General features: G+C 39.8%; 4 protein-coding genes across 7 annotated transcripts; 2 read left to right on the forward strand and 2 right to left on the reverse strand.

Moving 5' to 3' along the window:
* Nucleotides 1–8,953: 8,953 nt before the first annotated feature.
* Nucleotides 8,954–23,525, reverse strand: LOC102221877 (coatomer subunit zeta-1-like). Of its 4 annotated transcripts, none has more exons than XR_002754181.1 (10): nt 23,418–23,521; nt 18,303–18,371; nt 17,308–17,392; nt 16,622–16,713; nt 15,719–15,774; nt 14,856–14,933; nt 14,633–14,684; nt 14,288–14,396; nt 13,165–13,203; nt 8,954–9,783 (listed from the first exon to the last, which is right to left on the reverse strand). XR_002754181.1 is itself a non-coding variant. In XM_005812970.3 (10 exons), exons 1-10 carry the CDS (start codon nt 23,433–23,435, stop codon nt 9,736–9,738), a joined length of 570 nt encoding a protein of 189 aa, XP_005813027.1. In that variant the 5' UTR covers nt 23,436–23,525; the 3' UTR covers nt 8,954–9,735. The 4 variants fall into 4 exon arrangements, 2 of the variants coding, with proteins under 2 accessions (XP_005813027.1, XP_023205348.1); XM_005812970.3 differs by lacking the exon at nt 14,288–14,396 and adding an exon at nt 11,494–11,526 and having other exon boundaries at nt 23,418–23,525; XR_002754182.1 differs by lacking the exon at nt 8,954–9,783 and adding an exon at nt 11,492–11,526.
* A 1,588-nt stretch (nt 23,526–25,113) lies between these two features.
* On the forward strand, nt 25,114–29,696 carry praf2 (PRA1 domain family member 2). The gene is made up of 3 exons (XM_005812972.2): nt 25,114–25,344; nt 26,530–26,747; nt 28,818–29,696. The coding sequence occupies exons 1-3, from the start codon at nt 25,166–25,168 to the stop codon at nt 28,955–28,957; spliced, it is 537 nt and encodes a 178-aa protein (XP_005813029.1). The 5' UTR covers nt 25,114–25,165; the 3' UTR covers nt 28,958–29,696.
* Nucleotides 29,697–33,878: 4,182 nt separating this feature from the next.
* Nucleotides 33,879–43,735, forward strand: LOC102223329 (nuclear factor erythroid 2-related factor 1-like). Its single transcript, XM_023348440.1, has 7 exons — nt 33,879–33,954; nt 35,403–35,933; nt 36,389–36,565; nt 39,509–39,622; nt 39,761–39,911; nt 40,119–40,721; nt 41,782–43,735. The coding sequence occupies exons 2-7, from the start codon at nt 35,664–35,666 to the stop codon at nt 42,762–42,764; spliced, it is 2,298 nt and encodes a 765-aa protein (XP_023204208.1). The 5' UTR covers nt 33,879–33,954; nt 35,403–35,663; the 3' UTR covers nt 42,765–43,735.
* Nucleotides 43,736–44,909: 1,174 nt separating this feature from the next.
* LOC102223586 (chromobox protein homolog 1-like) lies at nt 44,910–49,831 on the reverse strand. The gene is made up of 4 exons (XM_014474078.2): nt 49,506–49,831; nt 48,397–48,568; nt 47,065–47,159; nt 44,910–46,438 (listed from the first exon to the last, which is right to left on the reverse strand). The coding sequence occupies exons 1-4, from the start codon at nt 49,814–49,816 to the stop codon at nt 46,288–46,290; spliced, it is 729 nt and encodes a 242-aa protein (XP_014329564.1). The 5' UTR covers nt 49,817–49,831; the 3' UTR covers nt 44,910–46,287.
* Nucleotides 49,832–71,900: the final 22,069 nt, after the last annotated feature.

Genomic DNA, 71,900 nt, shown 5'->3' on the forward strand with positions numbered 1-71,900 from the left:
ATTATATATATATATGAATTATATATATAATTTCATAATTTGCGAATTTTCCCCCCCACAAATTATGATAAATAAACTGTTAAAGTGGGGTTGTGGATTTAGTTCAAAGTATTAAAGTGGCAAACATAAATCAGTTTATTTTAACATGGTTAAGCTGAACTTATAGTTCTTGTTGACCATCAACTGGCAAAACATTGCTGACGAATCTTGGTGGGCCACCTGGACCAAAATTGCCTGGGCCAAAATGTTTGTCCCTGAAAGGTCTACCAAGTCCAGTCCTGCTGGTCAGCAACGGAAAAACCCTTGAAGCTCATTAATATATGACCAGGAGACAGAAGAACTGGCAAATGTTGGAAGCAGCAGGAAAAGTTGACACTTGTAATGCGTCTGAGCAATGGTCTTCAACTTTCATACATCGCAATTAAAACTGATTTGTTGTCAGTCAACTTAAATGTAAAACTGAGGATTTCATCCAATAAAACTTGTGCGTGAGCTTGTGTGTAGGAAGAAAAATGAATTTCTCTGCCTCAGCCATGTGTAAGAGATTATAACCAATCACAGGGGTTAAACCACAAACCTGCACAGAGAGTGGGCAGGCAAATCAAGGCATGTGCACTGCAGCAGAGACACAGTGATGGATAGATGCCGAAGCTACTTTCCTGCTTGGTGTTCCGTACCAGCCAAAAGGAAATCACAGTCACACAAACACACACACACTTCTGTTTATTTACAGCCAATGTCAAGAGTCTGAGATTGATTATAAATGAACACAAGGTAATCATTACCCTAAACATGATGTGTGAAGGGGTATGTGCGCATGTGTGTGTGTGTGTGTGTACTTTGATATTATACTAAAGAGTTCAGACCCCAGTCTCTAACAAGTGTCTCCAATTAGTTTTAGTATGGTCCTGATATAGGCAAGTACATTTGTGTGGCAACACACACACACACACACACACACACACACACACACACACACACACACACACACACACACACACACACACACGCACACACACACACACACACACACACACACACACACACACACGCCCGCACACTGAACGTTAAAATAGGTTGAGAGCATCATCATTATAAGGACCAACTCATGTTACGGTGATCCAAGTCAGCACTCCTCTCCACAGGACACATCAAAATCTGCCAAGAAGCATTGCAGCTCACACACATCCAACCCAGCTGCAGCTAAACGTCAGTCAAATCATTCCCTTCACCAACTGAAGAGGCTCGCCACCTCCCCTATGTCCTGGGTTGCCTTAGCCGTCTCAGACAAGCAGAACGGACAACTACTCAGAGGGCTTTATGTGCGTTTGCATGTGTGTGTGGATATGCCTTTTGAAAGCCATTGGGAAAATCACTATGAAAAACTGGCTAGAAGTGTTTGTTTGACACATTTTGATTGAAGCAGAACAAGGCGCCATCACTCCCTAAATTATGCATAACATCACAGAAAATTTTTTTTCTCTACATCTTACCTAAAAAGCTCCTTTCCACTTAAATTTAAATTGTTGAATTAATTTCAAATTAAACATTGCAGAAGGCCAAGATGTGGTTGTGTTTTCTGTGACTGTTTCATCTCTGCTGTCTAGTATAAACGCTGACGAATTTTTTTTGCATTCATGTTTATATCACTTTTGATTAGATTCATTTATAAAGTCTTTAATTATAAGTGAAGATCTATTTCAGTACAGGTTTCCTCAAGCCTGCAGTGTCAGAAGTTCAACATCTTTTATTAAATCAGCAGTAAAGGTTAGAGTTATTCCTTCATTACCATCCAGAAAAACATATAGCCACATCCATCCATCCATCCATCCATCCATCCCTCCATCCATCCATCCATCCATCCATCCATCCATCCAAAGGTGGAATAGAACCTGCACCATCATAAGGCAGCACACACATGCAGAACAAGCAACCATGCCACACACCTAAGGGCAATGGTAGCCAGTTAAATGTATTATTACTGGTGTGAGGTGTGTGTCAGGAACTGGTCTTGGCTTTTGGCACCACCTTGTGGGCCAAATTAGTTAACCATTGAAAATATACTCTGACAATACATGCAATGTAAATACATTATTTTGCAAAGAACAATTTGTTTCCAACATAGACGAAATAATATTAATTTGAGTAAGTCATATGTGACACACTAAATGTTCCAATCTGATTATTTTAGGAACAATCTGCAACACTTGAGTCAAAGAAGTGAAAAGGGACTTTAAAATCCAACCAAATGTAAGTCTTATGTAGAAGATAACAACAAAAATGTAACATTTATAGAAAGATAAATAAGTTAACCAAGAACACTCTTATTGTGTTCAGCTTCTCCAGCCTCTCTGTATCCAGCTTCTTTTCTATTTATCACCAGCCTGTCTCTGCTTGTTTACCCTCACACTGGGATAAATGGCTTCTCTGCTGCTAATTGCTTCTGTATGCTTTTCTGTTGGCTGGTTTTGTGTTTTTCCAATCAGAGCGCTGAGATCCCGCATGGAACCAGTTTGTTTTTTCAAGTGCAGAAGCATCATTTATAAAGTGTGTGTGTTAGCATTTCTTCATAATCTTGTAAGGTCCATTTTTCCAACAAATACTACGTTGTGCAGGGCTGTGCAGAGACCTTTGGAGGGGCAGGGGCTCAAAGTTAAAAAAAAGGCACATTGAACAAAATCTTAAAACACTGTACAACAACATAGCAACAACCCATATTGATCAAGAATCTAGTTGGATCATACTATACCATTGCCATCATGTGGGGAAATGCAAAGCAAATGTAATATATAGCTGTAGCTGCTGGTAGGGGCCTCAAGACACTCAGGGGCCCCTAGAAATGGTTTAATTGCAGCACAGACCATAGATCTAAACCTGTAGCATTCATTTATAGAGAATCACAATGCTGCTAAATTTTATTTAATGCATTCAGCTGAGAGAAATAAATAGTACATTTAGGATTTAATTAGGAAGTTTACTTTGTAAAAGTTTAAAGAATCATCTTGATAGTTTGATTGTTGTGTTACCATGGCTACAATATGGTGCAATCTTTGTGTTTGAGTTGGGTTTGTTCACAAATACATCACAGCAAACAACAAATAATCAGTGATTGATTTTAAACTCGGCCAATAAACCTGGTCTCCCTCTCACAGATTCACCTTATCTATATTTAAACATGTTAGTGATGCTGAGGTTTTTAGTAGGACGGGTTCCGGGGGAGGGGGGTTCTGTCTAAGGCCCTATATTACCTCGGGCCGGCCCTGGAGGAACAGCTGCTGCGATGCGCATCTCTGGAATCTACCTGGAATCTACCTGGACTCTACCTTTAATCCCCCGGTGGCCCCTATGCCAGTTCCCCGATGCTCTGGAGACATTTTGATTCATTTCATTGTGGCATGTTTGGCTTTTTGCTGCGGTTCTAATTATTGCTACAATATTTTCTCTGATGTTTATTTTGTGACTCTAATTGGGCCGAATCTTCCTTTAACACTTGAGGTTCTGCAATAACTTCTATTTACAGCCGCTCACCTCCAGCCCAGATCCCGTCAGCAGCGGCTTTAACCCGCCTGGTAGAAACGTTAAGGAGAAGCAGAGCGAACAGAGAGCAGGTGGTACCGGGTCACCATGGACCCGGAGTCTGAACAACATGGAGGCAGAGAAACTGAGTCATTATTAGACTGAGGGCAGCCATTCGGAAGAGGATTAGATTAAAGTCAGAATTCTTTTTTTTTTTCCCAGTGGCCCTAATCCTCTTCCGTACAGCCAGACTAGTTAATTTTTTGCAAAAAAATTAACTTGTATATATATATATATTGTTGAGGGGCACAAGCAGGCCTTCTGACATACAGCATACAAATAAAAAAAGATAAAAAAAAAAAATCAAAAAGGACACTAGGGGCATCAAGGATCAAGCCCCCATCGCCACCCCCCCCACCCTCTGCATGTGCTTGTCGTTGTGAAGACCCTCTGCCGCCCAGGCATGTACTGGTAATGGTTAGGTTAGGTTGTGGAAATGAATTAAAAATGAAGGGAAGGGATGTGCTGTGGTGGCGCCGGGGTAAAGCACAACCCACATATGGAGGCCTTAGTCCTCGACGCGGCTGTCGCAGGTTCGATTCCGGGCCTGGCGACCTTTGCCGCATGTCTCCCCCTTCTCTCATTACCCACTTTCCTGTCAATTAACTATCAGATAAAGGGCACTAGAGCTAATAAAACCTTAAAATAAATGAAGGGAAGTCAATGTAAAGTCCTCAGATTTATAAAGTACAGGTTTCCTCCATGACTGTCTATTAGAAGCATTATGTAAGAATAAGGTATAATTACATTTAAATTAAACAAAGTGAAACAGAAAGTAGATTGTGTCTTTCTTTAGAAAGCACAAACACTGGTGCCGTGTCGAGTGCAATAGACTGAGTATGAAGCTGAGGATCCCAAGAATTATGTTATACATTTATTATATGACAATATGTGCCTGAGCCTCTGTTGTTTGCTTTGGAACAGAGATGAACTTCAGCCAGATGTTGGCATGAGCAGCTCCTCGGTTTGCTTCGACCAAGGCCTGCATTATGTTCCTTCAGTTGATGTTTGTTTAGAAATGAGCCACCCAGTCCAGCCCTACAGAGGCCACGCTGTGAATGAAGACTGATTGGAGCTGGGGTCTGGGTGGAGCTCCCTGATGGGGCTCAGTGGGTTTAGTTTCTACAGTCAGGGTTCTAGCTGTGTGTGGTGCTTAACTCTGACTGGTGACAACCCAGCCTTTCAGACACACATTCTGTTGTCCCATCCTGAAACATTTTTACCGTTTCTATATATTCTTGATTTTCCTGCTGACATTAAAAGGTTTCACTGAGTGTCTTAATGTTGTTTCTTCTCTTTTCTGTCATTAGACAACAAAGGGTTGTGACAGAGAGAAGACATGCAGCAAATGTCATCGGACTCAAATCTGCGCTGACGACTAAGCGCTCAAACCCTTCTACACCGCAGCACCCTGTACCTGAACGTTTTTAATGTAAAGTATTTTAGGCTGAGCTGAACTTTTAATAATCTCACCACAAAGCAGAACATCAGGTATTAATTAAAAGAAAACATAGCAGTTCTCCTTCTATCAAAAGACAAGACAATATGCTTACATTTTTTTTTATAAGGTTTTCTTTCTGAAGAAAGCTTCTGATTCCAGTCAAGAAATAATCCTAATGAAAATTCAGCAAAGTTAATATCATTCTTGGAGGTTCTGGAGGATTCTGCAGGTTCTGGAGTGTTTGGTGGGGATCTGTGGGGTTTTGGAAGGTTAGGTTCTGGAGAGTTCTGGGGTTTTTGGGGGGTTCTGGAGGCTGCAGCTGTCTCCGTCACTGGACTCCTCGTGTTGTCAGGGACTTGGCACATTGAAGATGCTAATTAATTTTTACAGGCAGGGTTCCAGCTGGAGCCCGCTGTACAAGAATAATATAATTACATTTCCACATGAAATTAAAGGTGAGACTTTGCAGGCAGATCGTTTGGCTGAGCAAAGAGGAGCTTAATGAAAAGCTGAAACGTCTCTGTGAGGTTACAATATTGCTTTTGGAAAGAAGTTTATATTACAGCAGTGAAGGCAGGACAATCATTCAAAACAGAGTTTACAAAGCATTTAATCAGCCTTGACACTGTGTTTGCATTGTTAAATAATGTCTGATGTTATCCTGGGTTGGTTTGGCAGAAAGTTCTGCCAGAATGAGGGCAGCAAATTGAGAGTTAGGAGGTTACTTCAATGAAGGGGAGAATCCAGCAGTAATGATCTCTATATAACAGAATCAGACGAAAAAGATACAAACATGTCTGAACCTGATCCTCTGCACAGTTTTAGTTTATAAAAAGCAAACAACCAAAAAACAGTATGGAACATGGCTAAGTGTATACTTGAAGGACCCATGATAGATACATGAAAGAGAGAGAGAGTAAGAGAGAGCAAAAGAGAGAGAGAGTGAGAGAGAGAGTTGGCTCCACCCAGTCACTTCTGTTTCCTCTCTCTCCTGTGTGTGTGTAAGGTCCCTTTATCTTTTTTTATCCCTCCTACTTGTTCTGACGCAGTATTCTGCATGAACACACACTGACCGTCTCTTTCTCCTACTGCCAGCCCACAGCTGGTGACATCACAGTGAAATGAACCAATCACTAGTACACCCATCCATCACTGTCACCACACTAGCCAATCAGCTGCTGCATTAAAATCGAGCCAGCGGCCAATGGAACTGAGCCTGACTGCATAACAGCAGGGGGCGTGATTGTGACTGTTTGATGAAACCAGAGGACTTCCTGTCCAACAGAATGAAGTGGATGATGGTTGACTGGGAGCTGCTGTGTTCCTCCCTCTGAAGCTTCTGAAAATATTTGTTTGTTTCTGTATATTTATTGCAGCATTCTGTATGTTCAGGCCCATAGTGCCATTTTACAGCATAATCAAGTAATTATGACTTCAGCTGTTATAAAAACGTTATATATATCAAATATGACTTCAAACAAATTTTACTTTGTAATTTAATGCCTTGAAATTGTACCTCTGTTTCTTTAAAAACTCCTGCTCTTTCTGAAACTCTGCATTCAGAAAATTCAAATTCAAAAGTACTTTATTGATCCCAGGAGGAAATTAAATATTGTGGTAACTCAGATTAATTCAAAATTGTTCAAAGAGTTATTGTAGATAGAGATGGCTATTGAAAGGAAAGAGAAGCTGAGTCTCGAAGGCGGTGCTAAGTCCACCCAGGCATTTTGAACAGCTGAATGGTTGCCATGGAGATTGAAGGATTTCTCAAACATGCATGAATCAAGGCAACACTCCAGGATTGTTTTTGATGAGAGAACAACATGAAATGACAGCTGGACAGGAAGAAGTGCAGCTGGACCCAGATCTGGTGACAACTGGACCAGAAAGGATGATGAAGATGATGGGAATGACGAACATCTTACCATGTAGTCAACAAAGTATCTACACTTCTTCAACCTTCAGCATCATTCTCTGAAGTTTTTCATCTTCATTAGCAGCTCTTAGTGGTATAGCAGAAGCATCGACAATTCTTAAACTGGCTTTTTTATGGTCATGATACACAGATCATGACTGGAAGAACAGAATCCCATATTGTGTGGCTGAGAAGAGTTTACTCTATAGTGTAGCTGGGCTCAGCCTTACAGGTTAGATCTGCCATCTGGGAGGAGTTTAGAATAGAATAGAATAGAACAGCAGAAAGCTGCTGCTCCTCTGCATTAGAACGATTCAAGGTTTTCCAGGCACTTCCCTTAGAGAGGAGACCCATACAGGTAACAGATATCAGATTTTTTGAAGCTGCAGTATGCAACTTTTACAAAAATGTATTTATTTATTTATTTTTACATATTTGTTCAAACTGACCATGTTGTGACAGCATAATATGAGACAGATCATCTATGAGAGCTCCATAGCAGCTCAGAGAGAACACCGACTTTGTTCTCCCTGAACTGCTATTGCCATCTCATACCCTGGATTGTCTTAGTGTCAAAAAAATGTGATGGGGCGTGCTGTGGTGGCGCAGGGGGTTAGCACACCCCACGTTTGGAGGCCTTAGTCCTCGACTCGGACGTCGCGGGTTCGACTCCCGGTCCCGATGACCTTTGCCGCATGTCTTCCCCCCTCTTCCTGTCTGCCTACTGTACAAAAAAATACGAGCCACTAGCAAAAACTCTTTGGAGAAAAAAAAATGGAAAAAGGGTGTGTGATACAGTGGGATGGGTTTGTTGAGGCCACTGTATCAACAAACAGTGGCCTCAGGCTTATTCAGCCTGACACTGAGGATAAATATATTTCACAGAAGAAAAGAACAACAGTGTAAGCTTATTAAAATCTTAAGTCTAAAGGAATTTATAACTTTTCTTATGTTTTTAAGGACTGTTTGTTATTTTATCAGTGTTATTCTTTCCTATCGATGGTATGCTAACACCATGAAGCTTAAAGTTAAAAGTGTCTTCATGATTATTTTAACTTGGATTTGACTGGTTTTTGATGTTTTTTCTTTGCCATTTTTGTACAATAAAATTTTGGATCTATAGATCAATAGATACATATAAAAACCTTTGCCCATGTTTCATCCCGTATGTATGTGTATGGCATTAATGGGACTACGACCCTAATTTCTTCCATTTCAGGCAGTGATTGTGACCAGTTAAGCCTGATAGATTAAGGTTGCAATAGATTTTATCTTAGATAAAAGAGAGGGCAGTTCTGTTTCTGAACAGAAGAAACTACTTTGAAACAGTGTTATTTACCCTGTTATGTTTTGATCTGTACAAGGCTTTTCTTCCAGTTTTAAACTATACCTAACAAAAATAACAAGGAATTAATAGTCTGATTATTTCTGCTTGTGGGATCATTTTTGGGAGGGAGACACATCCAGCCAATCAGATCACTGTGAAACGGAAGCATGATTATTGGCTGGAGGACCTCTGTCACGTGCTGACTGGCATTACATGACTTTAGCCAATGACATTCATGACCGAACCCCCTGATTTTAATTGGTCCTTACTGCTCATAATTATTCATATAGTTTCTTAAGATTTGGAATTTGATTGGCTGAGAGTTGTCACATGTTCTGCTCTTGAGTTTGTTTTTTCCAGATTTCCTGAAGTTTCCCCATACTGTCCTAAAAAAGCCCATAATAATGGGTAATAATCAAAAGAGAAAGTGAGGAGAATAACACCAGTATAATCATGATTATTAGTATCACCAGATGAAATCATTTTGCTTCAGTAACATCCTCCCCAAAACAAGTGTGGCATTTTTCCACTTCCAGCTATGAAAATATTTAGTATCTATGAACATCTTGACTTCTCACTGTAAAGGTAAAACACACATTCTTTGTATCACTTTGTACACATTTTAGGTTTACCTTCTTTATTTACTTCTTGACATCAAAAATCTATTTAAACACCAATAAAAAAAGAAGAGACATTTCAGTTTTGCATCTTTAATTCAGTGCATCTGTGCGTGTCGACTCCTAAGCAACCTATCAGCAGACTTAGTTATTAAATGTTATAGTAGAGAATCGCTCATAAACTGTGTTTTGTGTTTTTATGAAAAGTCGCTCTTGTTGAAAGAGGATACTGGAGCAATGTTCACTACAGTCCAACTCATCTGGGACAGTTCAGTATTTTAGTTTTAAATATGTTCAAACAAAACAACGTTGAAGGACAATTCAGAATGTGTGTGTTGCCATTGTGTTTATTAATCCCCAGTATTTCCGATTATCCATAGAAAGACAAATATACTGACTCTAAAACTATTTACAGTGGACATGCTTATGTGACAGTGGATAAAACAAACAAAACAGAAAACCTCACTGCATATGTAATATTCTTTAGTTTGTAACTGAAAATTCTATTTAATATTTTGTCTTTACTGTTTGGAACCCTTATGCTGAACTGCCAGGCGGTGGTTCTGTTCCTGGTTGTCCCTTTATAACCAACAGCACCATTTGGCTTGCTACAAACCATGCGCATGTCTACATTACTACCATCACATGTAAACAGAATACAATAAAGTAAAGCATTAAATACACTTCACACAAAAAGTAACAAACTGCCATCATACAGACAGACCAGAAGAAATGCTTTCCTGGCTCCTGATAGGCCAGCTGATGGCCTGTCCAAATGGACCTACAAAAATAGCTTAGAGACAGAAAATATTTACTTTTTTTTTACCGATCAGTCATTTTGTCTTTTTTTCTTCCAAGGTCATTTTAGTATGGACCATTTTATCTGCTCCTTAGCTGACTGCAAAACCTAAAAAGAAGAACAGAAAGGGAGATGATTAAAATGAGACTGAGTGATGCAGTACCACAATCCCACCATAAGAGGTCAGGCAAACTGTTTGGGACTTTTGTAGTGTCATGCCTTCACTTCAGAACAAACACGAAGAGGTATTGGATTTAGAGTACAATCATTTCTGGTATTTCTGCTTAACACTTTTTCCCATCTTCATCTGAGCGGAGGCATTCTGAGGCAGAGACGTGATTACAGGAGGAAGTCAGCAAGATCCAAAACACCAAACATCCAATCACACTCTGGCACAGGCTGCTGTCTAAATAACTGCAATACTCATTCTTCCATTTAACTGCAGTAAATATTTAAACAATCTTTGCATAGACAATCATTAGTTTAAATGTTGTTCTATGCTTTGCCAGCAGGGGGCGCAAAGTGTTACCACTATAAGGCAACAAGCAGTGAAACACAGTCAGACCTGTGTGTTTATGCATAGATTAAGATGTAAGGAGTGTGTGAGTAACAGACCAGTGGCCTGTCTGTTGGCTCATGGTTCAGGTCCCATGGCCCTCATGGCCACCAGGGTCCTTATGACCCCCATGACCCTAAGGTTCCTCAGAGTATCCATGGCCCTTTGGATCCCCATGGGAACCAGAGGGTCATGGTCCCCATATTTCTGTAGAATATTTGCCATGGCCCCCAGGGTCCCTATGGCCCTCTAACTCTGGGCCACTACAGTAATTTAACAACTTCACTGTTGCTGCTGTTAGTAATAGATGCAGAACTGCAATGATATTAAAGATTACTTGTTACCATGACAAAGAATAATCAATGAGATACCAAAGACTTATTTGCCTTTACATGAAAACTACAAATATTTTATGATTGATTTCAATTTTGTCCACTACAATGGCTGTCAGAAGTGTTTAATCTTGTTAAAGTATCAGGGCATGTGCTGTAAAATAATCCCCTTTACAAATTACTTCTAAACTTTCCACATCTAATCTGCCATGCTGCACACTTCAACAGAATTCAACAGAATTCTATATTCTTCTGCTTTTGGGTCACTTAGACAGAGTTGAAATATTTGTCAAAGTTCCAAATATCAGTCAGTTTTGGCCCAAGACCTTCAGCTGTCTGTTCAACAGCATATGATAAAAGGATCTTTTTTCCAGCAGCATAATCAATGATAAATCTCAATCAACAAAAGAGTCACTTCCCAGGTGAAAAGCACGTTTTGGACCTTGCAGAATTAAATTCAACAGAAGGTCTACAGAGTGACCTGCAGAAAGCTGTGTAGAGCCGATTTCCTCAGCATCAAGTAGAACAGGAGAACCTTTACATGGTAGAGTAGGAAATATTGTCAAGCCATAGAAGACTGGATGCTGAAATTAAATCACAAGGTGCTAATATGAAGAGTATTCCCATTTTTTGTTCCTCTAACAGATTGATTTACTTTTCTACTAAACTGCACAGAAATAACACAACATTAGGTTCTGAAATGGTTTATTGTGGTGTGTTATTAAATCACAGAGTGGCATTTTAACAAGGTGTAGGCTTTTTAGAGCCACTGTATTATATGAAGCTTGGAGATTGAAACCACTTGAAAAACCAAAGAGAAAGATGCCAAATATTAAGCTTAGTGAAATATTTAAAGGGTTGGTAAAGAGGGCCGAAGCCTGGAGCTCTGACTGAAACAGAACTGGGATGGTGTAAAGTCATCACACTTACGTTAGTGGTCAGTGCCAGCTTCTCTGTTAGGTGCTGTTAAGGTTAAAGCAGGAAACAGAAACTTAGAAAGCATGTACACACATTGTAGAAATACACAGATCATCACAAGTAAAAACAAATGTCATGCTAAAGTGGATTGAAACATAAGAAATCAGGAGAGAATATTAGTTTTCGAGAGCTGCAGTTATTAAGCAAGAACAAAAACTATTTTTCTATAACAAGCATTCACAGTGGAGCCTGCTTGAGCTGTTAAAGAGTTAGCATGATGCTAAGGGAATGTGCCGTCTGTTGGAGCAAGAAACGCAAAGTCACAAGATTTCATTGTGAGTGTAATCCATGACTGATGAATACGGTTGTGTTTCATGCTGTTGATGGCATCAAAGAAAAAGATTTTATAAGGGCAGCATTTCTCTGACTAGATGTGAGGTTGTTAGTCTGTGTACATGTTGAAACGTCAAAGAAGAGTTTAATGGTAACCTAAATATAGAACTATAAATAATAAATACAGTGAATATTATATTAGGGAGTAATTAATCTTCTTAGGGTTGCAATAGGTAACTTTTATAAAAATGTGTTTTTTGCATATTTGTTAAAACTGTCATTATGTCATGACTGTAAAATGAGGCAGATGTTATGATAGTTTGGTGAGACTCAGGTATTCAAAAATTATTGGTACATTTCTGGAGTCCATTACTGAATTGTCATCAGTGTATGATGACATACTCCTCCTCAACATCATTTCCTTTGAAGCTGACATGGACAGCAAATTGGCTGGAGCTTGTATTTTTCCTGTAATAATTTATTTGACTAAAGACATTTAACTCGGATCAAGGAAAGAAACTCTGAGGCAGAATCGTCTCAGTATCTTTATTCTATCAGTAAACAAAGTGGACTTTCTGTCCTCAAATCAGTGATTGAAATTTCCTCAAAAATAAACAGAATGAGAAATCCGTCAAACCTCTGGTCTGTTTCAGAGTTTAACCAAAGTCAGTGAGTGGTACTCATGGGAAGGAAAGAGACTCCAGTGAGATGAAATGAAAAACAAAAAGACTTTCCAATATTTACATAAGAATTTTAAAAGAGAAATGCTTAACATGATCGAGGTGCTTCAACATGAAACAGAGCAGCAGCAATGATCCATAGTGCTAAAACATCATAACTTATTTATAGATCATTAAAGTTATAGTACTGTTCTCCATACCATGTATTTATTATTCTGGTATGGACTTAAAACATTCCTATATAAAGTAGAAATTTTCAAATAAAATGTATTATTTTGTAGAATATTTGCCATTTTTGCTGCTTTACTCTGTATACAATAATACTGGGAGTCAAGCTGACAAAAGCTGGTCAGAATGTCTGTCTGTCTGTCAGTGCCACTGCTTAACCTTAGCAGGTGTCGAATTAAATTGTAGCTTAAACCGATCTTTCATTATGAGTGTGTGTGAAGGTTATTTATTCTGTGTGTCTCTGAGAAGTTCATGGACCTGTTCATGATGTTACCCAAACTCTCACCTAATGGCTGCTGGGGATGGGCACAGTTACATTGACACCTACTGCATGTGTGATGCAATAACAATGTTAAACAATATCAGATATTATATTCTCTTTCATATTGTCTAATCTGAGGTGGAGCTGCAGTAATGCTGCCTGGTGGTCGGTGTGAGTTACCTGAGCCACACTTTGTTCAGTTAATGGGTTGTCATCAGCCTGGAAAAGAAAACATTCACATGTCAATGAAGGAAAGTGCAGAAGCAACTCTTCAGGCACACAGCGCCGACGCAAAGCAGCACAGGCACCATTCCATGTGTAGCTGCGTTTCCATTACAAATGTGTGCAAATGTTTGTCTATTCTGCTAATGTTGAAAAAACACAATTTCACAAATGCAGCGTTTCCATTAAATAAGAGATTAAATTAAAATAACCTGAATAAGCTTGTTCACAGGATAAGTCATAAAAATTTTTTGGTAGCAGCTGATGTCAACAGTTACATGAGACATATTTAGAACGGAGCCATTGTGCTATAGCACTCATCACCTATCAGCCAAACAGAGAAGACGTCTGGGCTTTATTCAGGTGTCGGAGCAATAAGCCTGCTTGGTAGTGGCTACGTATGCAGCGTTTATGGGAACTGTAGTCTATGATTTTACATAATGGTTATGGATTCAACCTGTTGGGATGACACACAATTTTTTATGAACTGTGATGCTGTGGAGCTCTGGTGGAGCCAGCTGCACAATGTCCAAAATACAAACACCATTTCCTGTTGTCTTCTTTGTCGTTTCTCCAGTAGTAACATCTGGCTGTTGATCATATGACTTGTGTGATGTGAATAAAGTGTTTCCATTGCAATTTGGAAAAATATGTCTATTTTGATACAACTTATGGTAGAGCAACAACATTTCAATAGAAAAATGCGAGTCTTTTCAAAATAAATGTTTTTTTGTAATTTCTATTTGCACAATTTTATGGTTAATGGAAACACAACTAGTAACAGCAATTTCCCATACTGGAAACCAGTAACACTTTAGTCTAGTTTTAACATGTTAATGGTTTGCCTGTGGGGTAAGAAAACTCTCTCTCCCATTCAGTCAGTCAGTCCAGAAGCATCATTATTAGATGGATGGTTGACTGTGCCAGTTATTAATTAACAAAACTTAAAAACTTTGACCAAGGTCAATCAGAGGGTCAGTCTGCATGCTCTCAACATGCATTCACAGAATCTTGTTATTTCTAAAGCCCTTCCATCCCCAAACTGTCTTCCTCTCACTCTCAGTCTGTCAGTCTCTCTCACCCCGGGTCTGTCTGACTGTCTACAGCAGCTGGCTCCTGTCTGTCTGTGCCTCTAGGTTACCGGTGATGTAATCAAACAGGACGAAGCCATAGGCTGGTTCAGACATAAGCTGACACCAATCACAACAGGAGAGACAGGGAGAAGGAGAGACACAAAGGTAAACAAGATGCCACCGAAAACACTGTAGCAAACTTTAGCCAATCATAGAAAAGTTCTTTGAAACAAGCTAAACAGCTGCTGGGATTTTAGACGGTTAATGTGCTTCCTGTTCCATTTGATCACCTAATAGTGAAAAACATTGAAATGAATATGATTGTAAATTACAATGACTTATAGCCTTCCTACCCTGTAGTTGACCTTCTGTAAGACTTGTTGGGAATCACTTTCCAAAATCACCCTGGCAACAGAAGATAAACAACCAATCAGGAGAGGGTTGGAGTCAAACAGAATGACTGTTCATCATTCAACAGAATAAAGCTAATAGGAATACAAAGTTTTGAGAAATAACAATAACAATAACAAGACTTTCTCAAAAGCTAAAGTGACGATTGAGCGAACGTTTCCTTACCCCCCATCAATGATCTCGTCCACGACGAGGAAGACTCCCTCCATGTTGTCCAGTAAACACCTCCGCTCCACGTTCTTTCTGCAGCACAGAAGCCACTGTTAGTACTTCATGCTTGCCAGTTTGTAATGAAGACCACCAAAACAGAGACGGAGTCAACACTACAGAAGAGACGACCAAGATATGAATACTGTTCCAGGATATTGCTGTTATATTATATTTTATAAATTCTATTGTCTGAGCTATCACTTTTTAGTCTAATTGTACAACTCTGGTGCCTTAAAATGGCCCCTCAGGAGCAGATAAAGTTACAGTATATGAATTGAATAATCCTAACATTGCTGTTGCTGCAAATGTCTGTTCATGTTTGAGGCCATGCAGGCCTTGTCAGGTTTTAATGCATAGTACACATAAGACCCAGCAGTAAATACATAAAACAAATAATAAATAATAATACATTTTATTTGAAAGCACCTTACAAATCACTCAAGGTCACTGAACAAGAAAGAACAAAAAAGTGAAAGAGGAACAATAAAAGAGCAGAAATCGATAAACTACATCACAAATAACAACTGTTCTTCTGCTGGGTCATTTCAGCACACTTTCTACACTCACTGCTAGCTTTTCCTGGTTTATTTATTTACAAACATTCTTGTATACTAATTAGAAATGATCTATATTTAATGCATCAAAAATCCAGCTCCTTTACACATATCCACAAATCTTTTTCCTTTGAGAGCAGCTTTGGTTTTTGTAGTATCCTTTTCAGATTGACATCTAGGAAAGGTTTGTTCCTGCTACATCATTTATATACTAAAATTGTCCTCATTTTCAAAAGGAATTTGAGAAAGATAAAAAAAAATTACCTCAGGATGTGACTGACGGAGTCAAACAGACAGTTCAACACAGACATCAGCATCAGCTGCCAACAGAAAAGGAAAATATTAAATAAAATACTAGTCACTGATTTTCACACAAAACTGTTTTCTTTCAAAAGCCCAAAGGCTAAAATGTAGCAAGAGAAAATCCCAACAATCATCGTCTCATCTTGTGATGAGACGATATTCTGACAGTTCTGCTCATCATGGCGCTCTTTTACACCTTCTGGTGATTTATTTGAATTGTTATGTTTCTAGAGAGAAATAATAAAACAATAAATATAATTTTTTCAAAGAAGAAGTAAACTGTAAATATTAATGGGCAATGACTAAAATTATACCCGCTCTACAAGCTCAGAAATGTTCATACAGTTCAGTGTCCTTCTGCCAGACCTGGGCAAAGTGATGACTCGTCCAAATAGCTAAATGAATAACCTATGTTTGATTGTTTGAAACAAAGATTTTGGAATCTGCAGAAATGAAGAAGTAGTTTCACAAGACTTAAAGATTGTGTACATCTACAGTTCTCAGATCTTCAGAGTTCTTTGGATTTTCCAGTAGTTCTGAGTATCAGTCCGTCTAATCAGTGATCTCAAACATATCTTTTATATTCTGGTAAAGAAAAAATATCACCTGCCTTTTTCTTAAGATCTCTAACCAGGTGTTAACAGATGTTTTAAAGATTAAAGATGCTGTAGATTTTACTACTTAGAGAAGGATGACCTAATATTTTGGTGAATTTTTGAATATATCTGAGCATATAGGTAGAATATTGACACTTATTAGAACTCATTGATGTTGTATTTTGTATAATCATTCCATCCAGGAAAAAGAAGAATTTAAAAAAGACACTTATATAGCATGTTCCTATAAAAGCTAAAATCACTGTACCTCATTTTCCTGAGCACTTCCCACCACGTAGAAAAAAAGATCTATACTGCTCTTATACACGATGGTCATCCCCTCCAGGAACGCTATCTCATCTACAAATACACAGAAAGGGATGAGTCGGCGTGATTCAGGACTTATTCTTTAAATCAAAACTTTGATACAAGGAAGGAGACGTGATAGGAGAATGAAATGAAAGCATCAGAGAAACTAGGAGAAAAGGAATGAATGGATGGGTGGAGCTACAGAAAGGAGGAGAGAGCAGGAGATAAAGGTGAAAACAAGCCTGCAGAAAGGAGGATGGGAGGAGTTTGGAACAAAGGGTGGCATGCTGGGTTGGGGACAGGGGAGCAAGTGGAGATCAGGTAACAACGCTGTGAATTCTCTAAAACCCACTGCAGAGGGAGATCAGGTTTCTCTGAACATCTACTCAACCTGCTTAAACACTCCCAAAGCCAAACAGCTTCACTTCCTAAGGGTCATTCAACAGCTCAGAGTCACAAACACGGTCCAGCTGGCAGGTACCAGCTCCACGGCAGGTACCAGCAAACTGCTTCAGGCTACCAGCAGCAGAACACTCCACAGCTGACACTGGAGATGTGTGTGAATCCTCTGTACAGCAGGACTTAAGGCTACGAAGGTGTGAGGTGTAAAGTTACAACACAAGATGCAAAAATAAAGAAACTTACTGTCTGCTTTGTGTGTTTTGCTGAAGACATTATTCTCAAAGTTCTTCTGCTCCTTCATGGTGGGGTAAAGCTCGGGGTCGTAGTACTACAACAGAGCGACACACATCACAGGATAAAACGGTGTTGGCACCAAATCAATCAATTAGTCAGTAATTGATTGTATCAATCAATTTTTAGGTTTTCAATAACTCTATTTTGACAATAAAATGTATTAGTGATTTGCAATGTGAGATCCCCATCAAAGTATGAATCAGAGCTCAGTGGCGTCTTTATTATTTCACTGCAGGTGAGGAACATGGCAGCCATGTTGTAGATCGATTATTGGCTGTACGGCTCTTCAACAGCAGACACTTGTTTGGGTCTTCTTTTCTCTCTCTTTTTTCTTTCTTTTTATATCAACCACTTAACTTCTAGGTTCTGATTTCTATTAAAAGTTTAACATTTTTCCTACTTCATTTTTACAATTCATCTATAATTATGATAATCAAAAGCATGTTTGTGCCGTTTTCTAAAATGGCAGTTTTATATTATAATAAATGTATATTCTATAATAATGAAAGTGACATTTGGGTTGAACATGAGGACTATTTAAAGTGCATTAAATAATATTGGAAACACCAAATATGAAAATATATTAATCTAAAATTGTCGAAAATCTCATAGTGCTGCAAAATGAATTAAGCACTGGGTCACAACTTTTCATTAGAGGAACAATAACTACTCAACAGCAGTTTTTCGAACACTGACACACATTCACCCGGACCTGCTTCCATCTGCAGGGTTTGGGTTTTTCCAGCGTTGAAACTCTGATAGGTCAGAAAATCAGTTCAGTGTTCATATCAGACCCAGGCATCTCCATCAACCTGTTCAAAGTGATGCTTTTTTATCTTTTGGAGGTGGAATGGTTGTGAAGGGATAAACTAACAATATTTACATGTTAAGGAAATATTTTTTACTAAGTAAAATAAAATCTAATGAAATACTTTAAGCCTTACCTTGGACAGAAGTCTGTTGCCATCATTATCAAGAATAAAAACAGCTTTCACTGTATAAAGAGAGGGTTCCTGCAACAACACACAAGAGGAGGTTTAACTTAGAGGTGCTCAGTTTTCCTGATGCTACATTATGTTAGCTCTCCAGCTACGTTTATTTCACACCTGGCCTTGTTGTGAATTAGACCTTTCCTAACCAGGCAACGCTTGTCTTTTTCATTAGAGATCAAACAAATTTTTATTTGGTAGATGCTCTGAGAACCAGTTAGCTGGTTCTCAGAGCATCTACAGCCATCAGCCTCCTCTCAGGTCTCAGGTTCTGCCTCTGTTATTCATCTGGATGAAGTTAATACTCGGCTCTGAACTGTCTGTTATTCATCTACAGGCTAACGCTACTGACAGACATCTGTCATCTCTTCTCTCCCCTGGTGAAGCCATCACATTTAGGTTCTTAATGCAGTCGGATCCATTCCAGCTTGAGCTTCAAACTAGTTTTTTTTTATCTGTTTCTGGTCAAGGAAAAGTGACATTCCATAATAAATCATTTATAGGGCTGTCCTACTGAAGAGTCTTCAGGAACGGGACAAAGTTCTGTTATGCACTGACTAGCAGAGATTCACAGTCAGAGTGTATCACAGAACTTAGACCAGAAACTCAGCCACAGTGTCAAAGCAGCAGAGAGATGACGGATCCGTTGAGCCTCACCTCCATCATATTCAGGGCCTCGCATTAGAAAAGCACTAAATCTGACGTACATTAGTAAAAGGTGGTGTTGAGTGACCTAAAATGAAGTTATATTTACAACTTGGAGCAGGTGGGATGTTCTGACACTGATAATAAAACAAGATGTGTACAAGAGCAAAGTCTGACCTGCAGACAGGGCAGAAAGAATCAAGCAGCCAGGATTTTACAAGGTGTAGACTTTGTGAAAGTGGCCCTCTTCTAGTCGTACTGAACACTGAACAGCATCATCAGCTAAACGCCACATCACTGCACTCAGCTCAAACACTGAAGTGTTCAAATGCTGCTGTGCTTCTTACATCCAAACTGCACAGCAGAGAACAGCCATGCTGGGGGACTCTCCACCCAAAGAGAGTTTAAATGAGCCGAGTTCAGAAGGACAGCACTTCATCTGAAGGCCATGTTCACGGTGTTCAACTGGAATACTCATTTACCATTTCCTTTTTCTGTCTTGAATCATGAACTCTAGCATTAACTGAAGCAAGTGAGGTGTGCAGAGCATAGATGTTGTTCTGGCTTGCTGTCCAACTTGCTGGTTGAATCGTTGATGGGTTCTTGGAGTAACTCCGTTTGGCCAGACTGTCTAGAAGGTTCACCACTGCTGCATGTTTTCTCCCATTGTGAATAATGGCTCTAAAATGGTTCTCCAAAAGTCTTAGAAATGACTTTGTAATACTCTCCATACTAACAGATGTCACTGACTTGTATCCCTACTTCAGCCATTAGAGAGGTTCTACTTCAAATGATCTATCAGTGAGGTAGTAATAGAACCTGGGGATTTGGAAATGAGCCTGGCTTTCTCAAAAATGGAGTTTAATCACAGTAAGTGAGGGTTTTCTTTGTCACAAAGGGTCAGGTTGGCTTGCACAGCTATTTTCACTTAATGAATGAAATCATGACTGAAAACTGCTTTTTGAATTTACTCTGGTTATTTTTATCCAAAATAAAATTAGTTTGAAGATGTAAAATTGTGACAGAAAGGCAAAAAAAGAAGAAAATTGTGACCATGTTAACAAGCAACAACAACCCACTCTTTAATCCAAGATCCAGCAAGCAACATGCAGCACTCTGTGTGTCCTGACTCAGTCAGCTGGCTTCATCCTCAGCAGCTGAAGGAGCAGTTTCTCCTTTACGTGGGGAAGGCTGTTATCTTCCATAAAACACTGAAGCTTTTCTTTACCTCCAAAATGCTTCTGAATCGTAGCAGCAAGGAGTCAAATGTAAATCTTTTCTGTTGCTTACATCGGCCTCCAGAAGAGATTTATTTATTTAGCTCCAAAGAGATGTTTGACAAAACAGAGTGACATATGAACACTAATTATCAACATACTGCCAACATTAATATAGTATGACCAACATGACCTGGACTTTTTCCTTTAACATTCAGGCCTGGCAATAAAATCCATTCTGCTGAAGTTTCCAACCACTTAGTCCAACCACGTTATATTCATAACGTGATTATATGGAATATAGTCATGTATTCCAAGAAATTCCCCTTACAGTTTCTTTTTGGTAATCAAAACATAATTTAATTTTAAAATTCTGTGTCATTATTAGTCTGATGCCAGGCTGTGGTAGTGAGTTTTACACTAAAACAAAGAGTTCAGGCTAAAGAGATGGAACCAGACCTGGGAGAAAGCAGAAGTTAGATGACTTCCAGCAGCACCTGTTCGAGCTTTACTCAAATCAGTGGTGACCACAAACAAATCACAGACCAACAGTGGCACAGTAAGAAGAGCAGACTGGGATGTCGCAGTTGGGACATCAGTATTCAGAGACAGTATTGTAAGAAAACACAATCTGACACTTTGTGTGGAAACAGAGTGAAATGTTGGGAGAATAATGGAGTGCGCACAACAGAATCTGAAAGCGGTTGAGTATTTTCTGTCACAGATGTGATTCACAAAACTAACTGATGAGCCCAAGCTCCATCACAACTGACCCAACTGAACAAGCGTCCACACACTGGAGCAGATCCAATCCAGGGAGCTGAAGTAAGGGACACAGCCAGCAAAAATGGGATCATTCCTTTCCTCTGTCTCCATGTGCTTGTTCTGGATGAGGGCCTGCCGCAAAGTCAGTGACTCAATACAGTCGTCACGGCTTTATTCTAGTGTGTGAGTGAATGCAAGAATCAGATTCAATCATTCCAGAAAATGAATATGGTGACTTCAGGGAATCACGTACAAACACACGTATGCATTAATTAAAGGGACATTATTATGTGTTTTTTAGCCACATAGCTGCATTGTGTAGCACAATGAAGTAACTATGTAACCTCTGTTATAAACTTTTTTTTTTACATATTGTGACTTGACTTCACAAATTAACACTGAAAACTGGGTCCCTGTCTCCTTGAGGTGATGATGTGCTGAAGGCACATTTAACACCATAAACTATTTTTGAATTTGAATTGAATTTCCAAAGCATCTTATACTGTTGGAAAGTCTGGTTATTTTTGGTTATTATTATTGTAAGAAAATACATTTATGTTTTAGGTTGCAGAGTTGAGCATGTGGGATAAAAACCTTGCTAAATTCTCTCTGTCGATCATTTCCGGTGGAGGCAGCGTGATGTGGCACACCACCCGTCCTCACTAGAAAAACACGGCTGGAGGAAGTTTCAATGTAGAGTTGCGATTCTGCAACCTCTCTCTACTTGCACAGACCAAACAATCTCCGAAAATACTGATATGCAAATTTATTTGTAGATAAGCGTAAGTGGACTACCAAAATAAAAGCTGGGATTTGCAAACAGACAAGTTTCTCATGTCATCACTTGTTCCTTCTGTACAACATTTTAGCTTAAACAGGACGAGGCCTTTTCACGGAAATAAAGACGCTACAATAGATCTAAAGCAACAACGCCAGCTCACCACCAGGAGTTTATATAGAGATTACCGAGACCCGGCTTTTATTTTGACAGTCTACTTCCGTTTATCGGCAGGTGAATTTGCAAATGTATATTTCGCCCTGAGCTCAATATTTAGTTTTGAGCCGAATATTTAGCTTCAAGCTAAATATTTCAAACTAAATATCTAGCTATATGATTAAATATTCAGTTCGAAACTGTTACATTCATTTTATTTGGTGGAAAATGAATTACTTATTTTCTCTTATAGATTTCCGGTGATAACCAAATTGTTGCAGTTAATTTTTGACTGTAACTCTACAAACGGTACCACATACCTAGCAAGCACCTCAAATAAATGACTGACCAAACATAATTTTGTCAAATGAACAGTACTTATGCGTGCAGTTTGCAGCTTAAAGGCAGAAATGTAAACATACACAAAAAATTATTTATGCAGCGCTGCCATTTCGTTGAAGAAATGTAGGTAAATACGGGAAAAAAAACAAACATTGAAATTACATCTACGGGTTTTTCAAATTTATTTATTTTATATACTATTAGTATCGGTTTTACCCGAAGTAGTGAGAAGCCACTGAAAAGCCTGAAGAGCCACATTGGGCAAAAATCTGACTTACTGTAAGTTTTCTATCATATTAAGCGGTTTGAGACTAAAGGTCTTTATCTTTGATTACCATTAAATGGGAAACGTTACGTGAAGAATGAAAACTCGATTTCCCAGAATTTCTCCTGGGGTTGAACTTTTCTTACCAACTGTTCCACATAATGCAGCTCTGCACTCTGAAGGACGGAGCGTTTGAACAGTAAATGGAGCTTCATAGGACAGACATGAGCTCCAGAAACCTGGGTGAAGCTGAAGAAATGGTGCGCGAGGCAGAACGGTGGACGTGGCACCTACCCTGGAATACACGTCACTACATTCACGCTCCACACACGCACTGAAACACGCAGAGCCGCTGGAAATACAGTTACCAGATTAAATGCACAGCGCTGTGTGTGTGTGTGATGGTGTGTGTGTGTGTGTGTCTGGAGCCACTGTTTTCTAAAAGTGCTCCGTGGAGACATCGAGCCATGACTTCCACTGCCTGTCCTGTTGCGCTCAGATAGAACCAAACAGCTGTGGATCAACTAGTCCATTCTAATGGTGTTAACACCCGGAGAAGTTCTCAACCAGCAAGGGATACTATTTTTAGACCAATATAGGATTAAAAATAAATCGAACGACACTGCGGTTTTATGGAGAAAGCCCTGATCAAATCGGCCTTGGTGAGCTGAAAAGACTAGTGTGAGATCCTGTCAGAACTGAGGAAGAAATAAAATCTTATGGACAATATGCAACCAAGCTTCGTCCACTCCCCCGCTTGGCTTATTCAAGACTGTCTTCTGTAATGTCCACCACCGACAGCCAGCAGATTAATACCACACATGCCGCGGACACTGACTGCAGCCTGCAGTGCTGCTGTCCGTGTCCACTAACGCAGATGATTTAACAGCGGAGAAGCTCACCAGGGACGTGGAGTCCATCTCTGCCGCCGCCGCCGCCGCTGCGCTCACTCTGTGTTGACGTGGACAGCCCTGAGCTGTCACACGGCGCGCGCTCCCGACCTGGAGCCACGAGCACACAACCACCAATAGAACAGAGAACGCTCCAGGACCACGCCTCTTCCGCCTCTCTTCCGGCCTTTCATAATAAAAGTCTGTGTGTCTCCTGATTTTTTTTTTTGCTTTTCAGTTGGAAGGCCTAAATGAATATATTTTTATTCCTTAGTGTATATCCGCTTTTAAAAAATATTTTTATGTCTTTTCAATGGTTGTGTTTAAAGAATTCATTTAAATTAATTTCAGATTAATTAGAATTTCTGTATAATGCCAATTCTATTCTGCAGTTGTTGACACTGTTGCCTCACAGAATGCCTCACAGTTTGTCTTAAAAAAAAAAAAAACACGTAGCCTTTTTTTTATGTAACTCTAGTCTGGGTTTGAATCCCAGCCTGGGGTCTTCCTGCATGGGGTTTGTATGCTCTGGATTCTTTCCAGCTACTCTGACTTCCTCCCCACAGTCCAAAAACATAATGGTAAATTTTCCCTTAGGTTGGGGTGCTGTGGTGGTGCGGGGGTTAAGCACAACCCACACATAGAGCGGAATCGAACCTGTGACGATTCCCAGCCTGGTGACCTTTGTCTTCCCTCTTCTCTCATTCCCCCCTTTCCTGTCAATTCACTGTCAAAACATAACGGCCACTAGAGCCAATAAAACCTTTTTTTTTTTATTATTTATTTGCCCTTAGGAGTGAATGTGTGCTGGACCATGACCTGTGTGGGTTCAATCCTGAACCAAAACAAACAAACAACAATAGTTTATGCGGCTTTTATTTTCATGCATTTTTCAAGAACTATTTTCTGTCTTTGATAAAGTGATGACAGTGAATTTCATATATCAGGAATATTTTTCTAAAAACTTTCATCAGATTTGATAATGTGCATCAGAAACTCTGCTAAATGAAGAGAAATCATATTTCTCCAATCTGGCTTCTCTTAATTAACTCCCTGTTCGATCTAGAGTAGAATTTTACACGCTCACATTTCCACTTATAGATTGGAATGAGTGAGCCTCACTTTATCTAGACCCTAACATAATCCTACCAGAATGTTTATCATTTTAAAAGACAAAGCAAGCTAAGGTAATTCAAATAACTTTATGCATAAACACAAATAAATAGACTAATGATAAAAAACATTGAATACATCAAAAGAACAATACAATACTGAGCTGTTTCTCCCCACTTTCTCCCCGTGCTTGCTCGAGGTCGGGTTTGCAGTCTGCTATTAGTTCAGTGCTATTATTGATTCTATATTATTTGATGGAACAGAACTAATGAGTGTAACATAAGGTTGTGTTAGAGTGAATTAGGTTGAGCTCATTGAATATGGACTGACGATAAACTGCAGTTATTGTTGACGCTTGCTGTAAATTAGCGTGATAAAAACAAACAAACAATTTCCTAACCCAGCAACGAGGCTGATAAGCGTGTTAAAAGTCCCTTGGTTCTTCCAACAAGGGCTTCTTTTTATTTATTGATATATTTTTGCTTTCCTTTAGCCTCGTCACTTTGGATGCTGTGAGTTTAATCAAGCAGACATGATGAAACGTCAGGAAAAAAGCTCACTTCCGTTACACGGAGACGCGCCTCTCCGCCTCTCGCTTTCACCGCGCTGCATTCTGGGAAACCCAGTTTATTTCTGGTTTGGGAACGATGGCAGGCGTGCAGCCGCCTCCCCTACGCAGCCTGGATGATTTTCTGCTGAGCTCGGCTCGTTTTGCGGTGCCAGATGTGCGGGACCTGGACCGCTGGAACAACCGCATGATCAACAACCTTTTGTATTATCAAAGCAATTACTTCCTGTCCGCGCTGAGCGTCCTGCTCCTTGTGGGGTAAGTTTCATTATCCTGACGTCCTCTCTCAGATCATTCCTTTCTCTCCTTCTCACAGTTTTTACTTTACTCAACTCTGTAATATTCTCGGTGCAAATGGACATTTCATCTGGGATTCTCCGCTCGCGCTCAGCAGCCAGTGTTTCATGCAGCTGGTTTGGTTGATTAGTTCCCCCACCTTGGCTAACAGCTGTAGGAGATGCACGGGGTTCGGACCAGGTCTCACCCTGCTCGGCTCTGGTCCACTTTGTCCAGGAAGGGGCGCTGTTCGTGGACGGAAACCTTTCTTTGATGAAGTCAAAAATGACAGATGTAAAATGTTGTCCATGTTTACATACAGGGCTGCGTCCTTTTCCTCTTGCATAATTCACATAATTTAAACTGAATCTCTAAAATGTTTAAATAGTAAAATTGGTTTTTGAAATGAAAATTCTGAATAGAATTGTGATACTAAATATCGGAGTCGAATCCAATTACTAGACACTGAAAGGTTCCCGTCTCTAGTTAGCTGTAGAGGTGGAGGTTGTCATCAGCTGGAGTAGAAAAAGCTAAAACTGTGAAAGGATCAACAGCTGGACATATTTCAGAATGAAAAGTCCTTCATTTAGGACACGTGTCAAACTCGAGCCCCAGGGGCCAAATCTGGCCCGCCATAGCTTTTTATGTGGATCTTTTTATATGGATCACTTAGTGTAAAACTCCAGTTTTACACCAATCTGCAAAGTTCATACAGAATCTACAGATTCCCACATTCCTTCTGAATTTTACTGCAATTTTTTTCTTGAAATTGGCCAAAAACATTGGGTTTAAGTTACTGCTGCCTCAGCCTGACTTGATGGCCCATGCTTACATGTGAGGCTGATCTTGTCCACTGATCTTATCTTCCTCAGCAAAGGTCTAAAAATCAGCTACTGTCCTCTGTATCTCTGTTGGCGCCACTCACCAGGTCATGTCTGCATGTTTGCAGTTAACAGCAGTGACCCCACTGTTACCCACTCAGTGACTTTCTTGCTACATTTAGCAACTTAGAGAAAAAGAAAGTGTAGGCAAGAATTGGAATGAGCAGGTCAGGTTTTTCAAAGCTGGGTGATCGGTGCAGCCGTCTCTGAAGATTTGTGACGTTATTTTCAGGCTCAGCCAAAATAGTTTTTCTCATGTGAAGTGAGGATGTTTCTCTTCCCTCAGGTATTTCCAGCCCATCCAGATGTTTGTTGGGATGACGGTGGTCACCGCGTTGTTCCTGGGTTTCGTCTGGGCTGCGGAGAACAAAGCTCCCATCCGCCGTTTCCGTAGAAACCACCCATTATTGGCTGTGCTCGCCATTCTCTTGGCCAGTTACCTCTTCATATCGGTGTTGGGAGGAGTGACTGTGTTCCTGTTTGGAATAGCAAGCCCAGTACTGAGTAAGACTGTGAACACACACACTGCTCTGTATTCATCGTTTCAGGTCTTCAGTTTGTTTTCTGCCTGGTAGTTGTGACGTTTTTTCTTTCAACAACTGAACATGTTTTGAGTTCTTTACGTAGATGCATCCCAACAAATAAGAATATCATCTATTTGACTAATTCATTTTGGAAAGTTAATCCTATATATTATAAAATAATAATAAATAAAGGGGCATGTTTGCTATTTATGATGATTATAAAAAGTGAATAAAAAGCCAAACTATTTTTTCTCAGAACATGTGAATCATCAGATTAATGAAATGATTTTCAGTCCAGGGTAGCATGGAGCGATCAGCCTGTAGTTCAGGCAGAGGTCGCGTTAACCAAATATTTTCTGTATTTGACCGGTTATGTTTTTTTAAACGACCGGAAAATTTGAATCCCGCCGGTCATTTATAGGTTATAATTAACACCCCTGATTGGTGCACATGGGCAGACATTATAGACTTTAAGCAAAGATTTAATCGCAGAAGCAACTAAAATCAATCAATAAAAAATCCTTTCTGAATATCATCTCATGGACACAGAACTAAATGCGTCTTTCTGACCGGGAGCTGGCAGAGTGTTGAAGAGTTACAGACCGGACACTTTGGAGCGTCTGGTTAGGAAACTCATACCAAACCTTTGGTAGAAATGGTGCATTTAATTCCTGTCTCCATTACATACAGTACAGAGAAAACTAAAGAGAATGCAATGTTGTGTTAACCATTTATAGTCTAAACAGAGGAGCCGGGAGTTTATCTTGAGGAAATAAATAAAGGTGCAGAAATTAATTAGACCGTAACATGTACAGTGCGCTTCACAACCAGTGCAGACGCAGCTCCGCCACTGCGAAGAATTAAACTTAACTCATCCTCTGGTTTTAACAAATGGAGCTGGAAGACATTACCCTCCTACACCCAGAAGGAGAGCGACGCTCAGAAGCGCGGCAGACGTAACATCTGTCCGTTTGGGGAGGCAAAACCACGCAAAAAAATCCTCTTAAAAGCGCACGCCCAGAGCGCACAGGGTTAAAAAAAAAAATAAAAAAGTTCAATTGATCGGTTTGGATCAGCCAGAGCCAACTGACCGATGAACTAGCACAGATTTCTTTGCAGAGGCGACCAGGAGGAATTTGTGAGGCTGTGTGTTCAGACCCCCAGCGGATGAAGTGCTGGTAATTTAAGTGGAGTCGTTTAATTTAATTTATTATAAATTATTGGGGCCACAGTCAGTGGTTTTTGTCACGGAGAAAAAGCTACCGTAGATGCGTTCATATGCTTTATGTGTGATGAGATCTGGGTTCAACTAGGAGAATATTAACTAAACCACACAAAAATGCGGCTAAATAGCATATTTAGCCGTTAATATGATTGTAATTTGACGGGTAAAAAGAGTACATGACAGATTTTTTAAAATGCTGTCGGTCAAAAAAGTCTAGCCGACCTCTAAGTTCAGGCTCATCTCTTCTTCTTTTTGACAATCCTCCAGAGATTCTCCAGTGTTTGCTGGTTAATCCAGCACCATAATCTCAAGGTCATTAAAGAAGGTGATGACCCTTCTGTGGTGTGTTCAGAACGCAAGTCCTGCTGGGAAATGACTTCACCATGTCAGGGACTGCTAACGCTTTCATCTGGTCTCATGCCATTTTGTCATTGTCTGAGAAACTGAATTGGGATGTTGATTAAATTTAAGTTGACAGAAATAAACACTTTAGAAATACAAATATACATAATGAATCTATTTCAAAGGTGCTTCATTATCTGAATTTAATTACTAAAAAGAAATGGTTTTTGTTGTTGTTTTTTTTAATTGAAATGCACCTGTGCATGTGTTTACTGCCATTGAGATTAGTGAAAATCATTTCTGTTTTGATAAAGAATCTGATCATTTGTTTTTTTGGATATATATATTGTCAAATAGCAGACGTCAGCTCAGGATATTTTCCCCATAATGGTTGTAAAATAAAAAAAGAACCAAAAGAGAAACTTTTATTCTTTATTTTGTTGTACATAAAAGGTTGATTAGTTTGTCCCTGTGTGCTTCCAGTGGTTCTGGTCCATTCGTCGATGAGGCTGCGGAACCTAAAGAACAAGCTGGAGAACAAACTGGAGAGCATCGGCCTGAAGCGGACCCCCATGGGGCTCCTGCTGGAGGCCCTGGGGCAGGAGCAGGAGGCCGGCTCCTAAACGCCCAGCAGGGGTAAAGGTTCACCTCTTCTTTATTTTCTGATCAGAAACCAGAAGAAAATTGACCAAATTGGACAAGTTTTATAGTTTGACAATTTTTGCACATGTGGTTATGGAGTGAAGGACTGAAGGTGTTTCCCTTTTTATTGTGAAACCATTTGTAGTTTCATCTGTTGTTCTACCCAACTGGTCTAAACCGCCTTATGTTAATGTTTACAGAATTTACCAATGGAACAAAAAATCATTTTGCATGAATACATCATGTTGTAACAATGAAGGAGCAAACAGGCTAGACAAGTGATTTCCAACCTGGAACTTGAACTAGACCTCCAAACACCCTGAGTGTCCAGAGCCGTTTCTCAGCTGTTGCACCACACACACACACACACACACACCTACCCCCCCCCCCCCACACACACACCTACCCACACACACACACAACAACTAAGAACTCTATGTGGAGTAGTGGCTGGCTGCTTATTAATGTAGTTTTAGATAATGAAGAAGATTCCAGCAGATCAGCCAGTGTGATCACAGATCACTGATCAATGACCTTCTTAATTGCTGATAATTTCTTTTTTGACAAAGACATTTCCTCTTCCCATCTGTGATACTCTGTAATGGAAGCAGGAAATGGTGATCCTCTGATAAACCTTCAGTTAAGCAGCATGTGTTGAAGGTCATTGCAAATATATTTGTGAAGACCGACTAACAGGACACTGCCCCCCCCTCCCCCCATTAGCCTCCATGGATTAGCTGGCTCTGTGATGCAATAAAGGGGCGGGGCCAAGGGGGGGAGAGGGGCCCCTGACTAGGCACTAAAACACATCAGTTGATGATTTTGTTGCATTACGTATTTGTACATTGTGGTATTCAACCTTTAAAGGGCCAGTAATTATGTATTATCCAGGCACATAGAGCCTTTTTATAGTGCAATTAAATAACTATGTCACCTTTACTATCTATAAAACGCAATAAAAATCAAATATGACTTAAAACAAGTTTAACCTTGTAATTTAACGCTTTGAAGTTGGGGTTTTGTCTCTTTAAATTCTTCTTTTTTTTCTGAAAAAGTCATAATATTGCATCTCTATTAACCGTTTAAGAACATTTCTACCAGCTTTTCACTGAAAAATATTTTGTAATGAGCTCAGCAGTTGCACAGTTCCACCAGGTGTTTGCTAATTTCTGCTGGCTAGTCTGAAGGAGCTGAGTGGGAAAGTTGTGGGGCAAAGCAGCTCTGTGAGGCGGAAGCTTGGAAACTGATGATCTGAGGATGAGCTTAATCTCAAAGGTGGGGCTAGCTCCACCCATGGGTGAATGGTTGCCATGGGGATTAAAGGATTTCTCAAATATCCATGTAAAAATCGAGACAACCCTCCAGGTATGTTTTGGTGAGGTAATAACATTATAATATGATGTAAAGCTCTAAAAGTTGATTTTATGTGATACTGCCCCACTTAACCAGTGAAAAGGCGATCATTATCGAGTCTGTTGTTAAGGACAGGGAATCAGGAGAACAGGTAAAAGTGACCAAGTAGTTACTGAAGTTTACAAAATAGGACATGTCAAATAGTTGTTTTTTTTTTGGTGAAAGTTTCATTTTTCATGCACTTTTCTTCAGGTTCGGGGGTCTGATAGATGTTTTTTCTTCTTCTTTTAAATGATAATTAACATTATTATGTGACTACCATTGCTTGGTCCCCAAAGGCTTTGTTTACACCAGACCATTGCCTGAAAACTGCCGCCATCTTCTGATGTTGATTAGGAAGAAGTTCCACGTTTAGATAAAACTGGTAAAGAACAGTGGTGATGTGAGGGACTCCGCTCACCGGTGCCGTGTAAATGAGCGACTGGATCGCAACGAAAATGTTAGTTTACCTGAAGGGCGGCTCGATGTAAGTGGGGCACAAGTCTCAGCTGGACGTTGGGTTTGTGCTGCCGTCTTAAACTGATCATAGTACATATGATAACTTGAGACAGATGCCTTTACTGATTCTGACTGAACCAGGATCAGTGAAATTATACTCACACCATAACGCTTTTAAATATCCATGGTTGTGTTTGGATGAGAAGGATTGTCTGGTAGTCCTTGTTGTCGGGTAAACCAGGTGGTTCTGAAACTGATATTTATTTACAAAGTTACTGTTTTCCAGATTATGATCGTTTTTAAATTGATTACATAGGAATATGCTGATTATCAGTTGCATTATGTGCAATAAAGATAATGTAGAAAATCAGTTCTATATGGCTGCAGATGAAGAATCTGTTTCTTGATATGATACCTGAGAAACACATTAAAGATTTTTTCTAAATGTCTAAATTTATCGTAAAGCTTCTGGAGAAGAAAATCTACAGAATACACAAACTGATCAATCTGATCCAACTCATTGGTCATGCTTCATTTAACTGGTGGATCTCTAAGTGGTCTGATTTTCCTCCAGCTGTGCTGAAAGGTGCAGAGCGGCGTCTGCTGCGTGGAAACATTTAACCCGGGAGCTGAGCGCTCAGCAGTGTTTGGGTTTTTACTGGTAGCACTCTCTCCCTTATTTAGCTGAAATTTTGATGAGTAGAAACAAAACAACTTACGGACTCAGGAAAACAGGTTCTACTGAAGTTTCAGTAATAGACAAGGTTTCAGTTTTGCTCTTGTTAATTCAGATGTAGCATTTGGTTTGCTTTTTGCTCACAGGTCAGATTTCACAAGTTCCCACTCAGAAAACCACTCGTGATATTAACTCGTTTCCTTTTGGGAAACGTCCTGATTGGGAAGTTCAAGTTAAAACCTTTTATGAAGAAGCTGAAAGTGTTTAATGAGGATAAATATTAAGTTATGGTAGTTTATAGGATCAGAGTGTTTCACCTGTGGCTCTGAAGCTGCAAATGGCTTTTGGACCGTCAATTATGGATTTTAATAACATTAGCAAAAAACATAAATACAGAACCAACTAAAGTTTTAAAATATAGACATAACAAATGATACCTTTAGAAAAATATACTTTTTTATGAAGCAAACGGGTAGAATTTCCACAACAGAATTTCATTAAGTACAAGTAACATTTTTTACTATAAACATTTTTCCTTGTCATTAAGTTGGGACTTTAATGACTTTTCCCAAGAAGGAAATGTATCTATTTTCTTTTTGCAAATGTTTGATCTTCATTTTTAAACCTAGAAGTCAAAATAAAATTTTAAGCCGACAAATCAAATTTCCTTTTGCTCAGATTACACATTTTCTAGGTTGTCTGTTTTTCTTCTGTAGCATCAGTGTCTCTAAATGAGTTGATGTAGTTGGACGGAGGCAGAAACGGCTCTTTGAGATGTAAAGGTTGCAGACTCCTGGTCTGAATATTACAATGTGTGTGCATTTGATTTTCTCAGCTTGGTATTCCAGTGTGGTGTTGTGTATTCATTCTTTAATATGACTGTATTACCTTGAGCTGCCAGAACAATACTTTATTATGAGAAAGAAACAAGCTGGTTTATCTACAAGTAAATGAAGTTGTTAAAGATTTGTATTTGTATGTAAACAGTGGCTAACATTTCCAGCTCAAAGTGCCATTTGATATTTTACATGTGTGTGTTTCTGGTTTTTTTTTTTCTTGTATAGTTAAACTGTTTCTCTGTTTTATTAAATGTTTTTGCTTAACTGTCCCAGTATGGATTTTGCCCATTTGTCTTAATAAAAACAATGCTTTTTTCCTGGAATGTGTCATCTAATTTGGGGGTGGGCTGTCTTTGGGCTGCAAACCTGTAGAAGTGTAAACAGTTTGTGTCCAAGATGTGTGGGTTCTGCAGAGATTTCAGTTGCCATTTTCCCAACCCCAGACCTGGTTTAAAACTGCAGTATGTACCTTTTCTAATTGTTTTTAACATACTGTATTTGTTAAAATTGTCACCCTGTCATGACACAACGGTACGAGATGGATAATCTGTGAAAAGATTGAGCTCGTCTGCTTTCTACCTGAAACACTAGAAACAACCAATCAGAACCTGGAGGCGGGTCTTAGCGCTGTCAATCATCCTCTGTGTGGTGCTGCTCATCCCATCTCTCCCTAAATCCCCTTGTTCTCTGCTGCGGTGCAGCTAGCAAAGTCTGTCATGAATGCTAATGCTAGTTATCATGGCCACTGATGATGGATAAACGGTTTTCCTGGAACTATGAGGTGTTTCTCCGCCATTAGTACATTTAGCAGCTAGTCCATGAGTATTATTGACAGCACTAAGCTCGTCCTCTTGACTCCGATTGGTTGTTTTTGGTCAGTACATTTATTCAGACAACTGCAGACGAGGTAATCAATCTTTTCACAGGTTATGTCTCATACCAAACTGTCATGACATGGTGACAGTTTTAACAAATTTGTAAAAAATAATTTTTTTATTAAAGGTTCTTCAGCTTTTAGGGCCCTGTGGAGACCACATCTCAGCTCCTCTCACTGTCCTCTGCAGGTCCCTCCTGTCTGCTGTGTTGAAGAATGTGAACATTGTGAGGAGAAGCTGTAGAATCACTGTTCACTACTGATTATGAAGATGGATTTTTAGGAATAAAAAAACCTTCTGGGAAGACGTGAATTGGCCAAATTGTCACCCACATTTAGACAACTCTTCTCACATGTTTCCTCCGCTGTTCTCAACACTCAGCAGGGACTCTGACTCAGTGGATCTGCCTGTGTTTGGAGGACGAAACACTGAAATGTGTATCCATGTTATTTTTTAACATGGATACACAAAGAAAATCCTGGAACCAGACAGCAGGCAGGAGGATGATGCAAGTTTACGCTGTTAACAGCAGAGCTGCCACACACCAGCAGAGCAACATACACCAACAGAGTGACACACTCCTCTGGTAACGGTGTGAGTCACCAGGAGGAGGAGCCTAGCGCAGGCCAGCTGCTTTAAAAAGGCTCAGCTTCTAACTTTGTCAGAACAGAAAGAGAATGGTGGAAGTGAGTGAGGGTGACTGGACCTGATCTGCTGACCAGTGAACTGTCTGCCCGGTAAGAAACACTTCAACTAGATCCAGATTTCTACTGTCAGTTTATCTCTGCTGTGATCTGATACTGATCTCAAACCTCATCAGAAAGTCGTGTCATATAATCACAAGCTGCTTGTTTTCTTAGCTGTTTTGGACCTCAGAGTGACTTTGCTGATTCCTAGGTTATTTTGTAGAGATCTGTTTATGATGGCTGGAAACATTGTGTAACATGTTGTATTGACAGACTGTTAGGGAGCATTCATAGCACCATGTAACAATGAACTTTGACTTCTCCACATCTTCCCTAATCTTACAAATTTAGGATTCACTTCAAAAATCAATTTTTTCCAACCATTTTTAACTCCTCAGTGGTTAGGTCAAATGAAGATTTCTTCATTGAATTAAGCTGTGAAATGTTACCCTGTACAAGTTCAGAATATAGATTTTTAAATTTTTATTTTGCCTAAAGGATGTGGCTTATTTTTCTGATTTTTTTTTAACAAGACAAATTAGTAACCATATAAGGAATGACGACATAATGTGTCAATAATTAACAGTGAATAAAGTACTAAATACCTTTATCTGAGCTTCATGTCTGGAGTCAAAAGGCAGCAGAGCCTGAAGCAATAAGTAGATTAAAATGGATTTAACGACAAAGACGTGTGACTTTGTCTGAACCAAATATTGGCTTATTAGGTTTAAAGCAAGAGATCTTTTTAACAACAAGTCAGCACGTCTTATGAAGAATGTAAAACTAAATATGTATGATATACATTAAACAACAGACTGTTTCAGACAGGGCATATTTTTTCCCTCCATAATAAAACCCATCCAATCAGAAAAATCCTCTGTTTTTTTAGATAAATTATTTTTTTCACTTTCCAGGCTTACATGCTTCAATCAACTTCAGCCGTAATAACCAGGACATGTAACATTTTTAATTTTGACATGCATGTCTTCCATGCTGTTTTTGTCATAGCAACCCAGAGGATGAGGTTCATAAGGTATCAACAGACTGTGTTGCTCCGGCATGGAAAATGAAACCAGAAGGAAGTGTGTTTATTAAGCAAGACAAATATGGCTGGTTACATCATGTGGCAACAGTGGAGAGGAAAAACTCCCCTTTAGAAGAAGAAACCTCCAGCAGAACCAGAAACAGAACCAGAACCTGCCTCAGTTCGAGTGGCAAGACAAACAGGCAAAAACAAACAGATGAACTGATGATTTTCTCTGGCTATGAAAAATAAAAAGTTAATATCAGAAGAGGGAGACGTTCAAAAGAATACATTCTGGATGCGCTGTACATGACTTGCCTAAAAATGAGCAACAAATCATTAAAACATACAAAGTTTAGCCAGAAAGACGAGCATTAATCCCAAAAGAAGGTTTATTTATTTCATTAGTTCCTGTGTTTGTCAGAGAAAATAACGAGTGTTTCCCTTTCCTGTTTTTTTCCTGTGTGGTCTGAAGGCACACCTCTACTCTGAAGAAGACCCACCCTGATCACCGGCCAGAAACTCATCAGAGATCTTTCTCTTGTTAGAGTGAAGCAGCATGGCATGTTAGCTATCTTCAGTAAACTATGAAAACAATGAAGCCAAAATATAATTTCACAATTTAACATAAAATCCAAACTACAGTTACACACATCCTCCCACAGAGACCCATGTTATAGCAGCACTTGTTCTGGACGGATCTTCCAGGAAGAGAAACAACACAAACCAAAGGACCATGTTACACATAAAGGAATACTTCACAGAGGGACTGATTCAGATGGCCATCCTGTTGAGTCTCTGTGGAGTCAGGGTGGATGTGGGACTGGAGGCGTTTATGCCTCCATCCTGGTGTGAGCTGATTCTGGGTCCGACCTCTGCGCTGACACACACACAGATCCTGAACCTCCGCAACCGGTACAGCCTGCACCCCAAGACGGTGGATCTGGATCAGTTCTTCACAGCGCGCAGGCTGTTGGGCTGGGTCCGCTCTCTGGACCGGATACAGGTAAAGAAACACACCCTCATAAGGACCAGCTTTTCTTCAGCCACTCACACCATGAGCTTGTATATACAGAAATTGACCAAAAATGTAAAAGTGTGCACCCAAATTTGTGTGTTGTATCATCACTTCCTTCTGAACAGGAATATTTAATCACCTCCTTTAGAAAAAACATTTAAAATTTAATTTAAAGAATTAAACTGAATAAATCATTTATAAGGCATTGATGTTGCAAAGATTTAATAAAATATGAAGAATGAAGAACCGAAACAGTAAAATAACAAGAACAAGTTCCCTTTGAAGTAGGGAAAAAAACGCCTAAATGAGATTGAAAATAAAAAGAGGATCATCATAAAAGGAGGAAGCATTATCTGCTTTATTACTACAACAATCTGTTTCTAATTAAAAGTTCATATAGCCTATGTTTGTAAAAAGTCTTTATCTGAAGCTTTTCTTCACAGGTTCCTCAGGCAGAGCTGGAGACATGGCTGGTCCAGCAGGAAGCAGGTCCTCTCTCTGGACGATTTCCTGACCAGAACTCTCTGATGGACAGAACACCGGGTCAGGTAGAAAGAGTCCAAAGTGAGCCAACGATGGAACAAGGAGAAGTTCTGGATGGACTGGAGGACGGAGAGCAGGTATGCCAGATGATCACACATCATGGTGGGCAGCATGATGCGTCTCTGTTGTATTATTTACATAGAAAATTAGCCTCCCGCTTCCCAGGAAGGTTTAACGTAGCTTAAGGTCTGACTCTGAACAACTCTAGTCTCCTCTAACCTTCCAATAAATGTTGGACTAATGTTCAGTTAAAACTATCCAACATTGATCTCAATAGAAATCCAACATGTTTGGCTAAAGATAATAATAACATTATAACATAATGTTACCATAACATCAAAAATGTACATTTTAAATAATACATTCACTTTAAGAAAACAAGATATCTGTGTTCTGTTGAACAGTGTAAGGTCAGAGATATTTTGCTGTGTAAAATGAAACAATGTGGGTTACTGTGACGTCTTTTGAAAATGTGAAACCATTTATCTGTAATAAGTAATAATAATAGATAATATTAAAAGTGTTATTTTAAAAAATTACCCTTCTGGAACCAAAATCATTTAGTTCTTAACTTTAGTTCAAGATAAACTTTAGTAGTGACCCTCTGAAATCACCACTGTTGTTGCCGGGTTACCAATAACTCTCCATAACCCGGGGTGTGAACCAATGTAGTGGCTTTGTTTTGGGTAAAGATAAAAGCTGAGCTCGGTGGCATGTGAGACACTGAGTCAGAAACTGATGAGTCACCAGCAAACCTGATGTCACCAGAAAAATGAAGCAATGAACTCAGTTAGGCTGCAACGCCTTGTAAATGAACACTTCTGCTTCTGTTGCTGTGCCACACACTCTGACTTCATTCCACAATATAAAATGAAAATCAAAGATGTTTGTTTAGTTACACTGACATGTTCTGCTCCCATTTAGAGGTGTGAGGATATGAAGCGGCCTGTTTTTTCATATCTCCAAGCCTTTCTGCTGGACCGGCCCTTAATGTTTCAGTTTGAGTTTTGTAATGTTTTCCTGCCACATCATTAGACTTAGACTGACTTTATTGTCATTTTGCATGCACAGGGTGTAAACAGAACGGAATTTTGTTGCATACGGCTCAGGACAATGTTTTGAGATTCCAATGTTGTGAGGTTACTCCAGAATAAAATAAAATACAGTATAAAATATGACTATAAAATATAAAGTGCAGGACTGATTCTCATCATGCTCATCATCTCATGCTCATCATGCTTCATTTATAAGCCTGACTAAACAGCCAGGCTTATAAATGAAGGCCCCGATCAACGTTGTCAATACAGCGCAAGCAACACACATTCCTTTAAAAGGAAGGAATCTTTAAAAAGTAGTCCTTCCTTTTAGAGCTTTGGGTTCAATCTGCAGCTCCGAATGTCTCACTGGAGAGACTGACTGCTTCTGTAGCTGCATGTTTCAACCTGAAAATCAATTAATGTGGCCTTGACCTCTGACCTCTGTCTTCATATTTCTGCTTCGCATGGCCTTCCTAACCTAAAATCCTTCAGACATGTCCATCCACGAAGCACTGCAGCATTCTGGTCCTGGGTTCCAACCCCAGCCTGGCTTCTTTCTGCTTCAGGTGTAGATTCTCTCTGGGAACAGTTAACTAGACATAGATAAATATCTAAATGCAAATTATCATTGTGCAAACAAATGAACAATCTGCCAAAAAATAGACTTTTTATCTTAGAAAGATTTGGTAAAAATACTGGGACAAGAAGGGCAGTAGGAAGGTAGTTACAGTTCACATCACTAAAAGCTGCTCTGCTGTGCAGGACAACTCCTGATTGTCCAAACTGTGGAAAGCAAACAGGACTTCAAACTTCAGATTGTCAACGTTAGAACACAGAAACTAACACCAGTGATGGAGAGCCAAGAACATCCTAGAAGGCAACAACCTCTTCTGCTATGGAGGCTGCGTGGGATTAAAAGCTGCAGCTGACTCTCAGTGTCAGATTTCTTTGTGAAAGTCAGCTGCAGCACACAGATCTATGAGTGTGTTGCTCTTTAAATGAAAGTGTGTACAGCAGTGTTTTGAAATCCCCCTCCTGTCTTAAATATCAGGCGCTGTACAGTCAACCTCGTGACTGTCTGTCTTGTTTTGAAACCTGATCATCACATCCTGACTCGTACTTATATGTCCCAGTTTTGCAATCCACCTTGTTTATTTCTTCTACACATGATCACAAACAAGCAGCCAACCAAAAGCAGGACGACCTTCGTCACATTCCACTAATTCCATTAATCTACCAGAACTGTTCATCAGAAAAATAGTTTTTAAACTACAATCATTTTTTTCAGACTGGATATGTGAAATAAAACAAATCTTTATTATTTAATCTTTAATATTTTATCTTGAAAATTTGTTTAATCTTGAGCTGTTGGTCACTTATTTCTTTCTTTTTCTATTTTAAATGTGTTTGTCTGGCAGTGTGTCGTCTCAGTCAACAGACGACCCAACAGGCCCAACAGATTTACTTTCAAAAGTAGAACATTAAGGCTTTTAATGCATATGTATATATGTATGTGTGTGTGTGTGTTACCATATTACTTTGCTAACACTTTATTTGAAGGGTGTGCATGACTGACATGACATCGTTATAAACATGACATAAAACTTGTCATGAACATGAAGGAACCTTCATAAATGTTTATAACTATTGTCATGAAGAATTATTTGGTAAATAACGACACTTTTAACACAAAGTTGACACTTTTAATGGATGTTTCATGCAAGTTTTAATGGAAATTAAAAGAGTCATTATTTACTGAATAATGCCAAATTGACAATTTTGATGGACTTTAATGCAACTTTTATTGCAACTCTGCATTATTTACAGAATTTCACTTCATGATAAAAGTTATAAACATTTATAAAGACACCTTCATTTCATCATGTTTATGACAGTGTCATGTCAGAGGTTTCCACTGCCCCCGTCCCTCTCTAGCCCCACCCCAGATGTCTGGACACTCATCACTCCTCTGCTGTTCTTTAGAGAACTGATGTTGACAGAAGTGATGAATCCTCCGACATGCTCCCTGAAAATCAGCCACTGGGCCTTGACCTGGAACTCCAGTGGCAGGATCTAATGGACATCCTGGAGCCTGAGGTAACAAACAGAGTTAGAAGGGATGCAAATGCATGTGATGAACAAATAAAGAGAGATTCAAATATACAGGACATGAAACCTCTGAAAAGATCATAGATACAGATGAAATAAGATGAAACTGTAATCTTTTATCTGCAGAACACAGATGTTGAAATGATGACCTGTTCAAACCGCAGCCCTGACTCAAGAAGACCTGCGACTGCACCAGGTGATGGGTCTGAAGCTCCGCCCCCATGTTCCAGCACCCGTCCCGGGACAGAGCCTCTCACAGGAACCTTCTGGCAGCAGGGTGAGCCACACGGGGCAAAGAAAAACTCAACCTTGGATTGAGCTCTGATTGTTTTAGATGAAAGTGGACCGAATTATTCATTAGCTGAAAACTAAGAAATACAAAAGAAGCAGAGATTTAAAATATATCATGAATTCAAAGAGAGCTTTTTATTATTATTCAAAGGTACCCCCCCCCCCCCCCCCAATACTTCCTGTTTGTTTTTAGATCTGTTTGGGACTGCTAACCAGCTGGAGCAGGAGCCAGTTCTGCTACCATTGACTCCCAGTGATGAACTGGATGAGGATGGTTCAGTGATCAACACAGGCTTCACTTTGGGGAACTCCAGGCTGGACTCTTGGACAATTCCTTCAAACTACACTGACCTACTGGACGAAAATCCTACAAAAGACACTGACGAAGGAATGAATGGTGGAGATAACTTGGCAGCCTTCAGCATGAACCTGCTGACTCGGGACATTTCTCCATTCAGCTCAGACTCTCCTTCATACGACCTGAAAACTCCTAGTGTCAGCCAAGCGACCAGAGGGAATGATCTGGACCAAGACTTTGGACAAACAACATCCAGTTCCTTTGTGTTGGCTGAGGAAGATGCAGACGGTTTTCCCAGCCACATCAGTGACCTGTTGAAGGATTTGAACATCTTGGAAGACATTCAGTTGTTGGCTGGAGAACTGGAGGAGGGATTCAGTCCTGAGCTGGAAGCCAGATCTGAAGAGGAAGAGCAGCTACACTGTGATGGAGTCCATCAGGGAGCTGACAGAAGAGGCAACTGGATGGAAGATCAGGAGCAGCGCAGCAGACTGGGAGGTATTTCACTATAGAGAGTCCACTGGCTTAAGGAGCAGAATTATTAATAAATCATTTAAAAATAACATCACATTTATTTTTTTTTTGCCATCCAGCTAAAAATAAATAATTCTGTCAGAGGGAAAAGTGCAATAACCCAAAGACATAAAGGACACCAATACTTTTTGAAGCATCTTGGTTTTCTAGCAACTGATTCTTTAATTTAGCAATATTTGCCTTTTTTACTTCGCAAAAGTTCCTAACATGTATCAGATTGTGAGAAACTCTCTTCTTCACGCAACCCCACAGATCACATGTCAGCTTTACTTTTACTAGGCCATTCCAAACACTTGTATTTCCTTGTGATGCCAATGTGTTTCCTGATTTGGATGGAGACTTGGCTCAGTCAAGCTAAAACCTCACTTCAGCATCAGCAGATACCTAAAGGTCATTGGTCAAACTGACTGGAGTCGGGAACCTTTCAGATTTCACCTGAACTAAAACTTCAGCTTCCTCTGGTGGAGCTGTGGAGCCGTTGGCTGTCTCCCTGATCATTTTCTGTTGGCCATACTTTACATTTCACATATTTACATAATTTTTTCAGACACACCCAGGTACATGTAAAGTATTTATACAGTAAACTTCTACTTTGACTAACCCCTCAGCCCCACGCTGAGGCTGTTTGTCGTGAACGTGACTCCTCTACCAGACACCTGGGAGTTTGAGCCCAGGTGTCTCAAAACTCAAAAAGACTAAGTCTCCCCTAGATGAATCAAAAAGGTGTGTCAAAACAAACTAATGCAGCTGGGTTATTGCCAATTTATTCATTTATTAATGCTCTGAGCAGATTGATTTGGCAGGACAACACATGTAGTATTTAGAGGAAAAAGGGTTTTAATGGCTTCTAATGTGCAAATTTTCTTTTAAAGCTGACTTTAGATCTGGGTGGGTAGACTCTAAAGATCTGCTCTAGATTATTTTTTAGCAACTTTCATGAAATCAGAGGCAATGTCACAAATATTCAGACTTTGAAGAAACAAACTGTGAAGCTGTTTTGATCTTTCCTGTTGCGTCCTCCTAGATGTCCAGGCGGAGGCGGAGGCGGAGGTGGAGACGGACTCAGACTCTGGCCTGTCTCTGGACTTCATCCACAGCCCTTCTTCCTCCTCTTCTATTGTTTCTGAAGGCTCAGCAGACGATTCTTCTTCATCCTGTGCGTCGGCTGTGGGGAATGTGTTTTCTGACAAGGTGGACAGCAGTGATGAGGACGACTCAGCTGGTTCTCATTTAGAAGTGGAGGTGACTATTAAGCAGGAGGAGGTGGAGGAGGACATGGGAGCGGTTGGAGGACATGGCGCACCACGGTTCCCTGCTAACCATGAAGATTCCAAACTATTTCCAGGTTTTTCCTGGCTGGAACACATCGGCCATGATCACACCTACAACAACCCACCCCTATCCTCGCTGTCCTCTCCAGCTCCTGGGACGATGTCCCCCATACAGACTGAATCATCAGTGAGGGCCGGCAGAGCCAGGCCGTGCCGCTGCTCCTCCTCCAGCCTGGCTCCAGAAACTAAAACCTGGAGCCGAGACAAGGAGCGAGCCCGGGCCCTCAGGATCCCTTTCTCCTACCAGCTGATTGTTAACCTGCCTGTAGAGGAGTTTAACCACCTGCTGAGTAGCGGCCAGCTCAGCCAGCAGCAGCTGACCCTCATCAGGGACATCCGGCGGCGTGGGAAGAACAAGATAGCTGCTCAGAACTGCAGGAAGAGGAAACTAGACGTTCTGCTAGCGTTGGAGGAAGACTTGAAGGCCCTGAGACTCCAGCGCTCAGAGCTGCTGCAGGAGAAGCGGAACAGCCTCAGGCGCCTGCAGGACATGAAGAGCAGATTTGGGAGGTTGCACCAGGAAATCTTCTCCCAGCTGGCGGATGACAACGGCAGGCCGCTGGACGCCACAGAGTACACGCTTCGTTTTGGACCTGATGATACAGTTACTGTGGCGTCAGTCAGAGCCAGTCAAAGCAGCAAAAAACACAGAGGTGTGAAGAAGAGGAGGAGCTGAATAAGGTTGATCAGGTTGGAACCGGCAGAATGAGCTTCCAACAAGGACCCGGCAAAGCATGAAACACTGACCCTCCTGACCTCTGGATGACCTCAACTGGAAGGTTCTGTACACAACAGATGTAAACCAGGGCTTCTAAAATTTTCCATTTCAAAATGTTATGGTTTTCCAGACTCAGTTTCTTGTAACTTTTGTTGTTTTTAAACAACATTGTAGAAACTTGAGTATAAAACATGTCGGTTTTCTCCTCCTGAAGGAACAGAGCATATTTTTACTGTTTTTGGTATTTGGACAAACTTAGATCAATTCGAATCTTTGGTACTTAGAAAATCTGTGAACTGGATTACGCTTGAATAGATACAAATCTGCTACATCAGTTTTTAGCAAATGATATCTCAATGACTTGGGGTTAAAACAAAATTATTCAGACTGAAGAATGATGATTCTGATGTTCTGCATGTGCATCTTCGCTTCTTAGTGTAACGATTTCATACACAAGAAGAAGACATGCTGCCTTATGGAGAACAGAGAATCCCAGCCTTGGCCGGAGCACCGGTCATCTTCTGTTGAACAGAAGGGGGCGCTGGTCAGCAGGCAGCGGACCACAGGTGGACATCACAGCGAAACAAAGAGAAGCTTTTCACCGGCACCATTTTGTAAAGACACTAAAGGTGTAAAGTTCCCAGCGCAGCCTGGCGCCGCCCTGCTGCCTCACCTTCAGCACAAAGACTGAAACTATTGAAGATGGAAAAGGACTTGAAATTTTGTAACTTTTGTTGTATTATACTTTTTGTCCAGGATGTTGATTTTACCTGTATTAGTTCTATGTAAAGAACAATAATGCATTAATGTATTCAGAAGTGGTGGTTGCGTCTTTTCTGCAGTGATCTGCAAGAAAATCCTGACAAGAAAAGAAATGTGTAGAAATGTGTTCATACAAAGTCGGAAGTCATTTGTGGTAAACAGAAAATCCAAATATACTTTATTAAGTATAATGCTCCAGTTTGACTGTCTGTTCCTTTAACCTGGGTTTAGATGCAGACTCTAAATTCTGATTAGAATACTATACTATAATATGTTACCAGAACAAATGATTAATCAGATGACCAAACTTAGAAAAATTAGTCAGAAAATATAACTTTGCACTGATATACTATCTGCTGGCAGTAAAATTAAGCAAGCTTTGAGCTGGTGGCTTCACTCTCCTGTTAAATTTCCCTCAGAGCTCCTTGTTGGATCAGCTGCTCTCAGGTGTCTTGAAGTTTCCCCCACAACATGAGAACGTCTTGAAGTTATTAGTGACATGAAAACTTCAAACTTCAGCAGTTTCTCTTAATGTGGGATATTTGTGATGCCAACCAGTAATGTCTGGTTGTTATTGGGGCAAGTGTCACTTCTTACAGTGATCTCAAGCACATCTCCCTCTTTCATAGCAGTCAGTGTTCATTTGTGTGGTGAATGATACCACTTATCATCCATGACCCACGTGGCAGATGCAGAAAACAGATAAGGACTCAAGCAGCAGCCTGCAGTAAACCCAGATCTACAGTCCTTCCACTGAGAGAATACTTTAAGATACTGTTTATAAATCACTGAACAGTTCAGCACCACAATACATTCAAGATCTGCTCTTATATCAACCTTCCAGATCTCTGGAAGGTCAGCTCTGCATCCAGAAACTGGAGACATGAAGAAGCAGCTTTCAGCCTCTATGCACCATAAATCTGGAGAAAATGTCCAGAAAACTGCAAAACAGCTGAAACATTGAATTCCTTTAAATCTAGACTAAAACCTCAACTTGTTTAGAGTTGCACCAGAATAAATATTCCAGAAATTAAGCAAAGGGAATCAAATACATAAGCGGTGAAAGACACAGCAATACTTGAACTGGCCTCAAATGGAAATGACTGAAGGCCAGTCCAATCATTTGAGGATTTATTTTTCAACTCTACTCGTTTTTTCAACAGATTGACTTTAAACTACGGTACTTAACATTTGTGTTTAGTCATCAAATAACCAGAGGCCACAGAAATGTTACCTTCATTTAGTGCAACAGCCATCAATGTCACCAATGGTTGGTCTTACAGATGTTCAGATTTCTGTGGTCCATGTTTCATTATAGAACAAAAGAATTAAAAAAACACATGGGTCCCAAATCATTTATTGTTGAAATCAGCATTTAAAAGTAGATCAACAGACATGCAACAGATCAACAAGCAAATCCACTAGGAACAAAAAAGATATCTGAAAAAAAAAAAAATACATAGCACAGATGAATAGAACTTTGATACATCAGCAGAGAGCATGTAGGAAATTATATTTAAATTGCTGATAGATGTGGTAAAGAAATATAACTAAATCACCAACAACTGAAATTTATGAAATGCTTTAAAACAGTTTTCAGTTGAGCCAGAATGGATAGTTGTTATATAGCAAATCTTTAAAATGACGAAGGTGCAATACATGCGTCACTACTTCATGTATTAAAACGGCATGGCTCCTAACGAATGACAAGCAGGAAGAAACCAGATAAAAAAAAGAAAGAAAAGAAATCAATCCAATCCAAATGTGCTAACAAAGAAAACTACAACACTATTACAGTTTACATAGAAATGCACAGCTGGGCTACAGTTAACACATAATTGGAAAGCTTTGACAGAAAACAATAAAGAAGTGAGACGGTTTTTTCCTCTCTGTATGCCGAGCGTCTTAAAAAAACGCCTGGCAACTGAGAACAGATGAATAGTTGAGTTGCCCAGCAGTGCATGCTAAGATTTTATAACCTAGAAAACAGATGTGGGACACAGTGAACATGAACCATTTTCTAAAGGAAGAGTTTTCAGCATATTGCAAGCCATACCCTAATACTACTGAAGTCCACTTTGTTACAGAGCACTTTACCTCAGACAAGAAAACATAAGGCAAAAAAAATGATTTCACTGAAACTGTTCACTTTAGAGTAAAATATTGGTGGGATCAGATCAGCAATGTTTCTGAATGAGAGTCACAAAGGAAAAAAAACTGTTTTCTGTCTGTGTTGGAAAATTCACTGCTTTTCTATTGTTTAAAAGAAGTTCCCACCCATCTCAGATTCTTTCTGCTGCGGCTGCAGCGCCATCAGCTCAACACTTTGGGGAGAGACGAACTTCATCCAAAACCAAACATTGACCTTAATGTTTAACCATGTTAGTTTTTCTTTCCCATCGGATACGCGGCGGTCTGGAAGAATACTTGTTGAAGGCACAACACATTCATGGTAAGGGGACAGAACAGAATGCAGATGTCAAACACACCTGCTGGAAACAAACCGCTGCAACCGCTAACGGGTGGGAACATCTTTTCAGGACTCGAGTCCTTACAGGGCAGGAAAACAGATTTTCTATCACTTCCACTGACAGCTGCTGATCCTCACACTGTAGGATGTCAGAGAAACTGAAAGTTAACAGTCAACTGGTGGGAAGCTGATTTCCTGCCCTGCATCGCCACACTTCCTCTTCACCCCGTTTGTACCTCCTCTCATCCACTAGTCCTTTTTTTCCTCCTCCTTCTTTTCCTCTTCTTCTGTGGGGTAAGAGTGCCATGTGAGGCGTTCCTCGTAAAAAGAGATCACTACCTGCGGACATTTGACGTTGGCTTCTTTGGCCGGTACAAGGTCCGCCTCGTCAGAGTTCTTCCTGTTCAGTTTCAGAAGAAGAAAGATTGTCAGGTTCTGGGGGAAAGAAACTGTGAAACATTGATACTTTCTTTCAGGTGAACCTGAATGGATGCAGCTGTTGAATAGAAGAGACATCATGACCAGAGCTTCACTTCCAAAGCAGAATACAAAAAAAAAGCACATTAAAGCATTCTTTAAAACATTTCACATCTGAACTTTTAAATCTGGATTACAGTCTAGCTTTTATTATTACCACTTCATTGGTAAATATATATTATGTTACATATTTTCGATACTTTTGGAACTTTCAACCTCCATATCTTAATGCTGCCATTACTGCTGAGTTTTGCCCCCAGTGGGACAATAAAGACTGTTTCCTCTGCAACCTGCTGCTGACTCTGAGCTTTGAACTCAAAGACCAGAAGAGAATAGCATGAGGAAGAGGACTGTTATACAGCCAACTGTCAGTGAACCCCAACACTTAGGGGTTTGGATAAAACGCAACAAGTACTAAAACATTGACAGGTTAATTAAACTGCCTGGTAAAGCGTAGAACATCTTAGGTAAAATGTGACTTTATCAGAAAGCCTAGAATCTCGGAGGGTTTCTGAGTTGTGCAGGAGGAAAGCAGACGTGAGAACCCACCACTTCATTAGAAACATCAGCTCTCCACTGGAGTCGGTGGCTCCAATAATCCTCTCAGGCTGCAGGCCTCGGCCAAAACCTCTGGCCTTGTCCCCCTGACAGCAGAACACACACATCACACACATGGCTTGACTCATAGACAGCAACTCAGACGGAGAAATAGACCCACAACAATTGTATAACAAAAATGTTAGTTTGTCAGAGACAAGCAAATGTTCTGCGATGGACTGATTTCAATAATATAGAGTAAGAGTAGGGTTGGGGGATATGAGGAAAATCTAATATCCTGATATATTTTTGCTGTATCATGATAGACAATATACATCACAATATTCTTAAATGAGCTCCAATGTTATTTTCAACTACAGGCCCCTTGCAGCATGTTCCCGCCCCCATTTCCCTGCTAGACATAAATGTAAGACCATATAAAAAGGGACGCAGTGTTTTGCTATGAACTGTCTACACTAAGACTAGATAATAAGGTGAGAAATAAGTTTTAACTAAGAAAAAAAAATAGCAAGGCAGAGGGAAGTAGGTCAGTTATGCTTGACTTTGACAAACTTAACATATAGATGTGCTGTGGAACAAGGTGTGTTTTGGTTCAGCTTAGAAATAAAAATGGACGACCTACACACCACCTGACATCAGTAGAGCAGGTGTTTAAATTAGCTAATCAGCCACCACTGTGTTAGCTTGGCTAATAGCAGCGGTGGCTAATCTATCACTAATCGATCACTTATCAATATTCACAAAATACACACCAAGCATAAAACCCAAAACTGTAACTGAGTGTTCTGTTCTATGTGGGGGTAATGTTTGAGTGTTTTTGGTGCTGAATCCTGATACAAGTTGCGTTGTTGTCAGTTGCTATGGCGACAAGTCTACGTGTAGCATAAAGCTGACAGACAGCAAAAGAATGAGTAGTTTTGAGTTATTTTTCCCATTGCATAGCACTACATGAATCATACCTTTGTCTCCAGGTTTCACTTTAACGGACCACTTCTACCGGCTATGAGCGGCATGGAAAACAATAGTCTGATTAGGCAAAAAACTGGAGAGACTTATTAATGTAATTTGGAGTCTAAAGGGCCACATAAAAAGCTACAGTGGGCCAGATTTGGCCCCCCGAGCCTTGAGTTTGATACATGCGAGTTAGACGGTCTCTGAGGTAAAAATCGTGGGAAACTGTCAAAGGACCGACATACCAGATTAAAATGTACAACAGAGACAAGGAGAGCAAAAGCATAAAATGTAAAATTAAATGATGAAATGGCAACTTACAGAACCTAAACAGCAGGTGCTGTCTGGCTGTGGAGCCGTTAAACAAATTACCTCCTCCTTTCTCTTCTTGCTGGCCCGCTCCTCTGCGTCTCCAGACGCCTCGCTGGAAGCTTTCCTCTTACTCTCCTTCTTCTTCTCCTCCCTCTCTTTGTGTTTCTGCATGTACTCTGCAATCAGGTCGGGACAGTCCAAGTTTTCTTCCGGCTCCCATGTGTTGTCCTCGCTAAACAGATGAATACAGAAATAATAACTTCAGACACGGATGTCTCTGAAACAACATTGCCAACATTCCCAAGTTAGCCTCTCAGAAGACTTGTAAATCTGCAATTATATCAGGAAATCAAATAGTATACATAATAACTTTTTGATGACTATAGAAAGTTTGTGGCAGAGACCAATAACCCAGCCAACAGTAGTTTTATATAATTGTGTTAATCTATAAACAGCAACATTTTAAAAATAGAACATTTCATCTAAGACACTTAACTGAAAATACCAATTAATACTTTTTGCTCATGTTTACATCAAAATATGCTGAAGAAAATGTTGAAGTCAATCCTTCAACACTTTCACTAATAATAATAAAGATTCCTGATCACTTTAACTCAACAGGTAAATGCATAGGATGGTAGAAGTTCAGGAGAATAATGTGAACTTTGAGAAAGCTCTACCAGGTCAGTGTGACGTCACACATGTAACAGAAACTGTGAGCCGACTGGAAGCTTCTATTAAACAGCTTCATGGACAGAAGGCATTATAAAACATGAACCATCATCAGCGCTGCTCGCTTCAGATCCTTGGCTGTTTTTGAGGTGATTTTCATATGATGTCACAACAAATTGGACCTCTGTCTCTTTAAGAAACTCCTGCTCTTTCTGAAGCTCCACCTTCAGGAAGTGACACAACATGGCTCCTCTATTTACCCTTTATTACCGTTTTTACCAGCATTTCACAAAGAAGTAGCTGCTATAATGAACTCAGCAGTTCCAAAAGGTGTTTGCTAACTGCTGCTGGCTAATCTGAAGGAGCTGAGTGGAGGAGCTCTGGGGGAGGGCTGCTCTGTGAGGTGGCAGCTCAGAGGTGGAGCTTCATCTCAAAGGTGGTGCTAGGTCCACCCGGGATAAAAAGCAGCATCCAGTATTTGAGCAGGTTATACTCACTCTGAAAAGCCTTTCCATTTCAGCAGAAACTCGACTTTGCCCCGCACCACACGGCGGTCCAGAACCTTTTCCACCACGTACTCCTCCTCTTCCTCCTCCTCTGCAGGAGCTGCCGCTGTGGCTGGAGCCGCCGCCGCTGCTGCTTCTACCGGAGGTGCTTCCTCTGTTGCCGCAGTGGCTGTCGGTGCTGCAGCTGCAGCTGCTGGGGCCGGGGCCGCTGGCTGCTCCTCATCCTCAGCCTTCTTGCTCTTCTTTGCTACGGCCGCCAGTTTGACGTCTGAAGAGGACTCTTTGTAGACAACAGAAAACATGCAATTCTGTGATGTAGAACAGTGATCTACTGTTGACCTGCTAAGGATGTTGTGGAAATTGCCTTGGTTCACACAGTTGAAATGCATAACTAAAACCAAGGCATTGCTGATCAAGAAAATGCTATTCTAACGATTTAAACAAACTTAATTATTTTCCCTGAAGGTAAAGGAAGGTTTCTGGTGATGTCATTTATTTAAACACCAGCATGAAAAATGCTGATAAAAAATTATAAAACTGTTGCAACCTCCTCACTTTTGTGTGACTGTCACAAGTTTGGCGCCACCCTGAGCCTGGGAGTTTCAGCACTTAATATTGAACATACAACCTAGACTTGTGTGAGGGAACCAATTAGATCTGCAGCAGACTGGTGCTGATGATTACATTTGCATCACAGGGGCTTGCAGTGGGGAGGAATGCAACAGTACATGTTCAAAGAGAATCGGAGGCAAGTTAGAAAACCAGCAGCCGGAACATCTTATAGTAGAAACTCTGATGGTTTGAAAAAGAAACATTTACGCAGGCGAACGCTTGAAGCAAAAGCCCAAACAGTTCAGCTGTTTACATATAAAAAAAACTTTTTTAAAGTGAAGCCGTTTGAGGTACAACTACCGAACTTTGGGTCGCTGAACCAGGCCCGGATTTATGAGGGTTGCAGCTGCGCTACCGTACGGCAAAACATTTTTAATAGAAGTTTTATAGATAAAAAAAATAGAATATGCTCCATAAATACTGCTCTGCGCGAAATTAATGTCAGAGACTCATCTTTTCCATAAAGTGCCCTCCGTGTTTCAGACTGGAGGAGCGTCATTTGCGCAGCTGGAAGTCACAGAGAACGTGAATGCACACACTGCAGCAACCAACAATGCAAACATATGATGCAAATTCTACATTTTTAAACATGCATCTTCCCTCGGACACAGAGCCAACAACCAACGTGTTGCACGTCGTTTTCCATTCCGTTTGCACCACGTTGAAAGCCTCGCGCCTTCAGCAGCTCAGCCCAACAGGCTGCGTGCAGGAGAAGTGAGCTAACAGTGGGAGAAACTGCTCAGTATCACACAGAACGCAGTAGACTGCAGTTCACAACGTGCATATAAACGAGCCAGGCGGCCTGCTAACGGCGTCTTGAGGGCAACATGGCTGGCGTGCTTTGCTCGCTCCAGTTTAGCTAACAAACACGAGCCTTACCTTTCTGCAGAAACCTTCGGAGCGCTTGTCCGGCTAGCAGCAGGCCGAAGTGAAAAGACTGATATTTATTAGTGTCCTGAGGACGAATAACTGGCCAAGGAGCTAAACAGAGAAACAAACTAAAAGTATCCAACGGCTTACAGGCTAGTTTTAGAGCAGACTGTATTTGCGTTCGCAACTCAATCACACAATAGCCTGAACTGCGTTGCTAACATACACAACCAACCCTTTCTGCCCGCCAACAGCTCCACCGGATATTGCGTTGTCTGCGGTCTCTCGCCTCCCCCTCCTCTTCCGAGAGACAGTTAGGTGGGATTCTGTAAACACTGTCCTGTTGCTTGCAACACATTCTCACTCCCGACTCGTCATATATTGACGCTTGGTCAGGTTCCCTCAGTGTAAAATTGGAGGGTTGCTATAAACAGCAACAGCCTCTAGGCTGTGATGATCTTAAAGTTTTGTCTATGATCTCCTGTCTGATTACACTGATTACAGTTAGGTCATGTAGTTGAATTAAAAACGAACTTGGGTCATTACAGGCAAAGTTCTCTCCACCTGTCTACGTTGAAATAAATAACTTCCGAAATCTGAACATTTCTTTTGTTTCTTATGTCAACAGGTTCTTCTTTGATCATACGTATTCCTTTCTTTTTTTATTATTGTGTAAAAATTAGAATATTATGTCCTTTACAATCATGAAGTTACGATGAAATCAGTGAAACTGGTGTAATTCGTGCCTGCTGTTAAAAAATAAGCAGAAACGAAGATAAAATCGCGGCTTCAGAGAACCGGAGGATCTTTTAAAACTGAAGTAAAATTAACTAAATTGTTAAAAACCTACAAATACATCTGCTATGCACGAATTGTCTTCCTTTTACAAAAGTAGAATAGACTCGTCATCTAATTTGTTCCTAGATCGTCGATTTTGGACGCTTAGGGAGCCGTACAGCATTCAATGAGAGAACCCTTCTCCTCAATTATTGACGCGAAGGGGCAGAAGGGGCAGAAGGGGTACAACATGAGGGAACCTGACCAAGAGTCAATATATGACGAGTTGCGAGTGAGAATGTGTTGCCTGGTCACATCCACTGTGACTGGAGGAACAGGTCACAATTTCAGCACTGTGGAAGGATTAAATATGCAAAATATGAATAGCACATGTAATAGCACATGTAATAGCACTTTTTGAAATATTTTTTAACCACATCTCTTATAGTAGTGTATATTTGAGTATTACAGTTGAAAAGCCAACTCTGCCAAGAATAATAGAAATGTATTCAAACTTCTGAAATTGAGAAAACCTAAAATAATTCAGGGAAATCCCCCTAGCTTTCATTACTCTGGCATGTATATAGCTAAACAAAACAAGTTTGGTAATCCTAACAATCTTGACCAGAAATAGAAAACTAGTCTGATTTAGAAATCAGTCAGTTTGATATATATATATATATATATATATATATATATATATATATATATATATATATATATATATATATATAGGTATAGATAGATAAGCACAAATAAACTTACTATGGCCCCCCTCTCCTAGCATGTATGACACAGGGTCAGTACCTACCAGAACAGACTGGGTCCAGCCTCTCATCTTTAGCAGGCCTCTACAGAACATTATGACATGCTGAGGTAGTAATTGGACTATTTCAATCTGCGGTGTTGGAGGGCCCAAAGGACAACATTAAAATGTCCCTAAGGAATGGACACCACTGATCTAAACAGAACAACACAATTCAAAAACTTGCACAGCGCTGCCATCTAGTGGCAACAAAATACCGGCGCAAACTTTGGATTTAACACCTTCATGTGATTTTGCGCTAACTCCAAATTAGTACATAAACTTATTGAATTGAAATTCATACAAGGACACAACAACACTACATACAGTAGTTGGTGTTCACGAGTGTGGTCCTCTGCCTATTTTCTGTTCCACTTCTATATACAGGGAACATCTTTCTGGTGAAGATATTCCTAATTTAGGATTTAAACCATCCATCCAGTTGGATGTGGGCAAAAGATTGGTTGGAGCCAATGGTTGGAGTAAACCTTGGACAGGTCTCCAGTCCACTAAAGTTAAATAACTCAGTTAAAGCAATGTTAATGATATGATCAAAGTATTATCTATTTATTACAGACAATACAATTCTACAATCTCAATTGTAGAATTGTAATTGCAATTACAACATTAATTAAACAATCTACAAACAATGGACATGCAATTACAATCTGCCTGTAATTGGTTGATTAAATTAACATTCAGTTTAATCAGACTGAATGGTACTGCTGCCTGCTTTGTCTAGATGACAGTGGCTTCAATCCCAACTCCCCTGCGATTAATATGACTCACAACAACATTTAATTTCCCTTTGGGATCAATAAAGTATCTTTGAATTGAATCTTAATTACAAATAATATGAAAAAGTCTTTCAGTGTAGCGGCTGCTTTGTCTGTAGCTTTATAGCTGGGCCACAATCAAACAGGTAGATGCTTTTTAGACAATTTTGTATATACCAGGAAAAGCAGCTTACTACATTAAAGGTTCACCATGCTTAATATTCAGGCCTTCAAATTTATTTTATAAGTATATTAAAAAAATAACAGTATTTTTACCTCCAGATTATTAAAAAATACAGTTTCCATCATTGTGTCATTAGGCAAGACACTTCCTCCTCCTTGCCTGCTGGTGGTGGTCAGAGGGCCCAAAGGGTGGTGCCAGTGCATGGCAGCCTGACCTTTGTCAAACCGTCCCAGGTTGCTGTACAGTGCAGCTCACCATGACTCATGAATGAATCAATGTAGTGTAAAACGCTTTGGAGTGCTCTGACTTGGTAAAGGCCATTTATTGCTGTGGATTTCCTAGAGTCCTCCTGCACTTACAGAAATCCTCATAAATTCCAGGTCATTCCTCGGCTGATTTAACGTTGTGTGTGAAGTCATGTTTTTCTAGTTTTAGCAGTCACATTCAACGTCATAAAGCTTTTATTTTCAGTTTTTACTTGTTTATCATTTTGGAAACTTTCTGTTTGTGTAAACACATAAAATAATTTTACATCAAACTTTGTGATTATTTTTAATTGGCATTCATTGGTAAATGCAACTACAAGATAAACAGCAAGTCCTGCCTCCTGTCTCTGGACGTTATGCTGCTGCTTCGCCTGCTGTTGATCACTGTATGCTTGTTGCTGGACATGATTCCATCATCATCTCTGTGAAGGATTTCTCAAGATCTTTCTGGAAAGCTGAGAAACTGTATCTAAATCTGACTGAAAGAAAACACATTTCAACATAACTTCAGGAAAATAACAAAATATTCATGCAAGTTACAGTTTTAACTTTAATAAAATTGCAATAGTTTCTGAAAACATGCAAACTATATAACTACATCTGTTCTAAATAAATCTAAAGGCTGGATTACATGGAGAGTGAGATGTTATTGTATATCATTGTGTATGAGACAGTTGTATTGGTTGTGCATATTAAATTCGGTTTGTATTTAAAGCACTATCTCACAATATTTTTCATTCAATCGAATCACACGTACAATCCAATACATTCTAGTTATCAGTCAGCCTTAGTTTATTAGTCAAATTTATTAAAAAGTTCTTATTTAAAGAATTGCAGCACATTGCATGAAGTTATTGACTTGCAGCATATTGAATTCAGTTCTCAGCTCAGTAGCACAACTAAATAATTAATGCTGCAAAAACATCGTAAAGAGCATTAATACAACATTTTCAAAGTTTGTCAAAAAAACTTTATTGTAGAGATACATATATATAGAGTATCCTCCTGTTACTCCTCAGTAGTGAACTGTCAGTGATACTGCGTGTAAATGGTTAAATGGAAGAAAGCATTAAGATCCTGTTATAGAAACAAGTTCACAAACATGTTTTCAGTCATGTCAAAGCCGCAGTTGCATGTGTTAATCACCAGAGGGCGCTTGAATACCAGTTCAGCCTGTATTTAGTGAAGATCAACGGCATTTGCTTAGCTGTGTCTAACATGGATAATCTGTTTTATGTCGCTAGTATTGTGTCAATGCAAGCTGCTCCTATCGAATAAAAATAAAGAAAAATACGTATTTTATAAAGTAAAAATAACAACACATTTTAAAATCTACTTAAAGTTTTGCTGGAATTGTTATATTTGAACTCAACTATTCTAGATGTTTAAAAACACAGACTCAGCTAAAGAAATCAGCAACTGCATGTTTGAGAAGGACAAAGGAACATAGGCAGTGATGTCCAAAGTCAGTCCTTCCTTCTTTCTCTGGTTCAGTACACCTGCAGAACATTCTGACATGCTGAGGAGGTTTCTGCACCATTTCAATCAGGTGTGTTGGATCAGCTCTGAGGACTGAAGCCGGACGGCAAACAACCTGTCGGTGCTCCTTCCTTCACCCTTCAGTCTGAACGTGCAGGAAGTTTTGCTGGTGAAAAGCAGCATTAATATGGAGGATGTTTTCTGTTTCAATCAATCAAACCTTAGCAGCAGACTTAGATCTATATACAAAGTAACATGAAATATAAAACCATAATCAAATTCTAAAAATATATTTAAAACAATAAAAGCAGAATATAAATATTATAGCACAATTAAAATAAATCAGCTTACAGACACTAAGTTTAAGCAGTGCTTCCTTAGAGTGGATGAGCGACGGGAACAACTCACAGTTGGATTTGTGGCGCTGTAATTATAGTGCTTACAAAGGCATTTATTTGATCCATAAAAGTGAACATTAACATTCTTAAATGTGCTTCAAAAGTGCAAACACCTACAGTTACAAACATCCGACTGGAAATCCCCCCTTTGAGTAGGTTAGAAAGAATTCTCATTTCATTATTATATGCGACATGAAACTTCTGCAATGTTATATTTCTTATAGGAAATATAGCATGCTTCTATATACTTTATGGAACAGTGAGCAATATGGTTTAAATTTAAATTCAATGGTATTTGCCTGAGCATAGAGTTTACAACGTTGTCTGCATATTATCATCATCATCATCATCATCATCATCATCATCATCATCATCATCATGCTCCAGTTAATCTGTGATAAGATGATCAAGGTGTTTCACCTTCCTATAAACCTCAAGAACCTCGCTGATGTAGCCATTTATCCTGCTTGGTCAAAATAACACTTTTAACAACACTTCACATCTCTAATTTCTATAGGTTTACATGAGTAAAACCGCTTAACATGATCTCATACATTTTGTTTCAAAATAATGATTCTAAAGCACTGGCACATCCTTTGAAGATCCCAAACTTTACAAATGATTTCTAAAGAACCTACAAGGACAACTTAACAGAGAGATAAGCATTCTGGACAGGCCCATCACAGAAATGAAAAAGCCAAGCAAAAGTATAATGCAGCAAAATTCAAATGAACTAATCACACTGTCATACATAAACAGATTGATGAGCCATCATTATTAGTGCCCGTATGTGCAGTAAAATGTTAATTGTGATAACTAGGGTAACCAGCAGGTGGCAATATAAGATAAAGGAGCTGGTAAATGGCAGCAGGGAATCAAAATGACTGTCTGTGGTGATGAATAATAAAGTTTGGAGTGCAAACTCCTGGTTCAGAAGGCGATGCTTTGTCATTTTTAACAAGCACAACAAGAACAACACAGTTAGAGCTTTTCAGGAAACAGGAGCCAGAAACAACCCTGACAACCCAGAACCTACAAGGTCATCTCAGTTGTGGACTTTAAATGGATGTCAGTACACTAAAAGTACAAAATAATATAAGCACCTGTTAGTGGCAAGATCATTAATTTATAAAGATCCATCACCTGCAAAACTAAAAAGGAGGTGAATAATACTTTAATACTCCACTTGTGAAAGTAAATCTGTTTACTTTCATAAGTTAACAGATTTATTTGTGGAAGTAAATCTGTAAATTGTTGCTCTCAGTTCTGAGTCTGGAATAAAAATCAAAATTCTTAGTGCCAGACAGGACACACACACACACACACACACACACACACACACACACACACACACACACACACACACACACACACACACACACACACACACACACACACACACACACACACGCACGCACGCACGCACGTACACATGCACACACACACACACACACACACACACACACACACACACACACACACACACACACACACACACACACACACACACACGCACGCACACACACACACACACACACACACACACACACACACACACACACACACACACACAAATGTCCAACAAATCAATAGCGACAAATGCGTTCACTAAGCACTGAGAGGTGGTGCAATTTTCTGGCAAGAGTGTATAGATGGGTGAACATGGTGTGTTTCACCATTCACTGTGCAGCCTTTATGGGTCTGTGAGTAAATGGAAAGGCTTGCAATCAGAGCTGTGTGCTATATCAGTTAATAAATGTGCTGTTGTTATTGCTTAATGTGTGTGGCATGAATTTTGTGGCACCAAGTTGAGCACGCAGTGACCAATCTATGTCTGATCTGAGGGTTCATATCAATGTAGTCTGGCCATGGCCTTCCACAAAAATTCTGCTTGATTCTCATCTCAGTCCAGTGCTCCATCTGGGCTTTCTCCCTTTGAGTTGTATTTCTCTGGTAGAATTTCAATCAGCGATCAGAAGGACAAATTCTGAAAGATGAGGTTGATTTTCTGCCTTGTTTAAGAATTGTAGTCTGCCTAGTTTTAGTAATGGCAGTGGAGGAAGTGAAGGAAGCCGTTCAATCTGTGTTGATCACGCTTCCAATTATTGAAATAACAGATAGACATATGCTGATAATTTATCAGAGTGAGGAAAAGTGGTCATTATGTCCTTCAGCAGCTTAAGCAGCTCTTTAGACAAGTTCAGAAAAGTTGCCACTTTTTGTCATTTTCATGATGATGGCATTACCTGAATGCCATCATTATATTCTCTTTCCCATTTTGAAGAGTGGCTAAGAGAGATAATACTCTTAGTTTCAGCATCTAATGTTTTATGAGTTAAAGAACTAATTAGAAATTTCTATAGAGTATGTCAAAACAGCCTCAGTCACATTTAATTTACAACTGTAAGAAATACCCATTCGTGTGAAACTGGGAATTTTGTAAAAAAGAAAAAGAAAAAGTATTTGAGGTCATGTTTAGCCTAATTTACAATATAAACAACTGGAAATGAACAGCCTCCTGTAAGCTGTGCTCCATATCATTTGGAACTGGCTTACACAGTTTTTTTGCACTGACAGGTTTTTGTTGAAGTTGTGCAGTTGTAATCCCTTCAGGATCTATCTGGGGGATTTAAAGTTTGTTTTTATGGTTTCACACTCTCGAGGGATGTCTCTGTTAAACAGTAGTTGGGTTTTGTTCCTCTGGTGTTACTGCCAATTTCTTTTTGGGCCTTGCTGGTGCATTGAGCCTAATAATGTTCCAATCAATGCAGTCAACGAACTAATTAAATGATTCAATATCTAGTCTTTAATTAGATAGACACACACAAAAAAAGTACAAAGATGAAAACACTATCTATTGATTGTTCGTAGGTGCAGAGTCCAGGAGAGCTGGTCCGTTGTTTAGCACTGGGTGAGATTTTCTTTCAGGGTATTTATTATTATTATTTCTTTGGGAAATAATACACTTTACTCTTAAATATGAAAGAATACTCATGGGTGAAATTGAATAATCTGTGATTAAGCCTCCAAGTTGGGGTAGGAACTTGGAGCTCACCACGAGCCAGAGAATCGGCACTTTCAATCTGTGTAGGTTACAGTCAGTCTGAGGTGTGGTTATAGATCAATGAATGAAGGATATACAGTGTATGCCAGTCACAGGTTCAAGTCCCGGCCTGATGACCTTTGCTGCATGCCTTCCCTCTCTCTCATTAACCACCTTCCTGTCTGACCACGCTCAAATAAAGGCTACTAGAGCCATTAACACCTTACAAAATGGCTAAATGCAGTTACCATACAATGCAAACATTTGAACAGAACTGAATGTGTTCAGGCCTTTCTCTGAACCAGTCAGAGTGGGGTTCATCATGAGTTTGGAAATTTGGTCATAGTCTGTGGAATCAGGAGCTCACAATGAGCCAGAGAATCCGCAGAATTATGTCCTCAATGCTGCCATGAGGGGTGTTCAATAATCAGATGCTACAGTTCTTTAGAATCACACAAAAAACTGTCTTCGTTTGTTTAAGTCATGCAAATTAAATATGGTGGACTCAGAAGAGTTTAAGTCATGCATGCTAAGCTGTTTTAAAAAAATTGACATTTCAAGCCTCTATTTTTGTTCATTTAATAAGCTTGTTGTGTAGCTCACATTTTACCCCAAAAAATAATAATGGAAACATTAAATTTTTTTAGTTTGTAAATGTTTTATTAGCTATTGCGGTTACCCCTAATGTATCTTCATATAATAATCAATATATAATAACATATAATAAGAGATCTTTCCTGTCAGCATCCATTACTATCTACAATAACTGTTTGAAGAATTTGAATTAACGAGTTACAACAACATTTAATTTCCCTTTGGGATCAATAAAGTATTTTTGAATTTAAATAACACCCCCGTCACCTCAGCTCCCTAACCTCACAAAGACTTTACATTTAGTATTTCATTCATTTCTATAGCCTAATCCTGACTCAACATACCCATTACCAAGTACATGCTGACTATTTACACTTTAGTCCTAAACCAAACCCTTAACCCAAAAACAGGACTTCTTTTTATGGGGTCCAGACTTTGGGCCCCTTGAGGAAGACTGGGTCCTCATAACGTAGTATTTGTTGGAAGAAATGAGCCTCACAAGGTGAGAAATGATAAGACACACACACAGAAACGGACAGATTTTAGCATAGTGGCATGCTGTGTTGCCTGCCCCCAGGGTATAGGTGATGGAGAATAGGAAGAGGGCCGTTGCCCTGCTGGTGAACCCGCAGTGTTTCTGCTCTCCTCCTCCATCTGTCTTTTCCTCTGATATATGGACTACTACAGTAGTGGTAGCACTCAATATCTTTCTTTCTTTCTTTTTTACTTCAAAAACAATTTATTAGAACAGATGTATGTCCAGGAGGTGTGCAGGTGCCTTGTTCTTTTTGACAGTTGTGTGATGTTGTTCTCAGAGATGTGAAAGGGTTTTGACACAACCAGTATTTTCTCCACAGTGTGCGATGCTGTAGATCTAACAACCTGGTGTGGATTATTTCTAGCTACATCATATTCTGAAACATAGATACACACTCATATTATATTTTCCACCAAGAGAGTCAAGGAGTTTTCAGCTCTTCATCATCTTTATCTCTACACCTGTTGGTGATACAACAGATTTTCAAATATAGCTAATATCGGGGAGGATGAAACTAATTGTTGATCTGTTAGATGATGTTGATTTGTAGATTTGAATGGAGACACTCTTCCTGCTCATAAGGCCTCGTGGATAGAAGTGTGCACAGCTTTCACACTGAGTGTTTGCAGTAAGAAGACATTCTGAAACAATGTCCAGATTTGCTTTGAATTAGGTGCAGCTGTACGCATTATGTCTGCTCCATATACATATTCAAATCATTATGTATACCTGGAAGTCAACAAAAACAAATACAGTTGTACAATTTACATCTGACTGAGACTTTCCCATCATTTTTTGATGTGTATTAAGGTATTTCATGAGGCTAAATGTGATTCAGTTTCTACATGAAAATTTAATCACTAAAAGATTTAAATCATGAGAAACGTTTGGGTTTGGATGAATGAATCCGATTTTAGTGTATTTAGGTGTTTGTTATTGTCAGCTGGTAACATCTGCATCACAGACACACATTTTCACAGCAGATCAAAGGTTTGCATGGATGACATCACAAGTTCATGCAATGCTCATTTGTGCCGAGTTGTGCATAAAATATTGTGCTGGAGGATTGTTGTGTGTATGCAACTTCTGTACGTTAGGACCATGATGTGGAGACAGTTTCTGTTTAGAAAAGACAATTGGATAGAATATACATTTGTTTTTAAATTCTTTGATGAAGTGTAGTTATTTACAATATAATATAAAGTTATGTCCTCACTGCTGGTATGAATGAAGTCTTTGTCCTCTCTTTTCATCAGGAGATCAACTGATCTGCTTGTTTGTGTCATTAATCGCTGACGGCACAAGAACAGGTTTGAATGAAATTATTCTCTCTTTGAAATGAAAATGCTTCGCTGACTGATGACGGTGACACCTGCCCTAATGTGAACCATCTTCTCTTACATAACATCTGCAACATAACACAAAACTGACTGCAGAGAAAATTATGTTACTTGCTATGGTAAAATGTTTCAAAATTGTCAAAAAAAATCTGGAGGACATCTTCCCAGTTAAAGTTGACAATAGGTTTCTAAACAGTGAGACAATGAGAACACGTCTCATTGTAATCCAATGGGAAAAGCAATACATCAGTTTGCATTGAAAATAAAATTGCCTTTTTCTTATGGTGGGACATATTAAGTGTGTCTTTTTATTGTGGATCAAAGAATTTGATTTGGAAAAGAGTATTTCTTTATACTGATTTATTAGATTGGGTGAAAAGACCTCTCTCTCTGACTACAAGCTTTATGTTCCACAAGAGTCAGCAGACAACTATAAAACTGACCCAAATGGTGCTTTAACCTTTTCTCTACAACGGGCAATGAGATGACCCTTGACTTCATACTGCACTGACCTGTATGTGACTCCAGACTGACCGCCCCATGACATCTGTGTCGGAAGTGACAATATTGTACAGAGGTCATTTTCAAATGAATTTCCCTGGAAGCATTATTTGGAAATGAGCTGAATAACAATAAACATCAAGGAACAGGCATGCATACCTCACCTAAGATGACGGCTGCTGTGTATATTTTTAGGGTGTTAATACAGTTACCATAAAAACATGTGAAGGGTAATATGGCAATAGTCCTCTGAATGTATGCACTGTGCCTTACTCAGTATGCCGTATCCAGAAAAAATGCATGGGAGAAAATCCATAAATGAAAAACAATGGCATTCTGTTAGATACTGGTTCTTGTTGTCACATATTATTCCAATCAGAAGTGGAAAAACTGTATATTATTTTAATTGTATTTTATGAAGTTTGCCTTTTGTAAGCTGGTGTTTATGTATTGTTAATAATGTCTTCCAATGTCACATAACTATCTAGTTATATTTTCAAATTTTCTCTTAACATTTTTGAAATAGTGGACCTCTCTGGCAGCTCTGCCACTGGACTTAAGTTTTCAGAGGGAAACCCTGAAAATACAAACAATTATCATTACCCAAATGATCAGGTAATCTGATCATTTGGTCCACAGACACATTCAAAACATAAAATAGTACAGAGAAGGAAAATTATTTCAGAAACTTCATCACTTAGAATAACATTTCATATATTAATTACGCACAGATGGCTGTTTGAAAGTCTTCTGTTTACTATGATCAGATTCCACTTATAGATAATAAAAACATTAGAATATTACGTCTGATCACAAATATATATATATATACATATATATATTTAAGAATATAAATGTAGGCTTTATGAAAAGGTTTTACTTTTAATCTGACTTACTTGGACATATATTATAATTTATTGAATATGACTGTATGAAATATTACATTATACAAATACCACTGAATTGGCAAAATAAATGGCATGATTTAATCTTCAATGTAAACCATGTCACTGAAAGTGGACAGACAGTGTAGAAGCTCCTATGATGAGCAAAGTGTTGGAGTCCAAAGCGGATTCTTCCATGTCCCTTCTTTGAACCCGAGCTCTGTTCTGCCTGTGAAAGCTGACCCCTAACTGAACTCAGCTGAAGGTTAAAGGTCAGGGTTGAAGTCCAGGTTGCTGTCCTCTATGAATTCTCTCTGTGAACACAGATCCACCTGCTGAACAACACTGATTCATGTTAATGTAATTTAACTGTTTAAATGTGATTATCCAAAACACATCACTACTTAGAGATTTCAGCAAATTGAATGTTTTATATTTTTATAAGCTTGAAAAAAGGAAGTATTTAGCAAATATTTAGTCTTTTTTTCTGTTTCAGGTATCTTACATTTAAATATGTGTAAGAGTGTATATATTTAATATTGTGTGCAGAAAATACAGTATTTTGACCATTTTACCTGGGGCAAAGTTTGATTAACTCTTGCCTACATTTCCACAGCAATGAGATTATTTTCACATTTTCTTAACTCAGTTTGTTTATGCAGACAGCGGCTTTCACATGTGTATCATTGGTAGGTGTTATTTTCACAATAGGGGCATTTTTCATCTTCACAACACTGGGAGAAAAGGAAGTTTATCTGTATTAGCATTACAAATGCTACCATATGTTCTCTGGTAGACAACATCCTCTGATTAGAGGATTTGTTGCCAGTGTACCAAACTCCTTTACTTTGTGCAACCCAACCCTAAACTTTTAAGGATTCTTCTTTGTTGTTTTCAGAACAGCTAACATACTAGACTTCTACAGTACAAACACACTGTTTTATACATGTGTGATCAGAAAGGCCACAGTCCAACATTCTAAGAAAGGTGCACAATTTGTCTGTTGGATATTTTCCAGGCTACTTGGAGTAACTTCATAAAGATAAGGTGAAGTAATTTTATTTATATAGCACATTATCAGCAAGGCAGTTCAAAGTACTTCAAGGTAGTAATTAACACATTAATCACTTCTTGATCTTATAAACAGATAATTAAAAAGATAATATGAATACATATTTTTAGAATCTGGCCATTTATGTAATTTGTACATCAAAACATTTCTTTAAGGGGGCGTTGTGCTGCTCCGTTGGTGGACTGTCTCATGAAGGTCACTAGAGTCTAAATGATCTTTTTTTTAAAGAAAAAAAATCTCCCTTTACTGTGGCTGTATTCACCAGACACATGATGAGTTTTTAACTAAAAGTATTAAAAAGATCAAATAATAGTGCCATTAAAATACTAGTTTGTGAATTTACAAATATTTACAAGTATCTATTTATGGAATGTATTAAAGATTGGTGGTAGTTTAATTTAACCCCTTAACTCCATTTATTAACTTGGGTTAGGTTTAGGTTTTACAAAGTTTGTTTTAAAAAAAGAGTATCTGTGCACAGTTTTAATATTTTCTGTAAACAAATTTAAAAGAAATAAAATAGCAGAAGATAAAGTCAAACGGTTGGTCAGTCATTATGGAAGGAAAGACAAACTTTTGCACTTCATCACTTCATTAAACAAAACAAAATAAAGAAACAAAAAACTGTAAAAAAAAGCCAAGAGAGGAAAAGCCGTCTGGTCTTCATATAACAAAGGTTTACCAGACACACATTACCTTGGTGAAAGTGTGATTTATTTTGAGAAAGGAATTAAATCATAAAAGGAAGAGGAGGGAGCAATGACGAAGAAAATACAGAGATATAACACAGAAATGGGGAGAACAAAGCTGTAAGAAAAGCAGATGATTGAGCTGGATAGTATTTCATGTCCAACTGTGCTGGTTGCCACTTGGGTCACAGCAGGGTGTGTGCGTGTGTGTGGAGGTGTGTGTGTGTGTGTGCACATACTTGCTTATTTGTGTTACAAATGTTAAATATGTGTGCTCAAGAGAAGACATAAGTATTGTTCTTGGGTGTTAAAACAAGTAAGCAGTGAATGCATTTATCCTTTCATGTTATAAGAACATAACTGAGTTTGACAAACCTAAGATTAGAAAACAGCATAAAATGTAGAGAATTCATCTAAATTTAGGACAGCAAAGAAATACTAATGAAGAAAGTAGAACATATGGCTAATATTAGTTACCATGTCAGTTAGTGTAATGTCTTATGATCTGAAAAACCACTAATTAAACTGCTGCATCAACATGCCTATGTTGATGTAATTATTTTTGTCATTGAAAGAACTACAATAAACCATCTAATGCATGTCACTTCTAGATATTTCATATCAACCATTTTTCTTGATAATGAAAAATGTAAAAAATTTGTTCTTTAGTGTGTAACCCATAACGTCCCTGAACATGGACGAGCTGGAGAGCTCACTAAACAACTACTTTGACTGTATGCAGGGTGAAGCAGATGGAAAGCATCTCCAGACAAAGATCCTGCTCAGGAGAGATCAAACACAGCTGATCCAGAACGCTGCTGCTGGTGTTCTGACTAAAACCAGGAAGTTAGAGCGCATCACCCAGTTCTAATGTCCTTCCACTGAAAGAACAGACTTTACGATACTGTTGTTAGTTTATAAATTACTGAACAGTTCAACACCACAATACATTAAAGATTTGCTGCTGTTGCATCAACCTTCCAGACCTCTCAGGTCTTCTGGTTCACATCCACTCTGCCTCCACTGAACCAATCATGGAGTAGCAACCTTAAAGTATTTTTCTCCAGTAACCAGGAGTACAGTTCCAGAAGACTGTAAAATGCTGAAACACAGTTCTTTCAAAACAAGGTTAGAACCCCATTTGTTTAGGTTTGCCTTTGATTAAAAATTGGAACATTGTTTGATTCTAGTCTTCATTTAAGTTTTTTTATAACTATTTCTTTTTTACATTTGAGACAATATAATGTTTGTTGCTTGTTGTTTTATCCTCTTATCATGTTTGTCAATCATGTTTTCATCAGGAGATGCACTTTACTGCACAGACAAATAAAAACATTTGAGTTTGTTGCTGAAATGTGCTATAGAAATAGAATCGACTTGACTTCACATCTGCAAGACTCACTTGGAGTTCCAGTGTTTTTTTTTCTTCTTTTTCTACTACACGTTTCAATGACCTGGTCAACATCATTTAATTCCAGGTCTGTGGTATTATTTTTAAACCACCTCTGATGCTGGGCAGCAGCACATCTGGGTCTCCCATCTGGATTTGTTACTTCCACAACCTAATATTGCATAAGGGAACGACAGTAAATTGACAGGTTTTAAGGTAGCTTTGTTTCAAACTTGGTGACTTGCTGTTAAGCCATTAAAACATGTGGTCGACAAAGATCCCAGATAAATCAAAAGACACCTTTCACAGGATAACATGAACACCCCTGTGGCTTACTTACAAGCTCTCATTGAGCTCTGATTCCATTAGATAACCAGTGCCCATTACTCTTGAGTCATAAAGAAAAAAAAGTCAATGCAGCTTCAAGACCTGGAAAGACAGGGTGGAAAATGTTAGAATATCTCTGGATAAGAGAGGAAAAGTAGGTGAAATAATACAGAACAAAGAATGAGAAACAACAGGCTGAGTAGAGGGTGCAGAGAACAGACTGTCTGAGAGAAACAATTTGATTCAATTTTCCACTCAATAAAATACAACCATCAGCTCTGCATACACATCGACGCTCACACACACAGTGTCTGTCTCCAGAGTGGTCTTTTAATTGAATCAGGTTACGGTTGTGTCTCAATGAAATTGGAAAACTTAATCAACTGGAAAACAGTGTTTTCTTCCCTCTGGCATTTTAGCAATCATTTCCTCTCTCCATCAGTCTGATATAAGATGGCTGCCATGCTAATTTGTGGTTTTATATGGTGTCTGTTTGCGTGTGTGTGTGTGTGCATGTTTAGACAAAGTGAGCATCCATGCAGAATGCGTATTATTTTGTACTAGATATTTTTTTTTACATATTCTGCATCAATGTGTCCATTCCCAGTGTTCACTCCAGTCAAATTATTATGACTGGATAAAAACACTACAAGAATTTACATTTTGTGCTCGTGGCTTGTTCACCTGGTGTATGACAGAATCCAGACATGAGATGATCCTCAGCCCAAATTAACCTTGTCACTGATGACAACTGCAGTTCTATAACCATCAGATGGCATCTGGGAACAAAAAATGCTTTCAAAAGCCTCATCTCCTTCACTGGCACAAAGTTTCCCATTTGGAATTTGCGCTAGAGCATCAAACACGGAGCACTGAAAAGTGGAAAAAAAATATCTCTGATGAGAACAAAAATGTAACCTTTAATCACTCTGATGGCTTCCAAGGTTACTGGCTTGATCACAAGACCCCACCTAAGATCTGAGGGTTCAGTGGAGGGGGTGCCATCATGATCTGGGGGGATTTTTCCTTCAGTGGAACATCCGAACTTCAGGTTGCGTAGATGCGTCAAACAGCAGCTATATGAAGATGTTGCGGCGGGGAACCCTCGAGATTGAAGACCATCATCAATGGCTGAGTTCTTCATCAGGACAATGCTGCAGTTCACAATGTCCTCCTGACAAAGGTCTTCTTCCAGAGAAATGATGTCACTGTTTTGGACCATCCTGCATGTTCCCCCGATCTAAATCATATATCATAACCAGGTTGTATGTTCAATTGTTGGCTGTATATCGATGTTTTTATAACTTTGCAATTTTCTGTTTTTATTATGTAAAGCACCTTGAACCGCTTTGCTGCTGAAATGTGCTCTACAAACTTGATTGATTGATTGATCGATAGCTTTGGGGTTGCATGAAAAGGGATGTATACAAAAATGGACACCTGGTCCAGACAGTGTATGTCCTCTGTGAAGTCATCTTCACCTCTTGGAGCAACATTCTCTCCAAGCACGAGGCGATTAACAAGCTACTCAAGTCCTTTTTTGAAACTTTTATTTCTATTTTAGGTTTTTTTTTTAGATAGATTCTTAAACTTTTGACCAGTTGATGAACATCCTAATTTGGTTTAGTGGTTGTTTGCAATAAATTGCTAACTCAATTTTTTTCCCTCTCATTCACATTTCTTTTTTACATTTTGATGCTCAACTTAGCACCTTGCTAAGATCCAACAGCATTGTTGCCATTTTAAACTGGTCTTAAAATTTTGATCAGGAGTATGTAATCCTATTTCCTCACGTGTGAGGGAAGAGACAGACTCACAGCCGCAGGCCTGGAAGTGGATGAGTAATCATCCAATCATACAGTGTGTTGGTGCCTCTGCAACATTACTTCAGCCAATTGAGCGTTACTTTTTAAGAATATGGTCATCAGTCTCCCTGGTTACAAATAACCCAGAGGAACAAAACAAAAAGCGAGAATCTGGTTCAACTTCTGCAAGGACATCCGGAAGTACAAACCATTATGTAAAACAGCAGTAAAGAACCTCAAACAGCAACTTCCAAATCACATAAAAAGTGTACTTCTTTGTAGATAATCTTTAATCCGCAGCAAATATTTCAAGATAATGTAATTAGAATGTTGAACTCTCTGAAATTTAGAACCACCTGCTGGTCCACCAGACCTGGAGTCCTTAGCACACATTTTTATTAAAGCAGTGATGACTGGATGTAGGATGACTGCAGACAAGTCTAAGGTGTTTAGGCGTCACATTCACAATGCTGGCAATCTGTTAATCCATGTCCCAAAACCATTTTATTATTCTGGTCATATTTCATTTCAACATTGTACCCTTGGAGCCCTTCACACAATTAGACACCATTCCTTCCCTAAACTGTTAGCAGTATAGAAAATGGTGGCATGTCTCAACCCTCTGCCCTCTGAAATAACTGCAAAAGTGTTTCACGGCTTGGAAAGGCATGGGAGAGCATTTTTACATTCTGAAAATATAACCTCCACTTTACTCACAAGCCTGCTAGCATACATCTCCAATTCTAGCATTACCACAAACGCTTCTGTTTCAAACTGGCAAGACCAAGATTTTGTTTCAAAAGTTGGAAAGAATGATCTTGAGTTTTTTCCCCATTTGAAAGGTCCATCTTTGCGCCATCTCTGCACAGTCCAAAATAAACAGGCAGGACTATTTGCACACTGCTGAGTTCAGACACATTTCCTGGAGTGCTACATTTTGAAGGGCTTGGATCCTGCTTGCTTGGGGTTTGGCATCATTCATGTCCATTATATATCGGTCTCCCAATATACTCCTCTTTTGTCTGGTACAACTGACCTTTGAAAGACACCAGTTAGGCCCCTTTAGCAACAAGTTGGCCAAGAATGTGATGAAGTTCAGTCAGATGTTCCTTCAAGATCAGCTCAGAAGATAAGGGGAAAGAAAGGTGATTAGAAGCAGCGGGGAAGAAGAGTCATACTGATGGTGAGCGAAAAAAAGACTGAAAAGACCTCAAGATAAAAACATCTGTCGTGTATAAGCTATTTCTCTCAACACTTCATATTGACACTGAGCTCTTCTAAATGTTTGAGACAAAGTCAACAGCAAGTTATTGGTTTTCTTTCTTTGATTTAACAGAAACAGCAGAGTGTATGTGTGTATTAAGGGCTGTGTTAACAGAAGAATGATCTCTCTTGTGAGCACTGTGCTGAGACTGCATGTAGGTGGTCAGGAAATGGAACACACACTCTCAAACCCCTCATTGTGTTTACTGACAGAGAATTCTTCTTTCTTTACTCTGTCTGCTCTGTTGCTCCATATTTTCCACCACTGACAGACTGATACACCTCAGTAGAGATTAAGTAAGAGATTAGAGAGCCAGCCTTGTGTTCTCTGAACAGCATATCCTTAGAATGTTTGCATTTGTGGAGCCATACAACATCCTAAGATTAACATTAAGACCCCTCTTGGCTTTTCATTGTACCATTTTTGGTCTTATAATAATCAGTATAATAATGCATCAGTCAACAGAGAAGATGAGGAAAACTCAACAAAAATGAAAGATGATTTCTCTCCCAGAATCAGTATCTGTACATGATTTGTTGGATGGTGTGCCAGAGAAATTAATCATCTAATTGGGGACACCACATTTCCCCATGCCATTTAAAAAAAAAGTGTTATCTTTTTTGCTAATCTGGTCTGTATGAGTGGGCACTCTTTAAATGGAAGCATATACCGTATGTTACTACCAGCACAGACAGTGAGTGCTTCCATAGAAATCTGGACTGCAGGGAATCCACATGGACCCTAGAAGGCAGGTACAGATGATTACATTTAATCTGACCAGTCCTGGCGGTGGTGCATAAATTCTGGAATGTATGAATATACCTTTAAACATAGAACCCGAGACTCCATTGGTTTCTTCAGGGAACACTTAGGACACAAGACTAAGGAGTGTTTCACGTCAATGCCTTTTCCTCTACTGTAAAAACCAAGTTTGTATCCTTGCACAAGTCAGCTTCATATATGCTTGCTAAATTATCTGACCGACCAAGTCAACTAAGAAGAATCTGTCTGGTAAAAGACAGAATTCAGTAAACTTGAACTCATGACTGATCAGTGAACAGACTGAAGTTTTAGTTTTTGTAAAGATATAACCCAAACCACTTTGGAAGATAACAGGGAGAATGACAAAGTTAAGTATATATATTACTTTCTGTAGGGCCTCTAATGTTGAAGAGTATTCTGATTATTTTTATTTATATCTTATATGCTCCTCCATGGGCTGCCACCTTATCGTGGTGGAGGGGTTTGAGTGTCCCAATGATCCTAGGAGCTATGCTGTCTGGGGCTTCATGCCCCTGGTAGGGTCACCCAAGGCAGACAGGTCCTAGGTGAGGGACCAGACAAAGAGCAGCCCGAAGACCCCAATGATGAAGGAAAACCTTGGACTTGGTGTTCCCTCGCCCGGACGCGGGTCACCGGGGCCCCACTCTGGAGCCAGGCCTGGAGGGGGGGCACGATGGCGAGCGTCTGGTGGCCGGGCTTTTACCCATGGAGCCCGGCCGGGCTCAGCCCGAAGAGGAAACATGGGCCCCCCCTCCCATGGGCCCACCACCCGTGGGAGGGGCCAAAGGGGTCGGGTGCAGTGTGGGATGGGTGGCAGCAGAGGGAGGGGACCCTGGCGGTCCGATCCTCGGTTGCAGAAACTGGCTCTTGGGACGTGGAATGTCACCTCTCTGGTGGGGAAGGAGCCGGAGCTAGTGTGTGAGGTCGAGAGGTTCCGGCTAGAAATAGTCGGTCTCACCTCGACGCACGGCTCTGGTTCTGGAACCAGCCTCCTTGAGAGGGGCTGGACATACTTCCACTCTGGAGTTGCCCAAGGTGAGAGGCGTCGGGCAGGAGTGGGCATACTTGTTGCTCCCCATCTCGGCGCCTGTACGTTGGGGTTTACCCCGGTGAACGAGAGGGTAGCATCCCTCCGCCTACGGGTGGGGGGACGGGTTCTGACTGTCGTTTGTGCTTACGGGCCGAACGACAGTTCAGATTACCCACCCTTTTTGGAGTCCTTAGAGGGGGTACTGGAGAGTGCTCCTCCTGGGGACTCCCTTGTTCTGCTGGGGGACTTCAACGCTCACGTGGGCAATGACAGTGAGACCTGGAGGGGCGTGGTTGGGAGGAACGGCCCGCCCGACCTGAACTCGAGCGGTGTTCTGTTGCTGGACTTCTGTGCTCGCCATGGATTGTCCATAACGAACACCATGTTCAAGCATAAGGGTGTCCATATGTGCACTTGGCACCAGGACACCCTAGGCCGCAGTTCGATGATCGACTTTGTCATTGTTTCATCGGATCTGCAGCCGTATGTCTTGGACACTCGGGTGAAGAGAGGTGCGGAGCTGTCCACTGACCACTACCTGGTGGTGAGTTGGCTCCGGTGGTGGGGGCGAAAGCCGGTCAGACCTGGCAGGCCCAAACGTGTTGTGAGGGTCTGCTGGGAACATCTGGCGGAATCCCCTGTGAGACGGAGCTTTAACTCCCATCTCCGGCAAAACTTCGAACACGTCCCGGGGGAAGTGGGGGACATGGAGTCTGAGTGGACCGTGTTCCGTGCCTCCATTGTCGAGGCGGCCGATCGGAGCTGTGGCCGCAAGGTTGTCGGTGCCTGTCGCGGCGGCAACCCTCGAACCCGCTGGTGGACACCTTCGGTGAGGGATGCCGTCAGGCTGAAGAAGGAGTCCTATCGGGCCTTTTTGGCCTGTGGGACTCCGGAAGCAGCTGATGGGTACCGGCGGGCGAAGCGGCATGCGGCTCGGGTGGTTGCTGAGGCAAAAACTC

Source organism: Xiphophorus maculatus, chromosome 16 (genome assembly GCF_002775205.1).
Source record: "Xiphophorus maculatus strain JP 163 A chromosome 16, X_maculatus-5.0-male, whole genome shotgun sequence".
NCBI lineage: Eukaryota > Metazoa > Chordata > Actinopteri > Cyprinodontiformes > Poeciliidae > Xiphophorus > Xiphophorus maculatus.

Coding starts and splice junctions, on each gene's coding strand:
- praf2 (XM_005812972.2), top strand. CDS start 25,166: ATGGCAGGCGTGCAGCCGCCTCCCCTACGCAGCCTGGATGATTTTCTG. Junction 25,345..26,529: donor AGCGTCCTGCTCCTTGTGGG/GTAAGTTTCATT, acceptor CTCTTCCCTCAG/GTATTTCCAGCCCATCCAGA. Junction 26,748..28,817: donor AATAGCAAGCCCAGTACTGA/GTAAGACTGTGA, acceptor GTGTGCTTCCAG/TGGTTCTGGTCCATTCGTCG.
- LOC102223329 (XM_023348440.1), top strand. CDS start 35,664: ATGTTACACATAAAGGAATACTTCACAGAGGGACTGATTCAGATGGCC. Junction 39,623..39,760: donor TGGACATCCTGGAGCCTGAG/GTAACAAACAGA, acceptor TTTTATCTGCAG/AACACAGATGTTGAAATGAT. Junction 40,722..41,781: donor GCAGCGCAGCAGACTGGGAG/GTATTTCACTAT, acceptor GCGTCCTCCTAG/ATGTCCAGGCGGAGGCGGAG.
- LOC102223586 (XM_014474078.2), bottom strand. CDS start 49,816: ATGTTTTCTGTTGTCTACAAAGAGTCCTCTTCAGACGTCAAACTGGCG. Junction 47,160..48,396: donor GCAAGAAGAGAAAGGAGGAG/GTAATTTGTTTA, acceptor TTCTGCTGTCAG/GGGGACAAGGCCAGAGGTTT. Junction 46,439..47,064: donor CTGATGTTTCTAATGAAGTG/GTGGGTTCTCAC, acceptor GAAACTGAACAG/GAAGAACTCTGACGAGGCGG.
- LOC102221877 (XM_005812970.3), bottom strand. Junction 17,393..18,302: donor GCAACAGACTTCTGTCCAAG/GTAAGGCTTAAA, acceptor GCTCTGTTGTAG/TACTACGACCCCGAGCTTTA. Junction 15,775..16,621: donor GAAGTGCTCAGGAAAATGAG/GTACAGTGATTT, acceptor TTCTGTTGGCAG/CTGATGCTGATGTCTGTGTT.